The sequence below is a fragment of the Amblyomma americanum genome, chromosome 4 (assembly GCF_052857255.1).
Source record: "Amblyomma americanum isolate KBUSLIRL-KWMA chromosome 4, ASM5285725v1, whole genome shotgun sequence".
Taxonomy (NCBI): domain Eukaryota; kingdom Metazoa; phylum Arthropoda; class Arachnida; order Ixodida; family Ixodidae; genus Amblyomma; species Amblyomma americanum.
In genome coordinates, this window is record NC_135500.1 from 125,638,606 (window position 1) to 125,694,057 (window position 55,452).

General features: G+C 48.2%; 2 protein-coding genes across 2 annotated transcripts; one reads left to right on the forward strand and one right to left on the reverse strand.

Annotated features, from left to right (window-relative positions):
* The first annotated feature begins 351 nt into the window (after positions 1-351).
* On the forward strand, positions 352-14,500 carry LOC144129809 (clavesin-1-like). The gene is made up of 5 exons (XM_077663877.1): positions 352-495; positions 4,408-4,659; positions 6,632-6,822; positions 10,579-10,689; positions 14,324-14,500. The coding sequence occupies exons 1-5, from the start codon at positions 363-365 to the stop codon at positions 14,498-14,500; spliced, it is 864 nt and encodes a 287-aa protein (XP_077520003.1). The 5' UTR covers positions 352-362.
* A 314-nt stretch (positions 14,501-14,814) lies between these two features.
* LOC144129810 (disintegrin and metalloproteinase domain-containing protein 10-like) lies at positions 14,815-53,989 on the reverse strand. The gene is made up of 14 exons (XM_077663878.1): positions 53,923-53,989; positions 53,326-53,476; positions 51,060-51,181; positions 48,945-49,222; positions 44,806-45,171; positions 34,026-34,218; positions 31,414-31,604; positions 27,699-27,897; positions 24,441-24,597; positions 22,082-22,180; positions 20,644-20,834; positions 17,754-17,959; positions 16,876-17,031; positions 14,815-15,010 (listed from the first exon to the last, which is right to left on the reverse strand). The coding sequence occupies exons 1-13, from the start codon at positions 53,987-53,989 to the stop codon at positions 16,876-16,878; spliced, it is 2,376 nt and encodes a 791-aa protein (XP_077520004.1). The 3' UTR covers positions 14,815-15,010.
* Positions 53,990-55,452: the final 1,463 nt, after the last annotated feature.

A 55,452-nucleotide genomic window follows, 5' to 3' on the forward strand; every position in this document is an offset into this window, starting at 1 on the left:
ATACTTGAGAAGCACCGCTTAAGCCCTGTTTGCAGCATCCTTGCAGTCATACATGTATCACTGCAAAATATTCATCACTCTGTTATGTAGTTGTGTAGAATATTGAATGGAGTTCGGGCTTTTCAAAGCTAAAGATTTTTAGAGAAAAAATTGCACCAGCCTGAGAACTGATATGCACGTTTTCCTCTGAAGCTGCTCGACAAGGAAGGCGGAAAGTATGCACACGCCGACTTGACATGAAAAGGAAAAATTAAACTGCGAAAAAAAAAAATCGAGCGAGCAACCAGTCCAACAGATCAAGGAAAAAAATGGTCGAGAACAGAGCAAGAAGCCCTTCTGCCACAGAGACTGCAGCTGCGACGATGAGAGAAGCAGCTAAGGCACCAGCTAAACCAAGGCCACAGCCGAACCTCGAAGAAACGGCCCGGCTTGAACTTGGCGAGACACCAGAAACAAAGAAGAAGTCCTTGCAGTACTTACGGCGACTCATAGAAGGTACGTTTTTCTCTCTACCTTCTTTGTGCGCTGTTTTTCGTAGTCTTGATAATCATGCCGGCCGAATGTATGGAACTTGAAAACGAAAACCCGCAAGACTTAGGCTCTATATTGGCACCAAATTGGCACTTTCAGGTATACAGAATGTAACGATAATCTCAAACCTTTACAGCAGATTTTTTTATCCTCTTTACGCAAGTTTCTGTCACTTTCGTTTCGTTCTTTGTGTCAACTTTTATTTCGTCTGATGATTCTTTTTTTTTTCTTGAACTCGAATATCTCTCTCTTTCGACTGGAGACATTATTCTGAAAGTACCTTTCCTCGCCAGTAAGCATCTTTGTCTTACTTTCGGATGGCTTTAATGCATGCGTTCCCGCCCATATAATTTTTAATCAGTCACTCAGCAATTCAGCACTGCGGATTAGTCACTTGCAATGTAGTTTCAAATTTTATGAGCACGTAAAATAGATTCATACATTCAGTCAATGCGCAGCCGTGCCTAATGACTCTGAGCGCAGCGAAACCTTTACAAAGATCGAACGGTTGGTTATCCTTACAGCCACCAAATATACGCCAAGCATGCCCTTAGTCATGTCCAACATTCTTAGACAAAAATTTTGAAAAATGTAAAATCGTAAGATATTGTTATAGAAGTATTGAAGGTTATGCTCTATTCTTCTGACATGTAGCAAAATTTTTTTCTTTTAAAGTGTTTCCATCGATGGCATCGAACAGTTAAGACTGCCATAAAAAAACCAAAGAGGAACGCTTTTGTGATAGCGAAAATTTAACAGAAAAGACTAAAGAATGCCGTCGGGTGATCTGCGAATATTTTGATTGTTATAGTGAAATCTTATATCATCTAAAAAATGCCTTCATAAACCGTTTCCCGATAAAAATTCTTTTTCCAGAATTGCGTAACAGCCAGGTCAATGTTACATGTCTTATTAGAGATATTAGGAGCTGGAAGCTCAGGAATGCGCTCAGCGAACACAGTTAAGTTAAGCAGGTTCTCCGGCATTCAAAGTATCATCTTTTCTTTCTGTCTCTGAATGCGCCGATATTTTCAAGCAGCTGTTTCAAGCAGGAGGAAAATACCGTGTAGATTCAAGTAAAGGACGCGTTTCTGTAGGGGCTGCTCGCGCCAGCTTGGCATCCAAAATTTAAAACAAAGAAATCTGGCAAAAAACAACTGTGTTTCACTTAAGTATAAGTCCCACCGCGCGGCACTTTCCATGGGGTGCTACTATGAACGCGATAATACAGCCTCACAATAAAAATTCACAGGAAAAGTTAATTACCGGATGTAGTACCAATGCGATAGTATTACAAGCTCTAACTAGATGCCTTTACTAGGGTGACGTCACATCCGCTCTGGTGACCTTACTCCACTGCACCCAATGGGAACTATCCGTTCTGGTGAGGTCGCTCCCCTCTAGCCAATGAATAAATTTTATGACCGACGCCACATTTTTTTGCCCGATTAGGCTTTTAATGCCGTCTCACTAATATGACGTTAAGTTGATTTCCTCAGTGTTTCTGACGTGAGAGTGAAAGCACACTTAAGCACCGACCTCGCGCTCGAATCGCTGTTTCCAACCCTCCGTCAAACCTTCACTTACGGTCGAGTGTTATACCCCATCGCTTCACGCATATATCACCGCCTTAGTTCTTATTTAACCTGTAGCGATGCAACAGTTGGCAATAAATATTTCTACTAGCCTGGTTTATTGCGAGTGATTGCCATCGGTCGCAGTATCATCCAGACTTTCATCCCGTTACTGCATGACCGGTTCTGCGGCCTACGCTAAATCGTTTTAAAGTACGGGTTGTCGTACAAAAGCGGTAGACATAATCTGATCAGAAAAATTCCGCTTTAAAGTGGAGCTTTCATGGGAGGGCCCGAATCCGAGCTTTCATGCGAGGACCCCAGAATTCTTGTGAAGTAAAAATATCTTGGAAAAATTACGAGCACCTTGTTCGGGAACCTCGATAAACATTAAACACGTGGTATGGTTCGGTAGCTATCTTTTGAGTATTATTGTCGTTGCTATACGAAGAAAACTTAACATATTCTGAATTACTTTCTCTTTCATTCATTCAAACAAGTGACTTTATGCGAGAAGAAGCGCAAAGGGCAGAGGTATACCAGGTGAATTAAGAGCCAATCAGTGCCGCCAAAATCATTGATTCATAGGCTTGCTTACATTTCGCTTCTTTATAATCCCGTCTAGTTTCCTGACAGATAGAGCATGATTCAGTGAGTTGTGTTTTCAATTCAATTGAGAAGTATTTATAATTTCTAGCTTTTTTTCGGCTGTGGTCGATTTCCTCTTCATTATACTCAGTGTGACTTCTAGCGTGCAACGCAGTGGATGCTATACAGAAAAAGTCTGGCAAAAAGTTTAGAATGTCTTCCTTTACGCGCTGGTTTAGATGCCAAGAGGTCGCGCGCTCTCTAACGTCGATGGCAAAAATCAGATTTGGGCCAGTGTGCGGAGTGAAATTTTTTTGACAGTGATTATGATTTGGTTTATTCAAAGTCAACTAGAGCATAGCCCTATGTGGAGGAGAACCTCCGAAACCACACTAGTAGGTAAAGTCCTTCAGGTCGCAGCGAAAGACGCCATTTTCTGAAATTGGAGGAAAACGGCTGAATTCATAGCAACCTGACAAAAACAAAGCCGAGAATTGGAAGAAGACAGTATGCACATTTCGAGAACCTGGCGAGAGATAAGCCTCTCTCTTATCAACATAATCGCACAGATTCTGCCGAATGAGGCCAAAAACAAAAACAAAACCACTACTACTATCAATTAAAAAAATCCAGTACTGTTCAGTGTTCGCCTCAGTGGCGATACGTACTAGTTCCTCCACAGCGTAAACGGGGGCCCTAGCTTTGACAGTGGTGCATGTGATGTACGAAACATACTACAGACAAACACCAATCTGTGACGTCAGCCAGATGCGCTGCTGGCGCTGCCGTCGCCGGCGGGGGGTAAAAGCTGGAGTCACAGCCAAGCCAATACATGCAAACAAATTTTTCAAAGCAGTTTTCTGATTTCACAATGCACTTGTAATGTCAACCCTTCGTGAGAAAAGCCGGGTACATCTTAAAACAGATTGCGAAAGTATGAAACGACAATGAAAGGCAGTGTATTTTTAAAACACCGCTATACGTGTGCATGGCAGTCCCTTCCGGCGGAGGACGCCGGTTGGGGGCGCGACCCATAGAAATACATCTAAACAAAAAATTGGGAAAATATCTTTTCGCATCACAGTCTAACCCCCATGGAGACAACCATTTGTTAATGGTTGGAGAGAGTTTGGAAGAAGAATGTGTCATGGAATGCAATGCCATTTCGAAGATATGATTTTTTAAACATAACAATAAATGTGTGTTCTGAATGCAGGCGTACCCAACACGCGCTCTATCAGCTGGGCGTTTCTCCTTATCGCACAAGCATCCCTTGGAGTGCGACATGCTGACGTGTGTGTTAGGTTTTCTCACTAATACAGTAGTCCAACCTAGACAGCGCAGGCAAAACACCCAGCCCCCTTCCTGCACACACGAAGGCCTCCTATGTGTGTAAACACGGTGTTAGCCTTTATATAAGCACCAAGTAAACAACGCCACACAATCTTGGGGGTACTGTAGGTGCACTTCGTAGGGGACTTTGCAGTATAAAAATTAGAGCTTGTCGTTCGTATTGATTCATTTCTCCAATTCATTATTTGCCCCTTCATCGCTGAGCAGCGTCGGCTCTGTTAATAAACCAGTGAAAGTCTCAGAGTGACAGATCAAAGAAAGTGGCGCTTACCAGTGAAATAAGGGTAAAGAATGAAACCAGAAAAACTGCGCCTTTAACAAATGGCTCCAGTGATCTTATGCGCCTTCTACTCATTTACAGGGACTTCATCGCTCAATGTTCCTACCGACGATGAGTTTCTGGTGTCTTTCCTTCGTGCCCGAAAGTACCGCGTCCAAGAGGCCTTCGAGACGGTTAAAAAATTCTCTCAGATGCGTCAAGACCTCCCAGAGTTCTTCGAAGACCTTACTCCAGCGAATGTTCCCATCAAGACAATTTGCCATGAAAATGAACTGGTGATGGTCTCGCCCCAACAGGATGCCTTTGGAAGAAGTGTGGCCCTCTTAAGGTTAGGTAGGTTTAGAAGCAACCATTTGTTAAGAGCAAATTTGAGAGTGGAGGCTATCCCATGCGCCCCGCCCTTTCATCGCATCAGCCTTAGCACCGACAATTTCTTGTCTCGTTAGACACGAGCAACATCAGCGTAATTTTCAAACAAGCCGTTTTTTTTTGTTTGTTTGGGTGGTTTGCCGTCTCTTCCTACAATAAGAGAAGTGAACAGTCTACATGGAATACTATCGTTACCACCATTATCGTTGTTATCTAAGAGAAGTAGCACAAATATCTGTGTTGAAAAGTTGTTCGGACAAAATGTACGTAAAGGAGCGATGAAAAACAATGCGAGCAAAGGGGCCCCTGTTTGCTCCTCCGCTCACATTTCTGTTCATCGCGTCAGTACAACTACACTTGAATTCCAAACCTTTTTTTTCTTCTGTCGGCCTATCACCGCTTCGCCAAGTAAAAGCCGCCCGTGAAAACCGCCACGGTCCGTAAGTCGCGGCGTGCCAGCCAGAATTGACCCCTGCAAAACGCATAAACGAACTTGCGCAAAAGCATAAATCGCAAATGCACAAGAGGAAGACAACAAGCGCTCACCATTTGTATTACCCTCAATGGGTTATCGCTATATATTTTCCCCTTATTTTTTCCCCTTTACACCTTAGGGCGTGGTTCAGGTGTCCGCCTAGGGTGAAAAGGTTACTGCATTTTTGTTTCGATACTGATGATGAACATTAATGGCGCAAGGTCCTTTTCGGCAAAAAATCAACATGACACAAGGAGTTGTCCTCTACTCAGGGTGGGGTAAATGTCCCATTTCCCATTAATTTCATCCCAGATAAGCCATCGACCAGGCCAGGCTATAACTTGTAGCCCACTGTGTCATCGGCGGATACCCGGCGACACTGAGAATCAAACCTCATATCTCTCGCATGCAAGTCGAATTCTGTGACAACTAGGCTACCGCAGCCGTTTTGTTCCCTCACAACTCATTGTTATAGCAACAATGTATATTTCCAGAATCATCTAAGGGGCAGAAACGTGGAGACTAACAAAAAGGGTTCAGCTTTAGTTAAGGACAACGCAGCGAACCATGGAAGGAGAAATGACAGGTGTAACGTTAAGAGACCGGAAGCGGGCGGATCGGGTGAGTTAACAAACGCGGGTTAATCACATCCCAGTCGAAATCAAGAGGAAGAAATGGGTTTGGGCCGGGCATGTAATACGAAGGCAAGATAACCGCTGGTCCTTAAGGGTACCGGAGTGGTTTCCAAGAGAAGGCAAGCGTAGCAGGGTGCAACAGATGGTTAGGTAGGCGTATGAGATTAGGAAATTTGACGGGGACGCGGTGGCAGCAGCTGGCAAAATGCAGGGTTAATTGCAGAGACATGGGAGAGGCATTTGCCCTGCTGTGGGCGCAGTCAGGCTGATGATGATGATGACAATGTGGTGCAGAAATTAGCAGGTGAGCAAGAGGCACGAAATAAGAAGGATAAAGCGTAGCGAGAGGTGCAAAACTAAGCTGTAAGTGAATGGTGCATAGCGTATGCTCATACAAACATGATAAGCCAATGTCGAAGCTTGGGCGATTTGGTTAAACGTCATCGGAACAGCGCAAAAAAATGGACGTCAGAAAGACAAACAGCGCCCTGTATGTGTCTAACTTCCACGTCTTCGCCCTGTTCCAATAAAGCTAATTTCAGTTAAGAGTGCCCACACGGAAAAGGATAATATAGTTAAGGATGGCATAATTGAGTGACCGGCTGGTTTTACTTTAAATATTCATACGTGTAAGTTAGTTCTGGTGGGGCAAGCCACTCGTGGGCGAAGTTATTGCGTATGAGTGAACTGAACCGTTGTGATGACAGCGATCAGCATGGTTCATTAAAGTCAAGAACTTACAGCTTACAGAAAGTGCAGTTTTGTTTTGGTAGGTTTTGCGCTCACAGACAGGCATTAAAACAATGCAACCGAATCCGTATTGCAGGTGCCTGGAAACCTAGCATGTGCTCTTTCACAGACTTGATCCGAGCATCGCTCCTGCTGGCTGGAAGGTCTGCTCTTGATGATGTCACACAAATTAATGGCGCTGCCGGCATCGTAGACCTGAAAGGCTTAAACTTCTACCACATGGTGCAGCTGACGTCGTCGCTGATTAAGTTGGTTCAGTTCACGCAGGTAAGTATGGTCGTATGTGTAGGGCATTATTAAGGCGTACCAGTCATAGGACTTTAATTTGCTATTTAAATGCATTGCATGCCAAAAAAGCTCAGTGGCGGTCGAAAGAACACTTTCCGCGCATCTAAACACGAGCGCCGAAAGTAGCGTTTCTATTACAAAGCATGCTGCAAAATCAAGAAACAAACCGTATGCTGCACTGTAAGCGTTGTAAGAGCTCTCATAGAATAAAGTCAATCATAGGACAAGCAGGAGCCATCGAAAGCAAACTGAACACCAAATTTCTGCAAGCGTCAACCATTGACCACTATTTTACATTATACACACTGAACTTGACACCTCGAAATATTGCCAGCATCTTCCTCAGCCATGAGTACATTGCAGGGAAAACGGGTCTCCTACTTAGCGCTGTTGTCCTTGTCCTAAACATTTTGCGGCCACCATCGCTCAGGAACTTTAATCACGCCATACTTCCTCCTTACTCACCCGCCCTCGCCACAGTAAACCCTCTGTTTCTCTAATATGTCATCGCCTCTGTTTTCGCATCACATTTCCTCTCAAAGTCCGTCCTCTCCCATTAATTTCAGCTGCATTTACCTGCCTTTTGCTTTCCAATTCAGACTGGTCTCATCCAGTATATGAACTTTACCCGGCCTCTGTCATTTTTCGCATAACTGGTTGCGTTGTCCTCAATTTAATTTAAATCCTTTTTAATTAGCCACTAAGTGTCTGCCCGATGGCCAGAATTGCCAGCGTACAAAAGCTGTGTACATTCTATTGAGAAATGTTGTTCATCGGATGTTCATAACAGTGCCTGCCAAATGCAATCACACTCGTTCTTATTTTGCTGGCTATTTCCTTTTCATCGCGGGCATTGCTTGGCCTGTACAGATGTGGCCCCGTACTATTCGCAATATCCAGCGGCATATAGTAAACTATAGTTCAATTTAAAAGAACTTGTAGACGGGCTAGATGATTTACGTTTTCGGCAAGCATTTAGCGCACACGCCAAACTCAGAATAGCTGATGGGCACGGGACAGGCGCTAACTTTGACCTGGCTTTGTTTATTCTGTCCAGACAAGCAAAATATACATAAGCACAAGTTCGGTTCCTCAAAGTATTGAAAATTCACACGAAACTTTAGGCCTATGGTAGCACTTCTTGATACTCTCAAGCATGCGCTGCGGTTTATCCCGTGAATTACTTTCTAGTGAGTCCTTCAGCGTTTCTTATACCTCTTTATTCCCAACTCAGTCTCCGAATGCCTCTTGTAAAAATGGATTTAATAACAGTGCAAAGTATCTCCGCTTACCTGCCAGTTTCATTCACATCAGCTTAAACTCCGCATAGGGCTGCAATTTCTAGTGATTGTTCACGTCCTGCTTACTCAATGGCTCCTTAATTATTTGAAGAGGAGGAACCGCGCATTAAAGATCACTGGAGATGTTTGGCTGGTAATCTACCTGGTAGAGTACTCCAGATCGATGCTGGTGATGAAGATTAAGTGGAGCATATGCACACATGCCGATACGGATCATAACGGGGAAATAACTAGAAGGATATGAATGGGGTGGAGCGCATATGGCAGGTTCTCTCCGATCATGAATGGCATTTTACCAATATCCCTCAGGAGGAAAGTGTGCAACAGCTGTATCTTACCGGTACTCGCCTACGGGGAGGAAACATGGAGGCTAACGAAAAGGGTTCAGCTCAAGTTAAGGACAACGCAGAAAGCTATGGAAAGAAAAATGATAGGTGTAACGTTAAGAGACCGCAAGCGGGCAGAGCGGGTGAGGGTACAAACGCGTTTTATTGACATCCTAGTTGAAATCAAGAGGAAGAAATGGTCTTGGGCAGGGAATGTAATGCGAAGGCAAGATAACCGCTGGTCCTTAAGGGTAACGGAGTAGGTTCCAAGAGAAAGCAAGCGTAGCAGGGGGCAGCAAAGGTTAGGTGGGCGCATTAGATTAAGAAGTTTGCAGGCTAGGGTGGGCACAGGTGGCAAAGGACTGAGTTAATTTGAGAGACATGGGAGAGGCTTTTGCACTGCAGTGGGTGTAGTCAGGATGATGATGATGATGACGACGATTATGATGATGATGATGATGATGTTGGTGATGACTACGATGAGATGATGATGATAATGATGATGATGCACACATTACTCGCGTAAGCACATGCAGAATACAGCACGATTTGAACCTGACCACTTCAGGCTTAACCTTCTGGGATTAAACTGCTCTAAAAGGGCTTATTTTCGCAAGCAGGCTGCAACAAATACATGAGCTTAGCTAGCCGAAGGCTTTCCCTATCCTTCCCCGTCATGTTTGTTGGGGACTAAACAACTGTGACACCAAGAAAATTTGTTGCTCCCCTTTTAGCCGGAACGAATGTGATAATATTCAAATCGCACTAGACTCTAAACTGGAATTTCCCAGGGTGCGTATAATACCCGTGTCCTTAAGAACTATTAACAAGAGCTTTAGTCGCCCGTAGTGCGGAAGCTGCGTCACACCGGTGTCAGAGTACATTCGTGAGGCTGAGAGTATAGTCCTGGCGTAAACATAATTCAGTTTTCATGATTGTTTCGCGATTCAACTGGATTAAATGTATTTTTTTTTTCGTAGCCTGCATGACTGCTTGGTGCTTCATATTTGCTTAATTTTCGTAGTCTCTGACGACTAGATCTAGGGACACATTTATTGAATTACGTGGTTAATGGCGTGGACTACTGAATTCAGTGTGTTGATAATGGACTATTACCTTACACATTCTCCAGAAGGTAGCCGGTTCCAAAACTTTTTGACGTTTCCCTGATTCTGATAACTGCGCTAATTTCCATTAGCATGGGATTCAACAAGATACCTAATGCAGTAATATTTACCTCACAGAGTGCCCACTAGGGAACCTAAAGTAAGGCGATTGGGCTATTAATAAAATTAAAATAGCATTCTTTCAAGCTACTAGTAAACTGGTCATGACTCATAAGGCATCGAGAATACAGGGCGCGAGCTTTACAAAATATGTGCACTTGCTTCATCATCATCTAGAGCGTTTCACCTCTGCATTCTTTGTACGGAGTTACTAACGCACTCTTCAGTGACCAGAAGCTTATTTTCCCGGTCCTACTTATCTATAACATGCAAACTACTAACATTTCCGCCTTAGTCTGCCACGACATTAATTCATTTTCAACCGATGCATTATTTCAGCCAGTATTCTATTAGTGGCGAAATTTCTACCGTGAAATGGAAGTATACCTGGCGTAAAACCTGTGTTAGCAAGCCTCCACCACGCAAGGCCCGGAACACGCGCGGCTGAAAGCGGTAGCTGGTATGACAACCCTGACACAAACAAAGGACACGGTCGCCGTGGTGTGTACGCTTAATCTTGCCGGTAATTAGTTCCATCCCAAATTCGCCACTCTATCGGATTGACACGATGCGGTGAATGGATAACATAAAGCCATATATCCCCGTAATCTGGCAGCAGCGGACGAGCACGGCTATATTTCGCGAGGCGGTACAGACAAAATCTTCGTTATTTAAAAAGAAGTGTGTTCAAACTCAACAAGAAGCAACTAAGTGTATATATTGTAGACATGTCTATATACAATATGCGCACCACCGCCGCGCAACTTCGTGTGTAGTTCCGTTAGAAAATTGCGAGCTTGAAGGTTTGCTTTTCAGAATGATATTTCAAAAAACGACAAACGGCTACCATGGTTGCTTTAAACTAGCAACGATTATTTGCAGGATTGCGTGCCAATGCGAATAAAGGCGCTGTACATCGTGAATCACCCACCAGTGACAGAGTTCCTGTTTTCAGCAGTGAAGCCTTTTTTGAAGAGTAAGCTTCTCGGCAGGGTAAGGTCTTCACGCCACACACTATACTAGTCTCCTTTCTTCATCAGGCGGTAACATACAGAACCGATGTCGTTTAAAAACAAGCAAACAAATTTATATCGACTGATGCGAATACTTGAAATCTCCGCAAATTGTATTTCCTCCAAACAGCAGTTATTTGTGTCGAGTATTTGTTTCTAAAACGCAGCAGTACGTTTAGTGCACATAGCCTCGTCAAGCTGCAAGCTTGGTGGGCAACTCGCCTTAAAAAGTGCCCTGCTCGCGCTTTTATAGAGAGGTTCACTGCGTTAAGATGACGCATTTCGAAAGGGCGGGAACTCAAGTCGTTGGAGGCTAGTGTAAAAGCACTCACATCTGCTATGTTACACTCTTAAACTGCCCTCATGATCATTAAGTGGGACATTTCATTGTTACGAGAGAGAAAGAGAGACTCTTTAATGAAGAAACAGAGAATTTAGCCGGCGTTTCAATATCACGGACCACGAACAACGAGACAGCACATCATACTTGTGATCCTATAGCAGGCTTCATCACAGCGAAAAGGCTAAGCTTGGGCGCTGAGGCGAAATTCTACGGTGACAACTTCTAGTTTCCAAATATCGAGAATAAAACCTCATAAACATTGTGTCGCGTGACCTAGTCACCGCGACTTGTCAATGGATGACTTCTCAGACACGATGCATCCCCTTTTGAACACGTATACGCATTCACCGCAGTTTCCACCTCGTTAGGCACTTACTTGAATGGTACATATTTGTCACATGTGCCGAAAGTGGTGCGTTCGCAGCTCTCCGCTGAAATCGTATGAGGCTTGTGATAGCTAGGTGGTGGTGAGCTGGTTACCGGTAAAACCCGCCGCGGTGGCTCAGTGGTTAAGGCGCTCGTCTACTGATCCGGAGCAGCCGGGTTCGAACCCGACCGCGGTGGCTTCGTTTCAATGGAGGCGAAACGCAAAGGCTCCCGTGTGCTGTGCGATGTCACTGCACGTTAAGATCCCCAAGAGGTCGAAATTATTCCGAAGTCCTCTTGAATTTCTCGGTTAGAAAATCTCACGCCGAAGGGAGGTGGTAGCAGAAATCGAGAAACGTGATAAGAGCTAACGCTCCTAAAACTTCTTGCTTTGAGGGTAGAATAATTTTATTATTTGTGTAGTTGATGAGCGGAATTGTTCACAAAGATTGTGAACAATTCACTTTGCCCAAGGGGTAGTGTTTATGAACAGGCAGAACTAAAAAACAAGGGCTACATTAAATGTGTCGAAAAACTACGTTCTGTCTTTCAACGTATCCGTCCTCGTCCTTAGGGTGCCTCAATGACATGGAAAAAAAAAGTTGGCGGTGGTTTAGCTCTGGTTAAACGTGGAGTGACGCGATAGCTACAGCTGGCCTAGTGGAACTTGCCGAGTTGAATTGCAAAGTCAGTCTTTCGCAGCTCCGTTTCGCTGGGGTTCCTTCTTCACCTTCGTCCCACTTGGCACGGCGCATGCGCACAGCTGTTGCAGCTCGGTTTCGCCGGCGCGCCGTGCCGCCGGCAGCAGCAACTGCTCCGCACCACGTTGCTGGTTACGTGCCACCGCCACGCTGAAGGCTCGAAATACTACCGTAATGTGGAGGGTGCCTATATAGAAGTTGAACGCTCGGGCCATGAGGCAATAAAGTATGTGAGCGTTTAGCTCTAGGAACCAGGTTTCAGTGTTTGCGGAGCGCAAGGACCGCTCATCGTGTGGCCCGCATACTGACGGCAGCGAACGGTACTTTCGTGCCGTTTACGCATGTTTTCGTATGGAACTGTTGGTGTTCTTATACGTGGTGAAAAACCTACTTAACCAAGCAATGACCCTAGGCCAGTGATAAGTCGAACTAAGGTGAATAATAATAATAATAATAATAATAATAATAATAATAATAATAATATTAATAATAATAATAATAATAATAATAATAATAATAATAATAATAATAATAATATTAATAATAATAATAATAATTGGTTTTGGGGAAAGAAAATGGCGCAGCATCTGTCTCATATCGTTGGACACCTGAACCGCGCCGTAAGGGAAGGGATAAAGGAAGGAGTGAAAGAAGAAAGGAAGAAAGAGATGCCGTTGTGGAGGGCTCCGGAATAATTTCGACCACCTGGGGATCCTTAACGTGCACTGACATCGCACAGCACGGCCTTAGCGTTTTTCCTCCATAAAAACGCTGCCGCCGCGGTCGGGTTCGAACCCGGGAACTCCGGCTCAGTTACAGTTTGAGCTTTTACCTTTGCCACTTCGGTCAACTTCATAGCTCGTGTGTCCCATGTCTCTTATCTCTTTGTGTCGTATTCTGGTGCGTATACAAACCAGTGATAATTCTAAGCAGAGGGCGCTTTGCTAGCCGACAGCTAAACTAAGAGGAGGGGGGGGGGGGGGCTCTCAATCTTCGAGTGTTTGAATTAACGTCCCAAACACAGCAGGTTAACGTCCCAAAACACAGCCACGGTACTATACTGCAAAGATGCCGTTGTCAAACCGCGTTCCCGATTGCAGCAATTTATCAATGTTGTCCCGTGGCCTATTGTGATTTGTACTGAACAGCCAGCTAGTCATGATACGAGTGCCAGAAATACTGGCCTTTTTTCGGTTAAAAACGAATATCAAAAATTCAAAGGGAGACCCCATTACAGATGAGTTGGCAATCTGATGCAGCATTAAAAGTTGCCTTAAACGGAAGTGACGTTACCTTCGGCCTGATTGTCACTTTTACCTCTGTGACGGAGCTAGTGGCCTTATGGCGTCACTTCCGTTCAACCAATGGGTTGGTCCTTTCTTTCCGATAAGCCTTGCAATGCTATCGCGTTAAAAATGAATTCGGCGTGTTTTACCAGGCCCCGCCGCGGTGGCTCAATGGTTAGGGCGCTCGACTACTGATCCGGAGTTCCCGGGTTCGAACCCGACCGCGGCGGCTGCGTTTTTATGGAGGAAAAACGCTAAGGCGCCCGTGTGCTGTGCGATGTCAGTACACGTTAAAGATCCCCAGGTGGTCGAAATTATTCCGGAGCAATCTATTACGGCACCTCTTTCTTCTTTCACTCCCTCCTTTATCCCTTCCCTTACGGCGCGGTTCAGGTGTCCAACGATATATGAGACAGATACTGCGCCATTTCCTTTCCCCCAAAAAAACCAATTATTATTTACCAGCGGTTCTCTGTTTAAACCGAAAAATGTTACCTCTAAACAATTTTAAAAAGACAGGTTTTTCAGCACAATTCTTTGCACACCGAATTTCTCTGGCAAGGATTCTTCTGCGATGGTTCCTGTAAGCGATGCAGGAAATTCAGTAGTGCTCTCTCTCTCTCTCTCTCTCTCTCTCTCTCTCTCTCTCTCTCTCTCTCTCTCTCTCTCTCTCTCTCCTTACAAAAATTTCTTTGGGCCGTCTATAGACTGTCCATAGAATTCTGTCTATAAAGTTATAGACTCTCTATAGACGAAACCCAGACGACAGTCTATAGGCAATCTATATATTTATGGCCATACACATTTAGTAGACATTGTCTATAAACAATCTATAGACTATGAACAGACAAAAATATCTATAGGAAGGCAATAGAGCCTATAGACCATTTTTGTAAGGGTCGCACTTCCAATTTCCAGATCCACTTCATCGGGCACGACGCCTCGAAGCTTTGGGATATGTGTCCTCGTGATATCACACCAGCTGAATTCGGCGGAACACGGGAACGGTTCGACTACGACCGCCAAGATGTGTTCCTCCGCAGTAGGGCCGAGTTTTTCGAGCGCTTGTACAGTCGGCGCAGGTCGGAGAAATAAAACAACAACTGTTGTCTCTCAACTCTACTGGACGTATTGTAATACTGCCAGCGATCTCTTTTTGCCGTGGTGTCACTGTTATTCACTCAGGAAGTCGGGACACCACACTTCTACCTGAAAGAAACAGTCGGTGTGTGCGTGCCCTTCGTATCTGCAGGTACGTGTTGAGCATTGAAACGTGGAACTCTAAAACGGTGCTTTTCTTTTTCTAGGCGTCGTTTATGCGACACCGATCTTAGCCCGGTGTTAGAGATACAGCAGGTAGCAAAATGAGCAGCGTACTGACGTCCATTCACGTTTACATTAATGTACAAGTTTAATTGGCGCATGAAATAAATATGTCAGCCTATTTACCGCTTCGATATAAATTATACCAGTTTTTTTTTTGTACAGTGGTAATAAAAATCTGCGCAGAATAATAAAAGAAAAAAAATCAGCCTCAGTTCTGAAGAACGCTCTGAGGGCAGCGGTCTCGGGATGACGGGGATCCGCGTCAGTGCTCCATAGCTTCTGGAAAAAATAAGTAGACAGTATTGACGTCGGTAAAGGTTCTTTCGATTTATTTCTAATAGACAAGCGCAAATACAGAGACGCCATACAAACCACTCACTAAATAAAAATTGTAGGGCACTGTAGCCAGCTGCATTACAGAAATGAGAAAGCATTTGCGCTTGAATGTCACTTTTTTTGGCAAGTCATTGTTGTCTAGCATCAGTACATATATCCAAAACACTTAACTGTCGTACGCATTACAAAGCGTTCACTCCGTCCCCTATGTGCTGCGCGCCCGCCTGGTACACAGAGGGCCTGTGTTCGAACCGCAATACCAGCGAATTTTTTTTTTCGAATGGTCATTTTCGTGCGGACACGCTCTTATGACACGCTCTGCTGACAGGTCGTGTGCACGCCACACATGAGACAAGAAATGCTTTCGCAGTAATAACAGTGAAGGGTGACACCGCTTACAACTAAACGTCATACCACTATCTAAGCACATGTGGCGGAACCAGTTTTCTCCCCACTGATGATATTTGTTTTAAAGATGCCGTTGACATATATTTTTATGTACTCTCAGTAATCAGTTCCATTTAGAGTAGTCGACATGGTAATTCCATCATTAACTCATGGTACCCGGCCCCTTCCTCACTAAGCTGTGCGCACGCACGCACACGCAAGCACGTGTGCTGAAAAATACTTTCCACCCATGCAGACATTCACGGAGATGAAGACAGCGACAAGAAATAAATAAACGACAGCCATAGGGAGCTATACAACGTGGCACTCATACCAAAATGCATGGATTCCACCATAAACAAGGGAAGAGGAACAGCCAGAGCTGAATACTTTGAAAGAAAGTCTACATTCGACAATTTGCCAAGATTCACAGATGCAATCACAAACAAATTCAGAACATCCACAGTAGCCGGTGTTGAGAGAAACTGTAAAATCAGAGACTCACTAAAAAAACACCAAAAGCGCGGACCGGGAGGGATAGGAAGTGGCAGTCGCCCTGACAACCAGAGAGAGCCACCAAATTCAAACCCATATTAAAATTTATATGGATTCTAAAACTGCATGTAGGAGCTACCTCACCGGGGACATCTGCCAACAAGCGAAGAAACTCATAAAAGACTGCAGAAAGCACTCCGCAGTGCGCGTATCCAATAGCCCACAACCGACAATAATATGGATACCCGGGCATGAAGGGATCATGAGCAATCTGCACGCGGACGAGGCCGCCCGAGCACTCTACCCCTGGGAGGCCAACACCTTGCTTGAGGAAGACCTAGACTCCCCTTGACATGACTTACCCTGAAATCAGAGGAGACAGGAGACCCCTCGACAGATTTTTGCTGGCTTAATGCACTATGTACTAATAGAAGGTGCAATTCGGTCAAAGGAAGCACTATTGCTTATTCGCGATCGTTTTCGGCTCTGATGACACATTGATGCTCTAATGCATAGGTGTTCAAAACCTAAAGAAACCATTTTTCACATATAATACGTTCGTATTCGTTGAATTTGTTTGCTACAAGACCGAAAGGGGTTTCAATGACCACTGTATGCCCACTGTTGGTTGTCAGAGTCTTCACCTGGTTTTGTCTAAAACAGTGCTGCCTGTAGGCCACGCACAAGAGTGAATACACATTTAGCATGATGAAATAGGGCCAGTCAACTCACATAACACATCATGTAACACACGCAACAGGGACAACTGACTGCGCACTAACTGTGCATTTACAAAGACCATTTATCCTGCAACGAAGATATAGAGATGAACCCAAAGCCTGGATCGACTGAAATTTCGTGCTTTGTACATACCAGACGAGACCGGGCAGCTTCTACGCAATACCTATTCTTGTCGCACTCCTCACCTAGAGCCGCCACGGCTGCTTCAGAGTGTCCTTGAGCTTGTGCGCCGGCTTCTTGTTCGGGTTGCTGGTCGGCGTGTGGACGGCCAGGCAGCGGAAAGCCAGGATCATCAGCCACAGCGTACCCAAAGCCAGGAACGCCGAAAGCAGCGGATGTAGCTGCAAGTGACAACCGGTGTGTGGTAAACCGCTGTGCAAGTCCTACAGTTAGATGTGTGGAGGACTCCTCTTAAAGAAAGAATAGCTCCACATAAGCTGATTGAGGAGTTTCAAGGGAGTACAGGGGAAATCAGTACGCAAGTGAAGCAAAAATCTCAGCAGAGAAGATCTTTTGCCCAGCAACCTGGATTACTTTTCTTCGGGTGCTGCAATGCACTATATGCCATGCACACAGCTTGCAGACGCTAATGTGTGTGAGAATTTTGTCCGCACTGCAGCTGTTGTCTTCGGGTCTTTAAAGGTCCACAGTTCTGACTGCTTTTTCTGACAGAACCTGCGCTAGAAGGAAGTCAGCAGAAAGCACGCGTGGGAATCGCCTTCCCTCCGCCCGTGTGCCTTCCAATAGTAAGCAGTAAACACAGTACAAGACTGTTTTTGGAGACGAGATGACGAAAATCTTGGCTGTAAACAGCAGAAATGTATTCATTGATCGCAGCCTACAGATCTTACACCTAAAGCATAAATCTGCTTAAGGCAACGCTGTTCATCTGAAAACCACAGGCCGTGTGGCAATTAACTATAGCGTCCCAGTTTTGGACTGATCAGGATACCGGGTTTTGGTTCAAGAATCCTGTGGCGAAGAATAGCAACAGGAGCATCAAAGAACTCTGGCTCGAACCACACTTACTGACGTCGCGTCTTCTGGACGCGCTCTCACGTACCATGATGAAGTCCTTGATCTTGTTGACGGACCGCTCGCCGAAAAATATGCGCTGCAGGCGCGTAAGAGGGCCCTCGGCGTCCACGTCTCGGCACTTGCGGAACACGTCGCAGTAGCCCCGCAGGCCATTGCACGGTGCTCCTGGAGTCAACTTGGCCCCGCAGTGGGCCTTCATCTTCGGGAAATCGCACGCCGGGAGGCACTGTCCTGTTTCAGAGGGAATGCTTCTTCTTGCTCAAGGGTGACACACACCGAAAAGAACAGAAAAAGTTCCAAGAATGATAGAAGGCGACCTTGTCTGTTTTGTTGTGCGCAATAGCACCCTGGCCAGCGAGGACAAAAACCCATTTGGTAACGCGTGCTATCTAAAATACCGCGGTTCTGCTGCTCATGCAGCAGCGTACGGGTTTCGTGTTTCAAAACCCGCAGTCAACATGCTACGCCACTGAAGAGCGATGCAGTAAAAAGCTTTTTTTTTGTTTCCTTAACCTACAGGCATGATTTGCGCTCGTGCCGAGCGCGGCAAGTACTTTGCAGTAGGAAAAATTGAGAGGGCACCTAATCATCCTCAACAAAGAAACAAGCAATTAAGCCCCGTGCTTTTCTCGTGCATGATTGACATGGCACGTAAACATCAGGTTCATCGTCAAACGCAAAAAGAGTAAGCATTATTTATTTGGCATCCTCCTGCGGAGACAGTAAAAGTTTCAATATCTAGAGACTATTAATGTCTATAGCAAGACAATGAGTGGCTTTTGCACAAAAATCATTAACTACTGACAAAATAGTAGGTTGGACTAAAAGCAGCAGAACATACGTAGCCTGTGAACTTAACCTGCTCGGTCGACCGCCATTGCTTTTGAAGCCGTGTATAATATAACGATTCTAATTTTTTTAAAGCGAAATTTATTGCCCCAGGGCATCAATGATGGGTGAAGGTGTGATGAATGATGCAGTAGAGACTAAATGAATGGAAAAAGGTTAGCTGATTTGATGAAGTCCAGTAGAGAACGATGGTACGGTCCCTGCGTCCAGGCAATGTATGAAGCAGGGTTTCTTGGTGAAAGACCCGCGACCATCAGGTGCCGGATCCTTGTAGGCTTGAGAGCTGGGCAGTCCCCCAGTAAGTGATGAATGTCGGCCTCAATGTCCTTGTGTTTACATACCGGACACCCTGGCCGAGGAAACAATTCTCGGTACTGAGGCCACTTCCGAGTGATGGCTGGTGTGAGGGCAACCCCGACGCGGATCCTCCTAAGCGCAACCTCCTCTGCACGGGTAAGACCGCGGGGAAGGGTTACCGCACACGGAGGCATGAGAGCACGTGTGCGGCGCCAGAGGAGTTCCTTTCTTGATGAAAGAAGGGTAAAATTGTCCAAATGAAGGAGGCGAGACGGTGATGAGCTTGTATTCGCAAGGCGGGTCGCTAAGTCTGCCTGGTTTTGATAGGTCAGCAGATCCCGTGGGACCCACTCAATACGTACTGGCTGCGGGATGCGTGCCGCGAGCCGGTGGATGTCCTGACATATCGTGGGACAGCGGCTAACACGTCGTAGCAACTGGACAACTTGAAGGGCGTCAGTGCGGATGACAATTCAGTTCCGTTCTTTATTAATGCAGTGAAGTAAAACATGAACGAACTTCTGCAGACTTAGAGAATTGTTCACGGAAGTGAAAGTTTGCGGAACTGAAACGAACAAACATAAACTACTCAATTTTATTACTGAAAACACCAGCCATGTATTCTGCAATTGGCAGTTTAGACAAAAAAAAAAAGTCATTTCCTGCTAACCTCAGCAAACTTCTCGAACTGGGAGAGCTCGTATAAGCTTCCATGCACACTATTTGGTAGAAAATATTTCCGGGCGGCATATGCTTTGAACTTCTAAACATTAATTACGCCCTTCATCGCTGAAAAACAAATTGCATTTTTTTAACAAAATGTTGTTCCATCACTCGATCCCGAGACGAAACAGAAGGCAATCGATCTGTCCCATCCGTTCGGTTACTGCATCTAATCCTAATGTTTTGCAGGTAAAAGAATGGCGCTGAACAAGCTTTGCAAGAATTGCAGTGTACGATGATTTGCGAAAAAGAAAAAGATGCACGTCTGCTGAAATTATGCATTATGCCCAAGAAACACTAATTTAATGCTTCCCCAAAATTTCTGCTCATCTGGAAGGTGCAGTCTGCTGACATTCGTTCAAATAAAACACATATTCATTGAATACAATACTTCGGCGGGGGAATTAGGTAAACTGAAGCTTGGGCGGGTTGGTAATCCATTGAGTAATACCGCGCGAATTGAACCAGGGACGAAGGAAGACACAGCGCTCGTCCGTGTGTGTCCTCCTACTCCGTCTCGGGATCAATTCGCGCTGTATTACTCAACTTAGCAAAGTTCGGTTTATCGAAAAATGCGTTCAAAATTGAAAATTGGCTTTTGGGGAAAGGAAACGGCGCAGTATCTGCCTCACATTTTGGCGGACGCCTGAACAGCGCCGCAAGGGAAGGGATAAATGAGAGAGTGAGAGAAGAAAGGAAGAAAGAGGTGCCGTAGTGGAGGACTCTGGAAAAATTTAGACCACCCGGGGATCTTTACCGTGCACTGACAACGCACAGCCCACGGGCGCCTTAGCGTTTCGCCTCCATCGAAACGCAGCCGCCGTCGAAAAAGTCGTTCGAATTGTATTTCGACACATTTTTCGCCCTTAATCGTTAGTTCAAGCATGCAGATACGTTCTGCCATCGCCAAACGATCGAATAATTCAATAAAATTGGCACAAAAAAATAAAAGCGAAATTTCAGCCGCGTTAATTGATTTTCTGATCGGGTTATGTTTATTGCGAGCCGTAACGCACGTTAGTGCTTCGCTGTCACAGCCAGCTTACCGGACTCCTGGCAGGCGATGAGGCAGAGTTCGTCCACCGAGTACCGGGAGCCCGTGAGCGTGCACTCCTTGAGTCCGTACTTCATGCAGATGGAGCTCGAGCACTCCCCCTTCATGCACACCTGCGTGCCCTCGTTGCAGGGTGTCAAGTCCGGCTTCGGAGGGCCCAGTGGACAGGTGGCGTTGATGCCGCTTCGCACGGCGCGGTCAAGGAGCACGCACACTCTCGCACCGCGTACAGGGGAAATGAAACATTTATAGAGAGCTAGGCTTAACAGTCGAGCTTTAATACGGTTTGGCTCGTACAGCCCTTCATTCTGCCGAGAAAACTTCTTCATGTTGCGCATTCCGCCGCACTCCTCCTAACCTATTCCTTCCACAGAAGCCATGCCCTCTGGGCACTCGCTTGCCGTGGCAGCCACCTTCCGGGGTTGAGCATTCCTCCACTCTCGCCATAGCCTTCCAAGCCACTGGGCCACCTGTCGCGTCCTACCCTCTCTCTCTTTCCCCTCCCTGCTCTCCCCTAAACGTGGAGGGGGATTTCCCTTTCTCTACTTTGCCACCTGCCACATCAGGCACAGGCCACTGAACGGAACTAAGTTAAAATGGCTAAATGGGTAAACCGAAGCTATAGTAGCTTTCGCTGCAAACAAAACTATCCCTCCTACTCGCAATCCCTAGAGGCAATGACAGTATACGCGAAGCTTGCGTATTACATGTGTAAAGGGATTTACTAGACTATGCAGCGGCCACAGGTGATCATGCGTCCCTTTGAGATGAGGAACTGCGCTTGACCCTCACGAAACTTGTCGCCAGTTCAGTGATACATACGCCAAGTGCCGCAGAAAATCAACCTATTCGGTGCCACTTTTGCCTCCATCAAACCTAAACGCATCTGGCAATGACTCGGGTGGTTAAAGTTATCGCTAGAAGTTGCGTGGTTCAAAGACCAACCTCCGCCGCTTGCCCTGGTACTGATGTTCATTATTCTTCGCGTGAATTAAGACCCTGAACATTGTACCCCAAAGTAGCCTACCATCTTAAAAAGACTCTTTAACCGTACAGTCATCACCACTGTTGACGCTGCGGTGCAGTGGGCAACATTCTAGTCCCAAACAAGCGGACAAGCCGCTATATTTACATGACAGGAAGGGTTACAGATTAACAGAAGTGATATTTACAACAAATTGTTCACAGCTAATGTTTACATGCGAAGCGAATGAATTAGTGCAGCAAAAATACAGCACTTCGGGTGAAGTTGACAGACAACACTCTGCAGGGTTTGCACGAAGAATGGTGATTTAATTATTATGGCGCAAGGACCCCTTAACCAAAATGCACTACGCACGAAGAAAGCGAAGCAATAGGCCATGGCTTAAGCTAGTAAACTTATGACCAATCCAAGCATAACATCTTTTAAACACCGCAGAAAAGGATACTCGCAGTATGATAAGTTCCGGCACATGGTGTCCTGTTTGCACAGCACGCTGGAGTCGAGAAGCTTACAATCGGTGGTGCAGCACGGACCAGCTGATGGGCTGCGCCGAACATAAGATTTGAAAATTGAACATTTAATAGATAGAACGCTCAAAAACCATTCAATTTCATTGAGTTTAAGCAGGAAGTTTCAGAGAGGCTTCTGAAATGCTGGAAACCGTTTCGAGCTATATATACCGATGACTGCCCATGCTACCATCTCACTAGAAAGCACGAAATGGTTCCGGTCACTGAGGTTATGAAAAAAACATTTTTAGGTATTCGAAGTAGATTGAGTTCCAGAGTTCCACTACACATATAGCACTTTGCAATTTGAGTTAGGTACGAGTCGTCATCCGAGTCTAAGCACTACATAACGATCTGCACAGCATTAACTTTTTCTTCCGTTCTACAAGTGCCACTTTCATATCGGCCGCGCGGTAATTTGGTTGCTAGCGCGTTTCACAAGCTTTGGCTGAGAGCCTAATTTCTGGGGATTAAGAACCTGAAATTGCCCATTTCATAACTTATTTTCCTACCCTCGGAAGTTTGCCCATTTTGTTTCTTAACCTAGCTTCCTTACTAGACTAGCCTCAACCTTTTGTGTTCCTCTTCATTTTTACAGGCAAGAAGAAACTGCGTACAAACCTATAACCTCTCAATAAACTTCACGATGCTCTGTCAGTGTCGTTTTATCCTATTGGTAACAATGTCACCATTCTTCCATCCGTGAACGACAATCAACAATGAGCAGGAAGAGACAGTGATATCAAGTGAACTTTTTTACTTTACAAGCATAAACTTTATGGAATTACTACCAGGAGCCAATCTTTCTTTTTTTTCCTCCTATCCCCGCAGAGGCACCTTAGCGGCTATAGCGTTCGGCTTCTGACCCGAAGTTCAGGGTACATCTCGACCGCGGCGGCCTCATTTCGATGGATACAATAACACCCATGTGCTGTACGATATGTCAGTGCACGTTAAAGAACCCCAGGTAGCAAAGTTCCCCTCCACATCGTCTATCGCAACCTGTGTACTACTTTGGGACGTTAAACACGAACAGCTACTAATATACAAGATGTTTTTAAAAATAGGCTTTTTAAATTGGAAGAGCGCTCTTTTCGGCTTAGCATTGTCGGCGGAGTTCTACATCAGAATGCAGCTAAGACGTGCTAACCAGCAGGCTGGTTAGCTAATATTGAATAGTTAACTTCTAAACTATTGCTAGGCTCTTCATTATTGAGAGGCATGTAGCCGACCATAATTTTAATCCATATCAGTTTCTAGAATTTTGAAAACGCTGTTACCCTCGGCGCTGTAGCTTAAAAAATCTTGGGTGCTTCGACGAGTTACGTGCACAGCAGAGGTCGCTTTGCCTGCAAGCTTTCCGAAAGCGCATGTATCTTGACGCGGAGCAGCAAAAACTTGGTCTGCCACCGCACTGATGTTTCATATGTGTTATGCTGCCGTTAAATTGAGCGCGGCCGGAAATGACGACGATTGTGGTCTTGGACGACCACCGAGTTCACATGTTGATGTCACCGGCGTCGAGTTGTTCTATTCTCTATGAGCGCAAGTGAGCCCAATGAAGAGTTAGCTTCCGTGTCACGTTAGCTCGTCTGTTCACAGAATTTCCACCATCACGTTACCCCATTTTCAGTGGTTATTATAACGTGAAATTTATTTTAAAAAAAACTGCGGGTTCTTCGCATGGCTTATCTCACGCACTTTCAAATTGTCTGTTTTCAGCAACCTGACTTAAGTCAGGTTTTTTATTTCTTTCCACGCGTTATCACGTACAAATCTCGATTAGCCGCTGTCCCATTTCAGTGCACTGGAGGATATGCAGCCCGATATAATTTGCCGATGTCGCCGAGCAGTCACAGCCGACTACATCCCACGTGGAACACACGGAAAGTCGCCGGGACGTTGCTGCCGTGATGAAAACAAAATATCCTCTCGCTTTTTTTCCAGTTTAGACATATTTATACGCCACTCCACGCACACACTGACCACATCACACGCACCACACGCAGTTCACCCCATGGACGTCCTGTGGATGTTTAGGACGTCTATGGGACATCCAAGAGAGTTCCAGTGCCCAATGGGTCACGGACGTCTATGGTACATGTACGTCCTGTGGATGTTTAGGACGTCTATGGGACATCCAAGAGAGTTCCAGTTCCCAATGGGGAACGGGTCCACGGCCAGCAACAGCTGACCCAACATAGCATCGCGAGGGGGAAACGACGGCGCGGGTGCTGCCCCATCCTGAATAAGCTAAGGAACAATAATAGTGCACGCAGTGAGGCATTTATTTACCTGCAGTCCTCGCCCTTGCGGAGTGTGCAGCCGGGAGCGCCCACAGTGTTGTGGCGCGGGTAGCAGCACTTCTCCTCACAATCGGCCAAGTAAGCGCCGCAGTCGCACTCTTCGTTCCCTTCCACGATGTCGTTGCCGCAGATGGGACCAGCGAACACTGCTCAGAGACGAGACCGAGGCGATTCGCTTGTATATCTCTGCCCTCCTACCAGTGCCACTTAGTACGCCGTGCAACGCACGCGCGAACGCAAGGATCTAAATGACGGCAGCGATACATCCCTTCTAGGGGGAATGAGAGTTTTCGGTCCATGTGATGCCGACGTCGTAAGAAAAGAATTGTCGCTCCTTAACAGAATGTGAACAAGCCAGCCACGCTATCCTTCGGCCTACGCTTACGATAAGTGAAAGTTGCAAGAGCAACGATAGTCTCTCAATCGCATCTTACGGAGCTGCTATCAGACTAGCTTCCGCAATGCGATGCAGCTTACCGCATTTTTATTCTCCACATGTGCAACCTTTCTTGCACGACCGAACAGCACTTAACTACGGGATTGGACTGTTCGGTTTAAACCGAAAAACACCGACAAAATCACGCTGAGTTCATTTCTTTTTTTGAAATTGGGTTTTAATCGAAAAAGGTCATCATACCAACCGAAAAAGATATTTTTTCCCAAAACAAAACGCCATTGGAACAAATTGCCTTCAGACACTGCTTGTATTATGTCCGATTATGTTTTCTTTTCTATGTTATAATCAACATTGAAGTTTTGTGATGCTCCGAGATTTTGACTTGTTTTCATGGCTGGCACTGCTTATCTCATGTTTTCTTTTATGTATACCCTCCCCCCACTGCAATTCCGCTTGACGCTGTGGGTAAATGAATAAATTTCTGGTATGCATGTCACAACTAGCTAGCTATTCAGTAATAGCTGAAGTAAGTCGCAGCAGAAAATTAAGGAAGTGCTGGAGCCGGGAACGCGGTGATACGAAGGTATCTTAGAAATTTAGTACAGTGAGTGTGAGTATTGAGGCACTTATCCGCGAACTCACACACGCTGTTGAAAATAGGAAGGCTGGACGACTTACCTAAGCGCTACTGGCTATAGCGTCGTCTGCTTAGACTTATCGCCGACGTGGGACCGTAGCTTCGTTAAGTAGGTCTTTACACTGCATGCAAGGACACTGAAAACTTCTGGAACCGCAACAAGCAACCATCAACGCGAAGCCATGCCTAAACGGCGCCAAGATGGCGTTTTCTGGCCTCGGCGACGGTTAAGCCGCGGCAGTTCTATCGCTGCCTCATCAAGCGGAGCATAGGGTGCGCTGTCCTCTCATTTAGCGCAGAGTGAAGCCAAAATGTGGCAGTCAAGTTTTAGTATTAAAATTCCACTTACGTTGTTTCTCTCACGGTCGAATCGTTTAACTTCGGCATTGTTACTTTTTGTTGCGACTGCACGACTTTCTACTGCAAAAACAGCTCTTACGATGGCCGTTTATGTGGTGTACATATTGCTACATGAGCGGCTAGTAAAAAAAAATTTAATGCAAACTGTACGTCACCTTTTAACGCACAGCGACGTCATATATTTCATCGGTAAAAATCGAATATTCGCATGTAGAAAATAATAATCGCTGAAAGCAACCGAGTGTGTTATTCTGAAATAAACACCGAAAAAATTCCGCCGAATTTTCGAAAAATAAACAAAAAGACCAACCCATAATGTTCAAAATTTTTTCTTAATATTTATTGCCTAACGAATAGTCTAAATGATGTATAACTAACCTATAGACTACGTTAACATCCAAAAAGAACTTTAGCGTATTTTCTCCTGACAACCAACTGAGCATTCGCGTTTTAAAAACGGCGCCGTACTCGCCGTGTCATAACCGCTCAGACTACAGATAAGCATGTCAGTGAGCGCTTTCAAATGATCAACGCACCATTATAAGTGAGGTCGTCCGCAAAAGTTAGATGCAGCGCCGCCATGTTGTACAGTTATCCTGACTGTTGTTAACTGCTCCCTTCCTGCATACGTGTCCTTTCTTTTAGTTCGGGAAGGAACACGAAGTAATAAAATTAGCCTGTCATAAATCGTCCATCTCTCTTACCATGATCTACCTACCGGACCATTGCACCGGCACTGTCGCAACCAAAATGAACCCCTTCGCATGGTGAATGCTACAAAACAAAGGGCGTTATCCATCTTAACCGACGTGTTGGACTGCCTTGTTTCCCTTTCCCATTCTCCGGCCGTCTTTTACTTCTAATGCTTCCGCACACAGCGCCTTGCATAGCAGGATGTCTGGACTGCCATTCTTTGAATTACGGATTAACACGCGCATAATTTTCGCTGGAAACCCGCGCGAATGATAAGGAACATACAAGATTTAAAAGCACGCAGGACAACGCCGTTCTGTTACCTTACAAAAACACGTTCGAGATCACTGCGGTAGCCCGCATTGGAGTAATGCTAAAGCATTGACGCTTCCTCGCCCCTCTTTGCCCCTCTTTGCCTCCCTTTGCACTTTCAAATTTGGCGCTACGCTTGGCTCCGGCCGCACTGCCGGTTTTTCAAATTTGGCGCCACGCTTTCACTCCACCAACTTCCGATGTTTTCAAATTTGGCGCCACTTTTGATCTCGCCCCGCCCACTTTTTGGATATTTTTGGCTCTACTTAATTAAGTAATGATCCGATTTTGAAATTTTGTGCATTCTCACGTCATCCTGTTTCGTTTACAACCGCTCGTTTGATGCTACCTCTTCTGCGAACGTCACAACTGCTGCCCAAATTACATTAATCCCGTCTGGGCATCGCACGTCCTCAAAGACGAAGACATAGATGATAAGTGCAAAAAATGTGGAGAGAGGGGGACCCTCGATCACGTAATTTGGGAATGTGTAGACTCCCCAGGGGCTAACGAAGGAATTGATAGTAGAGAAGCCTGGGAGACCCTTCTGCGGAGCACGGACCCCGTCAAGCAGAAGCAAGCCATTCATCTGGCGGTGGAGGCCGCGAAGAGTCAGCAACTCTTTGCCTGCCTTTAATCGCGGGGGTCCCGGCCCCTACCCCCTAGGCCTGCGTGCCGGGGGTAGGGAGTAGGAGGCCTCCCTTCTGATGAAAATAAAGGTTTTTGGAATGGAATGGACACGTTTTGATGACACGAAACCGCCGACATAGCCTAGAAATGCTTTCGCATTAATATAAGCCTGAGCTGGGCGACCTACCAGTGCCATGCCCAGCGCTTTCGGAGCTCACCCTGAAAGCAGTTCTCGCGGTTGCTCCGGCCTTCGAACATCGGCTTGAGGACGCTGGTGATGTTGCGCAGGCTGCAGGGCGAGAATTTGTCGTTGTTGAATTCGGTGCCCTTGGTGGCCGAGGGAAACATGATGTAGTTGCCTCGCGACCCGCACGGCGCGCAGGCTCCGAAGCAGCTCACTCCTGGAGGGGCGTCGTGCTGCGCAGCCATTAGCAACTGGCTGGGCAACTGGCCTATAGTAGTCTCGCTCTTAGCAGCCGTGCTTGTTGACAAGCCTCATTGTGGGCTAGATCTCAGTTAGCGGCACGCGGCATTCTCCGAAAATATGAGGGTCGCTTTTCCGCCTGCCACTGGTAGGTAGGAGGCAGGCGGTAGGTGGAAGTTGACTTAGTTCTGACATAGATAGGATTAGCCTAGTTCATATTAAAGAACTGATTTCACAGTAGGACAAAGCAAAACATAAATACCTCGGGCGAAGTGGACCTTGCTACTGCCACATACAAAGGGAAGCCTTTGTCCATCCAGCGGGGAATTGCAGGGTGTGTGCAGAAACCTGTGTGGTCGATAGTATCGAAGTACTGATAGTACCGAAGGTCTGGAGTAAGTGGGAGAGCACCATGGGTACTGCCCTATCGCTGTCGCAGCAAGGACCCAGCGACATTACAGAAACGAAGCTGCCTCTGCTGAAAGGTTTAAGCTCTCAGTGCGCCGAGAACATTTCGGCTCTACATAGAGGACTTGTTCATAGCCACCGACTTGGTAGCAGTAGCAGATGGTGGTTATTGGCGAAGCGGAATTTTTGGTCATTATACACGAAAGACAAAGTGATACGGAATAGTTACGGCGTAAACATAAGGGTGTGGCAAGTCTCATCTATGAGAACCCCCGACTTTCAGGGGAAGCTGGTCTTCGAAGCAAAAAAATTTATTAATGAAGTGTCACTTATGAAAACATTAGGGAATATTTTTGTGCTGCCTATGTAATTTAATTTTATGTAAAACAAGTTCTTGTGCCCTTATATATTATGTTAGGTAACATTTTGTCGAGAACGTTTAAAAAATTTCACTGCACGAAATTTGCTAGAATGCGTGCCATTGCTTCTCTTGACATCAAGCTACGCAATAAAGGTAAAATTATTTCACTTCCTTACATAGAAGTTGAGTTATAGCGTTTTGAAGTTGCTTCTTCACAAACGGGAGGAATCTTTGTATTTCTGTTTTTAAGTTACAATTAAAAATCCTATAACTCAACTTCCATGCCAGGCAAGATGGTAATTTTACCCTCATTCGATACCTTGATGTGAAGAGAAACCAACGGCATGCAATCTAGCAAGTTCCAGCAACAAAAAATTTTTAAAGCTCTCGGCAAAAAGTTACAGCACATATCGTATAAGTGCACGAGTACTTGTTGTACATGAAATGAAATTACATATTTGGAGTAAGCACGCAGGCAGACATATTCCCTGATGTTTTTCATAAAAATGACTTAACTAATAAATTTTTTCTAAGACCCTCTTCTCCCCTTAACCAAAATAACTTTTTTGCGCACTTCTCCTTTCTGGCAATCCTTTGTTTTTTCGTTGCACTTATAAATCACGAAAGTGCCGTCCATCGATGTCGTCATACCCGCCGCGGTGGCTCAGTGGTTAGGGCGCTCGGCTACTGATCCGGAGTACTCGGGTTCGAACCCAACCGCGGCGGCTGCGTTTTTATGGAGGCAAAACGCTAAGGCACCCGTGTGCTGTGCGATGTCAGTGCACGTTAAAGATCCCCAGGTGGTCGAAACTATTCCGGAGCCTTCCACTACGGCACCTCTTTCTTCCTTTCTTCTTTCACTCCCTCCTTTATCCCTTCCCTTACGGCGCGGTTCAAGTGTCCAATGATATATGAGACAGATACTGCGCCATTTTCTTTCCCCAAACACCAATTATTATTATGCCGTCACTTATTATAAGCACAAGCCGTATGACACGCCCTCAGATATATTTCTACAACTCAGTTTGTTTCACGTGCGTATGTCCAGGTCAGTTCTTCTATGCTATGAAATACTCCGGCCGTTTCGATGCTGAAAGATGTCCTCTTTTCCAATTCAGCTAAGATGTGCATCCCAGCGAACAATTTATTCATTGTTACCAGCTCCAACCGTAAAATTCGCTTTAACACTTTGGAAATTATATGCGAAAACTAGACCATAGCCTCCTATATTTTCTATGCCTGGGCATCGGCTCAAAAGCGGCCGTTCAAGCAAAATCAAGGCTACCAGCGCTCCTTGCGGGCGAAGTGTGAGGAGGTGCGGAGAGGTTTTCACTATGTGCCCACGCGCGCACTTCAATCTCTGTCACGAGCGGTTTATCTGCGATGCGAACACCTTATCACGGCCAGTGGCAATACTAGGCGCGCAGCGATGAACCAGGCGATGAACGAGGTTTTAGGTATTTTCAAATGCGTGCGCCTCTTAATGGCGAGCGCCTCAAACATCGCCGCACGCGTACTTTTGCAGGTCGCCGAGAAGCGGCGCTGGCAGCCTTGACAAAAAGTGCGACGGTCGGCATCCTTGTCGCCGATGACCAGGCATGGAACATATGTAGGAGGCGGTGCTTAGACATTTGTTTTCGCTTCGCCCCTCCCTATCTCCCTCGGAGTGAATTACAGCAGCCTCCTGCTTGAAGCTAGCAGTATGTCTTAAATTAAATGAAAACGCTTTAGGAATCGTCAGAAAAAAGGTCACGATGATCAGAGCCGTACATTAATGCCAGCTGAGAAACTCCGCATTGATAACAGGTTATTCCCATCGGCCACTTTACCGAGGTTACCACATGGTGGCGCAGCCCAGGAGTTGGACAGCCACTTACGTTGTCCGCTATCTGTACTATGAGCTGCGCTGAGCCGTTTTTCTAAACACCGCAAGTGGCGCGATAGTGTGCCAAACTCCGAATTCTGATTTAATCAGAGCGCCAGATTTCTACTCGCGGATTCTGTGACGACTTATAACAGGTGTAACTGGAGAGCTATCATGACAATTGCAGCCCTTCTCCCCATGATCGCTGTCATCAACAATCATGAGGGTTATCGACGATAAAAATTGACAGACGATTACGATAGTCGGTAATGCGAACTTTGAGCGCAGCTCTTCACACGCCACCTGCCACCACTGAAAGGTGGCGTGTTGCGCTTCTAGCCACACTCCGGAACCTACCCGTGGCAGCCACTTTCCGGTTGTTCATTCCTACGCTCTCGCCGTGGAAGGTGGCGTTTCGGTCTGCTACTATACCTGCCAACACTCCACCTGTCATCACGGCAACGCCGACGACGACACGAAACGCAGGAACGGGCGTCTAAGAGCTTTAAAAGAAAATGCCAGACAGCTCGCCTACCGAATGGATCTCCTTCTGGTCTTGCTGAATCACTGCAGTGATGTATCACAAAATACTACCGCAAACCTTCAAGTCAGTAGCAACCCCACACTACGCAGCACAACTGATCATGTGCTGGCAAACCGCCTCGCTCTCATGTCCACGTTTGAGCGACAGACAGCGTAAATCCACGGAGAGCAAAGAAAGCGGGCGACATGAAAGCGTTACAAAGACCGCGCTGATGTGCCGTCCGCATCACTCGTGCTTCGTACTGTTGCTAAGCGCAAAGGTACAAAAAAGGCGTGTCGGGGACGCAAAACAGCAGCCGTCCTTTCTGCGACAGGTGAACGACGCGCACTTACGGGCGAGCCGAAGTTGTGGCCCATCTCGTGGCAGAAGGTTATCTCGGAGACGGACTGTGACACCGGGTTGTTGTAGTTGAGGAACGTAACGATGCCCGTGTTGAGGCTCAGGTGGTACTGCCTGTACTCGGTCGTGCCGGGCTTCAGGTCCACGGAGGGCCGGTTCTTCTCGCAGATGCCGCCCTGACCCACTGCAGCGGAGACAACGGTCACCGAACTGTAGCGCAGCGCAAAACACACCCCTGCCCGGGCACTGCGAGATGCTAGAAATATTCTGCCGAGCAGCTGCGCTGATAAGACTGTAACGGACTTTTTCTTCGGCAAATGCTGTCGTAATATGTCGTAATGTAAAAACTCTCGCGTTCATCTACAGACCGATGGCAATGTTGCCCGTACACACCTCAGCCACGCGGGAACTCTTAAGCGCGTGGACCTAAGGTCCATGCAGCGTCAGCTGCGGGCGCATTGTCATATTGTGTGGGCCCTATTAAACTCCGGTATGTGAGGTTTAACGCCCCAATGCTAAAAAAAGGCTCTGACAGGTGCCGTAATGGAGGACTGCTTGGAGGATTGGTTGGATGGTTGGGGTTAGAGGTGCTGTTTTTGGCTGCCCTCTGGGGGAACACTGCACAGCACCCAATGGAGGACTGCGGATTAATTTCGACCGCCGAGGGTCGCCTCAGCGTGACGATAGTCCTGTCATACTGTGTGACCACGATGTCAGTGTGGAGCCCTCGCAGCGTGCGCAGAGCTAACTACAAGGCAACGCGCTCAAATGTTCCCGCTATGTGTGTGATCCACTCGGTGCAAATGGGTAGGGGAGCGCGGACTCACTACAATATGTACCAGCGGCGGTCATCCATGAGCGCACTTGCATAAGAGCGCCTCGGCTCATAGACGGGGAAGGTGGGTGGGGAACAGCTATTGATGTCATTTTTTCCAAGAGATACATTTTTTTCTTGCTTTTCGTACGCATATATAAACTGCCGTGCTTTCCCTTGCGCTTAACTCTCATGGCAGCCTTCCGCTCGTCACGGAGAAGGAATGTGGCATATAGCTGTGCTCTCGCCAACGCGAGGTACAATGTGGGGGGTGCTGATTATGTGCAAGTGCAGAAGAATGGCGAGTAGCTTTTGGAGAAGCAATGCAGGTCATATGCTGCAAGTAAAGCAGCTATGTTCATCTTAAATGTTCATCCACGTGTGGCCCAGTGGATGGGTCAGAAGAAGTAGTTCAGGAGCCCTTTAATTGTTTTTTTTTTTTTTGCGGAGAGGTAGAGAGAAACAAGGGTTTGAGCAGCAGTTCATGAACCTTGCAGAACTACTGCCTACTCTTTCCTTTCATAGCTATAAAAGCTACAAGTTCGGTGGAGCAAACGCTTAAAAACTACTTTTTTATTTGCTGTATTTTCTGTTGAAAAACGCTGGACAAAATTATAGAAAACTGGCACTCCAGTGCTCTCGTGAGTGGTCGCTCCTCGGTGCCACCAAGAATCGAACAATCTTTGCAAATAAATTGGGGTAGTGCTGCTGTCCCAGTGTCTTAGAATTGTATGAAAAGAGATTATGCAGAGCAATCTGTGTTCTAGGTTTCAGCCTGAAAAGCTTTAGCGTTTAAATGATCAGGCCCCGGTTTTCCTCTTGAGCATACCCAACAATTTCGGGCAAAAGCGTTTTTCAACAGGAAAAAGTTTATGAATGCAATTTTTACGTATATTGTAAGATTTCACTATCGTCATCATCATCTCATCACCATCATTAACCCTACTACGCCCACTGCAGGGCAAAGGCCCCTCCTATGTCTTTCCAATGAACCTGCCATTTGCCAGCTGCGCCCACCCTATGCGTGCCAACTTCTTAATCTCAGCCGCCCACCTAAATTTCTCCCGCCCCCTGCTACGCTTGCCTTTTCTTGGAATTCATTCCGTTACCCTTAAGGACTACCGGTTATCGTGTCTTCGCATTACATGCCCTGCCCAAGCCCATTTCGTCCTCTCTATTTCGACTAGGATATCAACCCGCGTTTGTTCCCTCACTCACTGCGCCCGCTTCCTGTCTCTTAACGTTACACCTATAATTTTTTTTTCATACCTCGCTGCGTTGTCCTTAGCTTAAGCTGAACCCTTTCGTTAGCCTCCACGTTTCTGCCCCGTAGGTGAGCATCGGTAAGACACGTGGCACGGTAAGAGCGATATTGGTATATTTCCATTCATGATCTGAGAGAACCTACCATATGCGCTCCACCCCATTATCCACAGATCTCCCGTTGTCAGGATTGCAGTTTTTTATTAAAGCTTTGTCTTCAAAAATGTTCCCCACTGGTTTTCTATGGCTGTATTAACAGCTCGATGCGAGCGATGGAAAAACTATCAAACATAGATTTTGCCACGCATCGGAATAATGCACCATTACCTTCAATATTTCCATAAAACTACATTACAATATTCCAGCATTGAAACTTTTAGTCCAAAAATATTGGACATGCTAGCCTGCAAGACAAATTTATGCTCATTTCGTTCGCTTGAGGAGCACGGTTATCTGACGAGAGGCGTCTGCCATAGCGCCAATGCATGCGTCTGTGTAGCCAGCGGGCGTAGCTAAATGCAGGCTTACGCTGCGGCCTGGCGATCCAGGCGAGGCCTAAGATGCCGTCAGCGAAGTCCCGGAAGGTCCACGTGTAGGCCAAGCAGAAGTCGTCATTGTTCTCCTTGGACGTCAGATGCAGCAGGTAGCTGGCGTCGATGCCGTCAGAGCAGAACGGGTTGTTTTTCTTCACGCCTTCAGCACAGCTCTGGCTATCGTTTATCTGCACGACAGCAATTGCATTACAACCTACTGCACTCTTGCTTCGGACGCACCACGAACCAGAGGCGTATACGAAAACTGCGCTTCGGAGGCCTCGTACAGCGTTTAGCAAACGGCACCGCCCCTCAGCATCGGACGTTGCTAGAAGGTACAAACAGGTTCCTACGCAGCACTGACTTTTTTTGGCAAAAAAGCGAAAGAAGCTGGCCCACAGGAGTCAGCTTTCCTCGCTTGCAATGGCTATCACCTCATGCTACCAACGGTTGCCTCCCATCTTCATAGCGCAAGGCCCGTCCCTATAGAAAATAGCAACACAAAATTTTCTGCCACAGCAGATTTGATGCTGCACTTTTGGGACAAGATCTTGAACAACAGAAATTGATGATGATGATGATTTTTTATGCAGCGCTGTATTTGGATGCAGTGACGGCGCAGAGGTAGAGCATCCGCCTCGCATGCAAGATGACCGCGGTTCGAATCCCGATACCGCGAAATTCTTCACCGGATAAAAAAAATAAATCCGCTTGTCTATGGAACTTCATAACCAGGCCTGGGTGCCGTCTGATCTCGATGACCAGAGCCGGCAACATACTCCCTCCCCCAGAAAAGGAGTTGGCCAGCGTGCACAGTACTTGGCCACAACCTCCTCTGCTCTGTGAATGCACCAATTAACCACCGGCCCTCCGTCCGCGGCTGCTGAGCTACTGACCAAAGAAGCGGTCAGACCTTTGACGCAGCGGAGGGTGCTAAGAATCTCTGGCTCCAGACAGACTGCCATTGGAAACCGGACCTGGTAACGTTCAGCGCCAGAACTTTATCCAGTGAGGCTGGTCTAGTAGTGCTTTTCTAATAACTAGAGGTTCTTAAATAGGATGTCATAAGAATTAGGTTAGGACAGATGAGGCGTATACAAGAACGGGCACGTACTGTGCAATCGTGGATTAGCGCACACACGGAAAGCAGGTGCGCGATTCCCCATCAGCAAGAATATTGATGAGGTGCTTCCTTATTTATTCCTCATCAATAAGGAAGTGGACGTGGAAAAGCCCAAAGGCGAGACAAGAAATGAAATAGACGTATTGCTGTGCGCTCGCCCTGGCATCGTGCAGGGTGCAGTGGTGATCGGAAAGGTGTAATGTAGCGATCATAGCATGGTACGGTGTTGAATCAGCGTAGACTTGAAGAGGGAACTGAAGAAACTAGCGAGGCAGAAACTCATCAAACAGTTAGTGGTGAGACTGGAATTGGAAGAATTCAAGGTCTCCCTACAAAAGAGACATTCGGCTATAAACGAAGACGACGATCCTAATGGTAAAGCAATGAGAGATAATCCCAGAGCCATCATTACGGAGTGCGCAGTAAAAGAAAGCGGCAAGGTGGCTCGACAGGAAACCGGCAGGCTAGCTCTCTCAGGAGAAGAAAGATCTGATTAAGAAACGCCAAATCATGACAGCCTCTAACCCCAAAGACAATGCAACTGGCATAGTTATCAGAGCTAATCAATAAGCGCAAGCTAACGGACATAAGGAAGTGTAATATGAATAGATCGAACACGCTCTAAAGACCGAACATAGCCGAAAAGCGTTCAAGAGGAAACTAGGCAAATGCAAAAATCAGATGTATGCGATATGAGGCAAGGCGACAAATGTCATTAGCAATAACAGTAAGAGGGCTGAAAGAGCCGACGGGTTCTTAAATAAACGTGTACAGAAGACAGTTTAATCAGGACGTTAATGAGAGATACAGTAGCGGACAATGGGACATCCTGCCAATAAAGAAAGAGGAAGACAAAAAACCTTAAGAGCAATGCAAATGGGGAAAAGAGCTGCTGAGGATCAAGGAAAAGCAGATCAGTTGAAGGGCGGAGGGGACATACTGCTAAAAAGAACTAGCCACCCTGTATACGCAATACCTTATGACCTCTAGCATACCAGAAGCCTGGAAGCACGCTAACCACATCTTACACAATAACAAATGGGACGTCAAGGACTTCAAAAATTACAGATCGATCACCTTAGTGTCCGTTGTCAACAAGGAATTTACTAAGGCAATCGCTTAGAATCAGGGCAACTTTTCACTTCAATAAACCAAATGACCAGTCTGGCTTTGGCAAAGGCTACTGGACAATAGACCATATTAACACTATCATTCAGGGGGTAGAGAAATGCGCCGAATATAACCAATACCTGTATACTGCCTTCACAGGTTACACGAGAAAGCATTTGACTCAGTTGAAACTTCAGCAGTCATGCTGGTATTACGTAAACAGGGTGTGTAACAGCTTTATGTAAAAGTTCTGGAATATATCTAAAACGGCTGCACAATCATTGTAGTCCTCCATGAAGGCAGCAATAAAATTCCAATAAAAAAACGGTGTCACATAAGCAGACGCGATCTTTCCAATGATATTCACTGCCTGCTTAGAGGGGTTATCCAGAGACCTGGGTTGGTAGCAGTTGGGATATGGGTTAATGAAGAATACCTTAGTAATCTGAGATTCGCTGGTGACATTGTCTTGATAAGTCACTGGGTGGATGAGCTGCAAAGCATGATGAATGACTTATGCAGGCAAAACAGAACGGTGGGTCTAAAAATTAATATGCAGAAAACTAAAGTAATGTTCTGTAGTCTCGGAAGGAAACGGCAGATTACGATTAACAGCGAGGCAGGGGAAGTGGTAAGGGAATAGTGCTTAGGGCAGGTAGTGACCGCAGATGCGGACCACGAGAATAAACTATACTAGAATAAGAATGGTGTAGAACGCATTTGGCAGGTACTCTGAGATCATGGGTACAGTTTACCGATATCCTGCAAGAGAAAAGTATATGACAACTGTATCCTGCCGGTACTCCCATATGAAGCAGAAACGTGGAGGCTGAAGGAACTGGTTAAACTTAAATTGAGGAAAACCGAGCAAGCAAAGAAAAGGAAAATGATGGGTGTAACGACAGGAAGATAGCAGGGTGGGTCGGGGAACAAACGCGGGGTAATGACATCCTAGTCGAAATCAAGAATAAATGGGCTTGAGTAGTGCATGTAATACGAAGGCAGATAACTGATGGTCGTAAAGGGTATGGAACAAGGATTCTGAGAGAAGGCAAGCTTAACAGGGGGCGGTAGAAAGTTAGGTAGGTGGATAAGATTGAGAGGGGGGGGGGGGGGGGTGCCGGCTCTGCGCGTTGACGGAGCAACAGCACAAGGCCTCTGCCGCTAGGGCTCCGTCCAAGGTGAAAGTTTCTGGCGATTCACACATACGTCGAATTTTGTAGCGAGAGCTACACTACGCTAGTCAAAGCCGCGCTTCCCGTGGTCAGCCGGAGCCAGAACTGCGCATGCGCCGTTACTATGGCAACCAGCTACGCCGCGCCGGTCTCCACCGCTGCGCCGATGCGTGACAGCTACTGCGCCCTCTCCTGTCGTCAAAAACGTTTTCTTTCCTCAAAACACATGATTTTGTGGGGTTGAGGTGTCCCGAGGTACTGCCCCCTTTTTCTTTGTATTAACGTTTCCTACCTAAAAGAAAAAAATTAGGTAATGTTAAGAAGAATGATGGAAAGAGAGGGGCGGCGAGGGGCAAAACCGCGTCCGCCGAAGCGACAGCGCTGGTTCGAGCAACAAATAACGCAAGTGCATATGAAATCCCAGCGATGTCGTCAATGGTTGACCTCAATGTGGTCAACCACATCACGATTTACGGCGCAAGCGCCGTTACCATGGCAACCAGCTGCGCCATTCCGCCGGTGTTGCAGCTGCGCCTGGCTATGGAGCTTGACGTATAAAAGCCCTAAGGGTATGCGCATGGCTACTGAGGCGGGGGCCTTCCTGGCCCTACGGGGCTGGGATCTGGGAACCCTCACCAATGTGGCGAGGGCTCCTTGTCACCGGGAGTATCTGTTGCTAAACCGTCGTTGTCGCTTCGGATGACGTGGTTGTTGCGACGCATGTCTTGTCTTTAAGTCTTTCTGCTGGCATGTCTTAATTCTCCTAAGGTCTGCACGTGGTAGCCATTGTGGTTCAGTCTGAGCCAGTGGGTAGGCCCGTGCACTTTCCTTTTCATTCTTCCTTCAGTCGCGACAACAACGCATTGCTAGTGAGGTGCTCCATGGGTGAAGAAGCTGACGGTGAACGCGTGTACTGCGCGCGGCATCTTCGTCGGCTACGAGAAGATGCTTCGGACGACTCCGAAATCGTTGCTTGGCGTGAAGTGGCCCGTCAGCGTAAGAATGAAGCTCGATATTCTGAATGAAGCTACGCATATCCTGGCCTAGCTGAGCGAAGCCACTACCAATTTTCAGTTTTATTAATGAAGTAGTACTTACGCACTAGAGGGGGACGCGTTGGGCGTTCGCATGTGGACGGACGCACTCCACATCGGCTCCGTGTCTTTTCGAAGATTCCGACCCAATTTTCACGTGGGCCACCGAAAATTTTCGGCTACATCGACGGATAACGTCACCTGGACCACGGCGACACCACTCCTGAGCCGGTAGGCCCATTTTTTGGACTTTTATCGGACTTTCGAGTGGCCACCTGCGGCCGGGAGCGCTGAGCCTAGCGTAGGCCTAGCGCGCTCCCGGGGCGGCCCCGTGCGGTGCTTGCGTGTCTAGACATCGGCCAGCATGGAACCCCGGGACGCTGACGACCCTATCATGAATGAACCTACCCGGACCTCGGCCCAAGGTTCGGCGAATATTGAAAGTACGGACGAATCTCCTGCGGCGCCGCCGGTCAATGCGAGCCCCGGACTTGGGGACGCAGTGACCGAGGCCATGGAGACCTCGCCACCGCAGCGGGACGACGGGGCCGACATCGACCCACTGCAAGACTAAGACATGGATCGCTGGCAGCTTGTTTCTTACAAACGGCGCCTAAAAAGGAAAAACTCGAAGAAAGGCTCGAAGGGGCCAGGCGATCCCCGGGAAGAAGCAAGCAACAAGATAGCGCCGACAGCCGCAGCTGGCGGAGCAGAGACGCGAGCGAGTGGCGTGCCGCGCTTTACATTAAAACCACATCTGGCGGGAGCGCAGCGGCAGATCAGGCCACGTCCGCCGCCGCTACCGAAGGATGATATCAAAATCATTTATCGCCCCAAGGGAGGCCTAAAAATCAGCGAAATCCGTGTCGACCAGGCAACGCAAGCCCTCGTCGCGGCCAGCGGAGGAACGATCAAGGAAGAAGACTTCATCATGAGACTCCGGCCCGGATCGAACATCATGATTGCGAGCACGCCCGACCTGGACATCGGCGACGTGCTCAGGAAGATCGAAAAGCTCACGATCAATGACCAGACCTATGCAACCAACACCTATCCAGCCCTACCGGACGACCTGAAGCGTGCGGTAATTCACGGCGTCATGCCGGGGCAATCATCGGCCCTACTGAAATCGAGGCTGCGGCTTCGATCACAAGGAGTGAAGATCCTGGAAGCGAGAATGCTGGGCAAGTCGGAAACGGCGCTCATCACGTTCGACGGCCCGTATATCCCGCAGTGGGTCATCTACCGATCCGGAGAATTCAAGACCTACCCATATCGTCCTACGAGACAGATCTGCTACGTGTGCGGAGAGCAAGGCCATCGTTCGGACGTCTGTCCAACGCCGAACACCAAGCTCTGCAGGACGTGCGGCACACACTACCCACCAGAAGGCCACCCGTGCAAGGCCAAATGCATGGTGTGCGAAGGCGACCACGTCACCACGGAGTGCCGTCGACGCCTCAAGACTACTGAGGAGCTCCGGGGCAGCACGACCGGCGGCCGGCAGTCCCGGAAACAACAATGGCAGCAGCAGCAGCACCACCAACTGCCGCAGCAGCAACAACCGCAGCAGCAGCAGCAGAACCCGCACCTGAGTCGAGAGCGCCGACCCAGGTGGCTTAGCTCGGAGCGAAACCATGGCCGCTCCTCGAGCCGAGGCCGTAGCACCGTGTGAGATCACAGCCAGAGCCGATCCAGGGATGACTCTTTCCCGCCGCTAAACCGGTCAACGGCCAAGCCGAAGCAGCAGCAGCAGCAGCCGCCGCAGAAACAACAGAAGAAGGGCGGCGTCAAGGTGAGCTGGGGAGCGGGCTCTCCAAACCCACTGATTCCGCACTCGGATCAAGATAATATTACGCGTAACTCGAAGGAAATTAAAGCTCTAAGAGAGGAGAATGCACATCTCCGAAAAAAAATCGATGACCTCATTAAAGAGATGCAGGCTCAGAGAACAGGGCACGTACCGCGGCCCCCGACTCCGGCGGCCGAAGTGCAACGATCTCCAACCCCCTTAGAAGTGAGCCCCGAAGAATTCAGAACTTTCATGCAGCGCATGGAGGATTTCATGATTCGCACCGAAGGACAGTTCCGACAAACTCATGCAAGATTAGATGCCATGCAGGTCCAACTCAACCTGTCCGAACAGAACATCACATTACTACAGCAAAAAGTTGCGTTGCAGGACCAAAGTTTCCGCAGCCACGTCAAAAGTCAAAATACGCAAGGAATAACAAACGAGGCCCGGGACAGGCTCATACACGAGCGCCGTTTCTGAACTGAAGGCTCCAATCAGAACAATGCCCAAAACAATGGCTAAACAAACTCCACTAGAAATCTGGCAATGGAACTGCAGGGGGTACCGCCAAAAGCAGGGACTCCTAATGCAGTTTTTACATACGCAAGGTTAAACACCCGATATAATAGCTTTACAGGAAACTAACACGACACCGTCACTCAGGGGATATACGTGCTACGATAGCGGACGCACGGCAACCTTGGTCAGCAAAAAGTTGGTAGCCATAGCCCATGACCCAATTCCCAACACCAAAATTGAACACTTAGTGACGGAAATTATTCCCAAAAAGAAGCGTAAGGAAAAGAGTGTCTTTCTAGTAAACCTCTATAGCCCGCCTCGCCAGCGGGACGCGAATTTTGATATACTCTTTCTATGGGCCAGCAAACTTGCGAAAAGCAACTCGTTGCTCATTGTAGGCGACTTCAACGCTCGCGGACAGCAATGGGGATACCCCACTAATAATCACAAAGGTATACAGGTCGAGGACGCGGCGGAAGCGATCCAATGTACCCTCTTAACAGACCAACTTCATCCCACGCGCCTTGGCACTTCGATCTGCCCGGATACGTGTCCGGACTTAACGTTTGTCAGGGGAGTGAAGCACGCAACGTGGGAGAATCTGCTGGAGAATCTAGGCAGTGACCACTATATCCTGAAGACCACGATAGCAGCCACCAACATCAAGCGCAAGCTCGGCACGGCCAAGATCACCAACTGGCCGGCTTTCCGCAAGGCTTGCGCGGACCTGGAAGGGGGGATTACTTCCATAGATGATTGGTGTCAACAACTTAAAGACATCCAGAAGCGGTACACTCAGGAAGTGGATCGCACCGAGCAAACACCTGAGGTGGACCCTCGGCTCATCAGGCTGTGGGAGGCACGTCGAGGACTCACCAAGCGCTGGAAGAAGCAGCGCTTTAACAGGAAGCTCAAGCTCAAGATCGCAGAAGTCACCAAGATAGCGGAGGAGTACGCGACCCAACTGGCCAGGCAGAGCTGGCAGCAGTTCAGTAGCTCGCTGGACGGCACCCTAAGCACGGCCAAAACGTGGCGTATACTCAAGACCCTCCTCGACCCTACCCAAACCAGGGCCGAAAGCGGGAAAGCTATCCGCAGACTCGTCCACACCTTCGAGGGTACGGAAGAGGAACTGCTAGATAAGGCCAAAGAGAAATGCTACGGCACGACCTTGCCTGCGGCATACGCGAAACCATACCTGGGGAAACCGAACACCCACTTAGACAGGCCGATCACCAGGGAAGAAGTGTTCGCTACCATAAAGGCATGCACGCGCAACACTGCGGCGGGAGCAGACAAGATCCAGAACGCACTCATACGCAACCTCTGCGACGAGGCGGTCGACCAACTGACCACCTTCCTCAACGGGCACTGGGCCGCAGGAACGGTTCCTGAAGAGTGGAAGCATGCAGAGGTCGTAATGATCCCCAAACCGGGTAAGAAACTCCAGATCGAAAATCTCCGACCTATCTCACTCACCTCCTGCCTAGGCAAGCTCTACGAGCGAGTCGTTACTCGAAGGCTCCAAAGCTACATGGAAGACGAAGACCTGTACCCCCACAGTATGTTCGGCTTCCGAGCCCACCTCTCCACCCAGGACATCCTCTTACAACTCAAAGAGGAAGTCCTCACCAACGTCCCGAGCGTAGGCGAGAACGTGGTTATGACCCTCGACATCAAAGGAGCCTTTGACAACGTTAGCCACACGGCTGTAATGGAAGGACTCGACAACCTCCACTGCGGCGAGAAAATTCACAGCTACGTGAAGGCCTTTCTCTCCAACCGCACTGCAACGGTTGGGCTCGGAGACCTTCGTAGCGCTAAATTTTCGACCCCAAACAAAGGCACACCTCAAGGGTTCGTCATCTCGCCACTACTTTTCAACGTGGCCATGATCGGCCTCGCAAGACAACTCGAGAAGATCGAAGGCATACAGCACGCAATATACGCTGACGACGTCACGGTCTGGGTTACCACTGGGTCGCTCGGCCAGAAAGAAGAACGACTGCAAGCAGCGGCTACCTGCGTGGAAGAATATGCCAGTGCACGAGGCCTCGCCTGCTCCACCGAAAAATCAGAACTCCTGCGAGTCCACAAAGGGAAACACAAGGAAGGGTCCCTCAATGTCTCCCTCGAAGGACAGCTAATTCCCGAACGAGACAAGATACGCGTCTTGGGAATGTGGCTGCAGAGCAACCAGCGATGCGGCCATACGCTCGGCCTTCTCAAGCAATCGACCACTCAGGTCGCCAGAATGATCACGCGCGTGTCGCAGAAGCGGAGCGGCATGCGAGAGGGGGATACCCTGCGCCTGGTTCAGAGCCTGGTGGTTAGTCGCGTGGGTTACGCCCTCCCGTACTTCAACCTCAACAAAGTAGAAGCGGATAGTGCAGACACCATACTCCGCAAAGCTTACAAGACAGCCCTGCATCTACCAATGAACACCTCCAACGAAAAACTATTGGCTCTTGGAATTCACAACACCTTCGAAGAGATCAAAGAAGCCCAACTGGTCACGCAGTTAGCTAGGCTCCAGCAGACTCCTACGGGGCACTCGCTCCTTAGCCGACTGGGGCTAGGCGGAACTGCGGAATTCGAGAATCGTACTGCGAGCATACCGGACGCAATCCGCCAGACGCTAAAGGTTCGCTCCCTTCCCCGGAACATGGACCCCAACTTGCATGCGGCCCGTAGGGCAGCCCGGGCGAGGTATGTACAACAAAATCTAGCTACAAAATCCACAACGGTATACACGGACGCGGCTCCGTATACAAGAAGCTCACATAACAGCACAGTGGCGGTAGTTATTGATTCGAACTTAAAGGAATTAGCTAGCGCCTCAGTGAGGGATTGCACGGTAACCGAAGGGGAGGAGCTGGCCGTAGCTCTAGCGGCGGTAGCCGGTTATCGAAGCAACATGTCCCTTACCATCCTTACAGATTCGAGAGAAGCGTGCCGTAACTACATGAACGGCCGCATAGGTCGCGCCGCGCTCCGGCTCCTCCAGAGCGCGACCCCACCAAAAGTCATACATAGCATTTACTGGGTGCCAGGACACACCGACATAGCGGGGAACGAACGCGCCGACGAGATAGCTCGAGGGTATACGAGCCGAGCTTCCTCCCAATCGGACGATCTACCCGACCGAGTCAGTCCTACGTACTCAGACATTCTCAGCTACTATAAGGGGGTACGGATCCGCTATCCGCCGCCTCATCCTGATCTAAATCAACTAGAGGCAGTGTATTGGCGAAGATTGCAGACAGGAACATTCCCAAACCTGCATATCCTTAGCAAGATTTACCCGACGCAATATCGGGACACTTGCCCGTGGTGTGGCAGCAAACCATCGTTGTACCACATCACGTGGGAATGCAGTAAAAACGACAGCTTTCGCAAAGACCCGAGTGCGGAACAGTGGGAGAGCCGGCTCTCCAGCGGCGATCTGGGTTGCCAACAAGGTCTGATCCAGCACGCCCAACGAGCAGCGAAGCTCAGCGGAGCCCTGGAATAGGGGCACCGACCCTGTGAGAAGAAGGAAGATGGACCTCTTCTTTCTCATCTGCTACTAGCACCTTTCTAGAGCATTAAAAGTCTTTCCTACCTACCTACCTACGCACTAGAAATTTGTAATACGCTTAATCTCCGCCTAAAGCGTGAAATGCTTCCGTTCTGTCAAGTTTCGCAAGGCCTCCGCCGCTCCCCGATCAGGGTTGCATTGGAAACCGATACTTTCCAGTAACGTGGCGGAAGGAATGGCGGAGAGGTAAACGAAACAACGGCTCTTTAGGTATAGTCTCTAGCACGCGACGACCTACAGATTAGACTGTGGCGACGCCGGTGACGACGAAGCGGACTTTTCTGCCTCTCGAGCTCCTAAAAGCTCTCGTGTTAAAAGGGAAGCTAGATTGGTTCTTCGGTAGAAACTTCCTAGCTCGGAGGGGCGCACTCACCCAGCACCCCGGACACCCACTGACACCACGGTGCATTCTCCAAAGCAGGGGCCGCAAACAACTCACCCTGATCTTCTGCACAATGAAGGTGATGTCCTGGATGTTCCCGAAGGTCGTGCGCTGGAAGACGGCGCTGGCGCGAGTGACGTGCGCCGCAATGAAGGCCGTGATACGGGCGCGTGTGCGATGCGGGTTCGACTCCTGGTCGTGCATGTGTCCGTACAGCAGGTGGTCTATGGACAACTTCAGGTTGCACACGCGCCGGGATGTGGACGGTACGGCAATGCGCGCCGACGCGTTTAGCGCCTCCTCATCGCCGCTGCCGGATCGCTCGCCGCTGTCCGGTAGATAGTCGTCGCTGTCGTCGAAAGCTCGAGGTCCCCGTGCCCCGCTACCCGTCCAGCGTGCGATCGTGTCCCTGCGCCTGCGAACCTGCCAACGTTTCCCGAAACTCAGCCCAAGGTGTCACACGGTCGTAGCCGCGCAGTGTTCTGAAACCATATAGTCTTATACCCCTGTCACACGGGCATTTCGAGGGCCCTCGAACCGGTAGTCTATCGACTCCTCAAAGGCGATCGAGCGCTGCTACACGGGCAGTTTCAATGGCGATTGCGTCAATAGCCTATCGAGTCAACGGAGAAGCGCGGAACTCCGTCGAGATTTCGAGGGCCTTCGAGCGATGCCCAAGGTTGCTAGCGTTGCTTCGAGCGGCGCCAAGCGCACTTTCGTACACGACACATTCACGGTACAAAAACATGAACAAACATTACTCCCTTAAAATTTAATGCATGCAGTCTGTAAAATCATTCTAAAATTATATTAGACTGGTTTTAAGCGCATTAAGCGCATTAATTTTGCGTTGCAGTCTTTGCATTGCTTGCGTACTTAACGTTGACAACATGGCGGCACCCTGCCCGCCCGCTTCACAGCGATAACAGCTTCGTCGGTAATCCCTCAAAGCAATATCGTGTTCTAAGCTGTTGTATTCGCCTTCGATTTGCCCATTCTTACCCTCGCATAAAGTTTCAAGAGACAATTAGCTCTTGTTTTTCAGATATCATAGCGATTTCCCAGGTCTTAAGCCTGACGAAGCAGCGCTCCGACGCAGTTGGACTGGCTTGGTTTTTGCTCGTCTTATATTAGAGTGGCTACAGCAGTGTCTGCACATCTCCGTCGCGTACGTGCAAATAAAATGGTTTTGAACGACTTTCGCGTATGCGTGTATTTCAGCATTTAGTATACATTTATCAAATATTTTTGCTATTTTTGCAAAATCCAAAGTAGCTATTGTGGCGCCACACATCCGTGGCGTAAGACACGAGAACCATTTCAATGGCCATTGAGATTTACCGTGTAGCAGCGACGAGTTCGATGGCGATAGAGAATCTCGAAGACCCTCGACTCGAGGGTGATTGAAACTGACCCTGTGGCAGGGGTATTACACCTGAACTAGCAGAGGCGAGCACTACGAATCAAGCCGGTCAGTTTAAAAGCGGTCTGTTCGGTATGCTCCAGCAAAATAACAAATAAACGTTTCTCCTGTGTTTATTTTTTGTTTCAGCAAGCCAACCACGAAAAAAGGTCTCAGTCAGTGATAATGCTCGATTGCACTGTCTTATATGGTGTGCGCAACGAACTTTCAATCCGCCATCTAACGCAGTCTTTACCTGGAGGTACCGCGGAAAGAACACGGTGTAGGGACATCAATTTTTGATGACAAGAGTGAAACATGACTAGAAACTTAGAACGGCAAGTCGTTATGAAACGCAAAGAGCAGCGATTGGCAGAAGGGGATACCAAGATCGTGTCAGTGGAAGGGCAAACTAGACCGCAACCCTTCCTCAGTGACTGAGAAAGGCACTCAACATTTTTGTTTTATTTGCGAAGACTATAACGTGCTACCTAGCAGTCGTGATTCGTTTCGCCTGGTTAAGAGGGGACCCTATACAGTGAAAGATGTCCCGTATGGATTTGCTTCCCTTCTATTCACTCTCACTTTGTTGAAAGACAGCGGAGTGCAAGAGACTTGTGAATTTCTCGTGCGTAGTCTCGAATGCCTGAGTTCGGCTCATTGCCTCCTCTGGTGCAAACGGATTGCGATAAAAGAGGGGCACTGACTACCTTATTCTTATGCAGATTTCTCAGACTATATATGCTATTAACCATGCGGATAATATTCATGTCTTAGTAGATAGGCCACAGTATATTCCAGTGCGCAGTTAACTTCATTGCGACAACAGCTCGCTTAAAATTCGACGCACGTCATACTTGTAAATTACAATTAAATATGTCGTGGTGACATATCAGCTACAGTTATTTGATTACACCGTTTGCGACGCTCCATACCAAGGTCCAGGAATGATATACGGAAAACTGAGGCTCGTATCATATGAGCCGGGCAGTTAGCTACCAGTGACGACCCGTAGCTCTTACACGTCCACAGCAACCGTGATTTAAGTAGGGCTGAGTAACGGTTGAATGGCGTGACATTTGAAGATTGAAGAGCTTGGGACACAGTTGCGCAGCATCTCCAAGAGAACGTGAAGAAGGTGTTGATGACGTAGGCTCGGCAGCAACATCGAGCAGTGAACACTCGGGCACTCTAGCAAATGTAATCACTAAGCGATGGAAAATGAATGCCAGGTTAGTTTATTGTCTTTGCCAACATTGCCAATATTATATAACAAAACTCATCTCTATCCCGCGGTGGCTGAGTGGTTATGGCGCTCGGCTGCTGGCCCGAAAGACGCAGGCTCGATCCCTGCCGCGGCGGTCGAATTTCGATGGAGGCAAAATTCTAGAAGCCCGTGTGCTGTGCGTTGTCAGTGCACGTTAAAGAACCCCAGGCGGTCGAAATTTCCGGAGCCCTTCACTACGGCGTCTCTTATAGCCTGAGTCGGTTTGGGACGTTAAACCCCCATAAACCATAAACCAAACCAGTTAGCTACCAGTGACAATCCGTAGCTCTTACACGCCCAGAGCAACCGTGATTTAAGTATGGCTGAGTAACGGTTGAATGGTGTGACATTTGAAGCTTGAAGAGCTCGGGCCACAGTTGCGCAACATCTTCATGAGAACGTGGAGAAGGTGTTGATGACGTAGGCTCGGCAGCAACATCGAGCAGTGAACACTCGGCCACTCTAGCAAATGTAATCGCTAAGCGATGGAAAATGAATGCCAGATTAGTTTACTGTCTTTGCCAATATTGCCAATATTATATAACAAAACTCGTATGTATCCTGCGGTGGCTGAGTGGTTATGGCGCTCGGCTGCTGGCTCGAAAGAAGCGGGTTCGATCCCGGCCGCGGCGGTCGAATTTTTATGGGGGCGAAATTCTAGAGGCCCGTGTACTGTGCGATGTCAGTGCACGATAAACAACTCCAAGTGGCCGAAATTTCCGGAGCCCTTCACTACGGCGTCTCTCATAGCCTGAGTCGGTTTGGGACGTTAAACCCCCATAAACCATAAACCAAACCAGTTAGCTACCAGTGACAATCCGTAGGTCTTACACTTTGAGACAGAAATGGTAATAGCGCTGCAATTAGACGTACACAAGAAAGACTGACACAGGACTGACACAGAGCAACCGTGATTTAAGTATGGCTGAGTAACGGTTGAATGGTGCGACATTTGAAGCTTGAAGAGCTCGGGCCACAGTTGCGCAACATCTACATGAGAACGTGGAGAAGGCGTTGATGACGTAGGCTCGGCAGCAACATCGAGCAGTGAACACTCGGCCACTCTAGCAAATGTAATCACTAAGCGATGGAAAATGAATGCCAGATTAGTTTACTGTCTTTGCCAATATTGTCAATATTATATAACAAAACTCGTATGTATCCTGCGGTGGCTGAGTGGTTATGGCGCTAGGCTGCTGGCCCGAAAGACGCGGGTTCGATCCCGGCCGCGGCGGTCGAATTTTGATGGAGGCGAAATTCTAGAGGCCCGTGTACTGTGCGATGTCAGTGCACGATAAAGAACTCCAAGTGGCCGAAATTTCCGGAGCCCTTCACTACGGCGTCTCTCATAGCCTGAGTCCCTTTGGGACGTTAAACCGATATAAACCAAACCAATCATCTGTATCCGTTCTGCATCGTTAGGTGATTACACCTGCTAGTGCTCCTGTTCCTGGTCTCATTGTTGTTGCGCCCGCGTCCTCTGTTTTGTGTTCCGTTATCACCCGAGAGCCCCGAAGGCGAGCTCACCTTGCGACGGATGCCCTGCTCGGCGGCCAGCGTCGCGCGGCTCTTCATGACGGCGTCCATCCACCTCTCGGTGTCCGCGCGGAGTCCGCACCAGCCGCCGGGGCTGCCGGTGTCGGGGAAGTGCGCGTCGCGCGCGTCGTACAGCACCGAGTGGAAGGCCTTGGGCCGAGGGAAGAAGCGGCGCGCGTTCTCCACGTAGTAGCGGCCCCAGGGGGACTGGATGGCCCCGTGGAAGACGCCGTCCACCAGCGAGCCGTACACGAGGCTGGAGGGCTCGCCTGCGAAGCACCGCGCGGGATAACACTAAAGGAACGCCACCGTCATTACGCTGAATGAAAACAATGGCTGGCAGTCTAGCTTGCTAAGCACGAAATATTATGCGAAGGCACGATGGGCCAAACCCATTTTGAGTGTGTCTCAGGTAGTTTCCGAGCTTGGATCAACTCAATTTTCAAATTTTCGGGGGTGGGCTACTGAAATTTCTGGGAAAGGTCAAATACTTTGAGAGACAAGGTCAAGCCTGTCATCCGCCCGAGCACACCCAGATTCACCGGCCGTCTAATTCGACCAAGGTTATTCCATGGACAAATTTCGGGCGTCCTAACCATATTTGGGACATGCCTCGTGCGCCATACTATGAGTTTGCCAAGTGTTTGTCACACCTCTTTTGATAGGCCAAATTGTCTCTCCAAATTCAGTTGCATGACCTGCCAGAAGGCTTCACTCATTCCATAGCTTTCGCTGAGAATACAACTATAAGTACTTTCGCACTAAAAGACAACATAAGTGAGGGCACTTGAAAGTGATAGCTGCGTATGTGACTTAACATTATGTGAAGCATTAGCTTTTGCGCGGCCGAGCTTTTTCATTAGTTCTTTCTGACAGATGGTTCATCTGCATGGTTTGTTGTGCGCGAAGAACGGCACATGTTCGGAACTTCGAGCTGCACACAGTGACAGCAGTCAAGGCCAAGCGTGCTACAGGAAGGGAGGTGCAGATGGCTTCACATCTGGTGGAGGGGAGCTACGGCAACGAGTCTTCAAAGCCAAGCTCGCTGCAGCGCGCTCCACAGATGAGAGGCCGCGGCGAGGAATGCTTTGAGCTCGGGCGATCCCATCTCGGCACCGACTGAAGGGGATACATCAGATGAGGTCATATGCGCGCGCCGCTTTTCCTCCTCACGCACCGGCCTCCCTCACGAGTCGGAGCTGGAGTGGGATCGCCTGCGCGCCGAGTCGATGCCGTGACGTAAGCCTGTATGCATGCGCCATCTACCAGTGCAAAAGGTGCGCCTCGCTCAGAGATGGCGTGATGACATCATCTTTTTGGAACCATCTCTGGGAATTTCGCCTAAAGGTGCTTACCAGCCCCTTCGCATTAAAAACGTTCTTGGCGTAATGACACTCATACAAACAAGTACAATGCAAACGGCCAAGAGGATTCACTTTTAGGCAATGGACGGGAGGACTACGATAAAATTTGGCAGTGGCTTAGCTCGGCTATGCCAGGATATGCGTAGCGAAAGCTAAGGCATAGGATGGTTAGCCTTGGTTAACCTTAATTTCAAGTTCAAGTTAGTCTGGTTGTCTAGCTATGTTGTTGTTGCATTAAAGACAACACATTGTTGATTTAGACAGACACTGTGGTTGCGGCGCATGCGAGCTCTCGTTTTCAATCCTTCGACATGTTATCAGGCATGCGACACAGCTGGTGAAGCGAGCGGAGGGGAGCGCAACAACGAGGAACGCGGTGTGACGTCATGCCAGATGGCGCGGCGAGCGCGCGAAGCACAGTAACCGTCTCACATATCTTGGTGGACACCCGAACCGCGCCGTAAAGAAAGGGATAAAGGAGGGAGGGAAAGAAAAAAAGAGTAAACTGAATTGAAAGTTGGATTTTGAGGAAGGGCGCGGCGATGCGCAGCGGCGGAACACCTGTGGCTCGGTGCTACTAGTGGGGAATGCACAGTAGTGACTAGGGAGCGAGAGAGAGAGAAATATCCGCGGCGAGGCTCGCGTTGTGACGTCATGTGCCTCCTAGGAGCACCGCCACGTCGAAATTGCAAGTTCACGGCCAGTAAAGGTTTCGCTTTAAAAGTCGGGGAGGGATGCTTACCAACAAGTTCTCCGCTGTATATGTGGCTGATGTCAGGCGTAATGCGTCCTAGCTGCGCCGTCTCCACCACAAGGTCCTTGTGAAAAGCTGACGTGTCCGGCCTCAGCTTCAAGTGGAACAGCCTGCAAATAGAAAGTGTTGGCAGTAGCTGTTAATGCTTGCAAATATCCTCGTGCGCCTGTGCAATAAGACGAGCTGTCCGTTATTTGGCCAGGTTGTACAAGTATTCGAGGCCGAAATACAGCCGAACCTCTACATAGTGAAACGGCTTATTAGAAAATAATGGATATAAAGGAGGAATAGTCATTCTTCTTGTAAGCTCTCACAAAATATAAGCGTAGATTGTTTGGCCTGTTGGTGCATGGTTAGGGGAAAAAACAGCAGAAAAGGACGCGTTGACAAGGAGGAGGAGTAGACGACGATTATAAATTTTAACCAAGTAAACTTCAGTTGTTTCTAGCGTCGCCCTGTCTATTTCCTTCTCGTCAACACGTCCTTTTCTGCCGTTCTTTTTTCTGCAGTTCCCATAGAAGTCTATGTGTGTGATATCTCGATTTTACGAAGTAACATTTTCCTACTACGCGATATAAAGAACGTCCAATGAACGCTACTCGACATTATACGCTTATATATTATGTCAATTTGTAACGGTGCCCTACACTTCTATGCCGATTCGATGCGGCAAATTCCAGTTTCCTCGTTTTCCATATTCACCACTGCGAGCGCGATCTGCTTCCCGGGTTCGATGTGCAGTTTAGTTTCCGTATTTTTCGGCATGATCACACGGCTAAAGTATTTTGGCAGTGCGCTTGTTGCGCTTGACGGCATCGACGTTGCGCTGGTTTCGCACAGTGAAGCAGTGAAGAACGAAAGCGTAAAACAATTTCGGTTTGCTTGTAAAAACCTTCGCTCTGGCGTATAAATTCCCCACAAGACATTCTTGTCACGCAGAGAAGCGTTGTGGCCTAATGCTCGTGAGCTGTGCGGCGAAGCATACAAAAACGGGTACTCACGAAGGGATCACAGCCGCGCGCCCTCTTTTACAACGGCCTGTATCGGGTTTAGCGCGTAGAAGACGGAGCTAAACATTATGAATAGGTATCCGCCTTTCCTGTACGATATTATTCTTACAATACTCTGAAGTTCACACGGGCTGAGGTATTCGGATGGTGCACGTGTATCCGACCCCGTGGTGGGCGCTCGGTGTGCGATGATGCTAGCGAAAGATCTCGCAACGCACACTAAAGGCCGGTTAAGATGTCGTCCGTAAACACAGCTGCAGTTGCAACCAAGGCCACGTACCGCAATAACGAAGCAACGGCAATCGCGGGGCTCCTCCGACTTTGTTAGAACAAAATTTAGCTCAATCTTTTTCTTTGCGATAGGTGCTTGACTCCTGCGTGCAGTGGCTATTTTCGACCGTCACTTTCTCACTCACTCATAATTAACGACAGGACTGTAAACAGTGGCAATGAAAACAACGTTGATGATGCTAGCGAGAGAGCAACAAACGAAAAAAAACACTGATAAAAGGCCCATTAAAGGGCGCTGCAATTCGCCAAATTAAAATAATTACGAACTGGCGTCCGCAAAGCTCCGTCGATATATGTAACATAAATCTGCCAGAAAAGACGCGCTCTTGTCTCTTCTTTGCTGCCCAAACGCGGCAACAACGCCCCGCTTGGGGCAAGGCATGCCGCTCCTGCACTTTTACCCAAATATTCCCAGGCCAGAGACACCACTTCGTTGCGCGAAATGGCAGTGAACAGCCCGCGTCCGATGCGCGCTTACCCCACAGCGAGGCTGTTATGTCGAGCAGAGGTGCAGCTAGTGACAATCCTCAGAAATAAGATCAGCGAAGGGACGGGCTTCCTTCCAGCTAAATGCATTCAAAGATTCAAAGTAAGGGCACGTGCACTGACACCACACAGCACACGGGCCTCTAGTATTTCGCCTCCATTGAAATGCGACCGCCGCGGCCGGGATCGAACCAGCATATTTCGTGTCAGCAGCCGAGCGACATAACCACTGAGCCACAGCGGAGGCTTGCTGTCGACGAATGTGTGATTAGAATACCACCTGAGTACGTGACGCTCGAACACCGTGCGACCATGCCGCTCACTGCATGATGGAAAAACTCATCTATAGAATCAATATTTTTTTGTAAGTTTGTATGCTTGTAATTAATGCGACGGCATTCTGAAGATTGCATTCAGTGCGTCGGCACGCCAAGGCGGGAAACGATGCTTCCATGTGCAATACTTGCCGGTTAAATCCCTGGAAGCGCAGGTAAACGTGGCCGTGGGCATGTTGGTTTTGGTTGATGGACCTGCGCAGCCTCACGTGGTCTCTGTGCACCTGGTGTGGCTGGTACGACAGCGGCTCGAAGTGGCTCACGAAGCGATTCAGTCGGCGTGCTGCGCGTACACAAATCAGTACAGGTTCCGCAGCAATCGCGCTTCGATGGTACGCTGTGGAAGGTCATCAGCATCACCTGTACACCTGCACGCTTCCTTTGTGATAATGAGGCTACAATACTCAATAATCTTCGTCGATTACATCTAGCTTCTATGGCCGTGCCGTGCTGTACCCTTCACTCGCCTTGCCTAAGCAGCTGTGGCCGCAAACGTGGAATCCACAATATCGCCCACCCGAATATTATGCCGTTAGCCGGTATCCTTCCGTTAGCCTTCGTTAGCCTCCGTTAGCCTTCGATAGCCATTAGCCTCCGTTAGCCGTTAGCCTTCGAGCTATTTAGTACGCTGCCCACATCCTCTTGGAAAAGCTAAACCTAATGGTGCTCCCCACGACCACGGTGCCAGCAGTAATCGCCCCAAAAGCCAAACCACAAGCTCCTACCCACCTTCTGTCAGAAGAAGCCCGATAAAAAGCAAGAATGCCACCACAAGCCCGTCCCACTTGAGCGTCATGTCCTAATGTGAGCGAAGAACGATGAAAGGGCCGGAATCTTCTGGTGCTCCGTTTGCACGAGGCACGCAGAAACGTGCAAGCACACCGGTCTATTCTTCGTCCTCTTTGAGAACAATGGCTCGATGGACCTTGATCGCTGTCCAATGATTACCTTTCTAGATTCAGTGATCTGCGTCTTTGTTGAAGTCGTTTCGCTGTCGTAAAATGTTCTTCCTATGCATCACCGTTGCTGTTAGCTGTTGTTGTTCCCTTCGTGTTTACCGGGTTTATTTCGCCCTAGTCAGCGTTAGTGTTCTCGTCATCACCGTCGCTACTGCTGTAGGTTAAGCCTGTATACTCGCCAAAAAGTACTTATACCTGTGCCAGGGAATGGTCAGGAACCAGACTCTAGGCTGCAGTTCTCTTGAGCAGGACAGTTATAAATCATAAGAGACATTGATACTTTCGAGGATTGCTGAAGCATTGAGTTGCAATTTTTGTAGGCCATTTTGTGAGAGCACTCTTGGTATCAACGGCAAGATGACTTTAGCCAGCCTCCTCCGCGCTCTTTACCCCCTCCACCACCTCCCCTCCCCTTTCTGCGAGGGAGAAGTTTCAGAACGATAAGCGCACTGAAGGAGCCTCGTGAGAGACGTCGTGATTTTAACGTGATAGCGTTAACGGCCTAACGTTCCGAGCCCAGGACATAACACATGCGGAGGAGGTTGCCACTGCGCTAGCCGCTACATGACCAGGACTCGTGAGCCATCATCACCGACTCGAGAGGGGCACGCAGAAATATTTAACAGGGGTACATTCCTCTCTTTGCGTACCGCATCCTTCCAAATAGCGACTACCTCGGGACCCCCGCGTCTCGAACGATCGTATGGGCTCCTGCTGACATTGCCCTCGAAGGCAATGAAACGGCAGACGCCGCCGTCCGAGCGCTCAGTCTTCGGGCAACGCCTTCACACCCTTCCGAAACGGATCCCGAACATAATCCGGCCCTCACCTTTCCAGAAATTACTCAATTATACCAATTTGGTCACGCAATATATATCCTAATTCCTGTAAGGGCCTTACAAAGGCAGAGGAACGCACACTCCTCCGTCTTCACACCAAACAACTGCTTTGCCCGGCAGTTCTAAAGCATTTTGATCCTGCATGTACAAGAAAGTGCCCGCACTGCGCGGACAAGTCTTCGGACATCTTCCACATGGTGTGGGCATTCCAATCAACACCGAACCTTGCCCCAAAACCCAACTCCACCCGGGAGGACTGGGAGGCAGTCTTGCACGGCTGCTCCGACCTGGCGAGCCAGAAGGCCCTGGTCGACCGAGCCCGAGCCTCGGCGGTTGCCTATGGACACCTGTGATGAGGACTCTACCTAAGGATTGTGAGAGGTTGCCCCATCCACATCGCAAACTTCTTCCCTGTACCTTTATAATAAAATTTTTCAGACAGACAGACCCTCAGCGTGGAA

Excerpts from the sequence above, each read along its gene's own strand:
- LOC144129809 (XM_077663877.1), top strand. The coding sequence starts at position 363 with ATGAGAGAAGCAGCTAAGGCACCAGCTAAACCAAGGCCACAGCCGAAC. Across the intron at positions 4,660-6,631 it reads TGTGGCCCTCTTAAGGTTAG|GTGCCTGGAAACCTAGCATG; the intron begins GTAGGTTTAGAA and ends TCCGTATTGCAG. Across the intron at positions 10,690-14,323 it reads AGAGTAAGCTTCTCGGCAGG|ATCCACTTCATCGGGCACGA; the intron begins GTAAGGTCTTCA and ends TCCAATTTCCAG.
- LOC144129810 (XM_077663878.1), bottom strand. The coding sequence starts at position 53,989 with ATGACGCTCAAGTGGGACGGGCTTGTGGTGGCATTCTTGCTTTTTATC. Across the intron at positions 22,181-24,440 it reads CGCAAGGGCGAGGACTGCAG|CCCATCAGCTGGTCCGTGCT; the intron begins GTAAATAAATGC and ends TGTTCGGCGCAG. Across the intron at positions 17,960-20,643 it reads CATCGCCTGCCAGGAGTCCG|GACAGTGCCTCCCGGCGTGC; the intron begins GTAAGCTGGCTG and ends CCTCTGAAACAG.